General features: G+C 41.7%; 3 protein-coding genes across 7 annotated transcripts in view; 1 reads left to right on the top strand and 2 right to left on the bottom strand.

The window, feature by feature from the left end:
* Positions 1–2,971: 2,971 nt before the first annotated feature.
* CHST2 (carbohydrate sulfotransferase 2) lies at positions 2,972–4,889 on the bottom strand. The gene has a single exon (XM_084267280.1). It carries the CDS (start codon positions 4,764–4,766, stop codon positions 3,471–3,473), a length of 1,296 nt encoding a protein of 431 aa, XP_084123406.1. The 5' UTR covers positions 4,767–4,889; the 3' UTR covers positions 2,972–3,470.
* Positions 4,890–17,843: 12,954 nt separating this feature from the next.
* U2SURP (U2 snRNP associated SURP domain containing) lies at positions 17,844–61,551 on the bottom strand. Of its 5 annotated transcripts, XM_084267084.1 has the most exons (28): positions 61,457–61,551; positions 55,562–55,606; positions 52,155–52,253; positions 50,958–51,072; positions 50,431–50,564; positions 49,303–49,344; positions 48,446–48,513; positions 46,490–46,584; positions 46,372–46,407; positions 46,187–46,269; positions 45,542–45,707; positions 44,240–44,451; positions 43,259–43,302; positions 39,969–40,073; positions 38,888–38,958; positions 38,641–38,800; positions 37,515–37,677; positions 36,940–37,019; positions 35,812–35,899; positions 34,435–34,557; positions 32,953–33,109; positions 32,500–32,595; positions 31,808–31,874; positions 30,683–30,845; positions 23,337–23,447; positions 20,851–20,969; positions 19,894–20,070; positions 17,844–18,580 (listed from the first exon to the last, which is right to left on the bottom strand). In XM_084267084.1, the coding sequence occupies exons 1-28, from the start codon at positions 61,499–61,501 to the stop codon at positions 18,442–18,444; spliced, it is 3,003 nt and encodes a 1,000-aa protein (XP_084123210.1). In that variant the 5' UTR covers positions 61,502–61,551; the 3' UTR covers positions 17,844–18,441. The 5 variants fall into 5 exon arrangements, with proteins under 5 accessions (XP_084123210.1, XP_084123213.1, XP_084123211.1 ...); XM_084267087.1 differs by lacking the exon at positions 23,337–23,447; XM_084267085.1 differs by lacking the exon at positions 49,303–49,344.
* A 9,447-nt stretch (positions 61,552–70,998) lies between these two features.
* Positions 70,999–72,089, top strand: part of PAQR9 (progestin and adipoQ receptor family member 9) — a gene marked incomplete at its 5' end in the record, with an annotated part of 2,003 nt that continues 912 nt past the window's right edge. Inside the window, one exon of the mRNA XM_084267118.1 lies at positions 70,999–72,089. This exon is cut by the window's right edge and continues 912 nt beyond it. Coding sequence (XP_084123244.1) covers positions 70,999–72,089 — 1,091 coding nt within the window.

The following is a 72,089-nucleotide window of genomic DNA, read 5'->3' as shown; positions in this document are numbered from 1 at the left end:
ACATAGCTGAGCACTGGCCTTTCGTTCCATCAAAACAGAGTGCCACGTCTTCGAAACAGACTCCCTCCCAGTTTGGTGCAACTTAGTGCACCCTGTACCTTCTGTACGCTATTGATTCTTCACTAAAACAAGCATTAGCTTCAGTTGAAGAAGCACACTGTAATTATCAAATCAGACAGAAAGCAAACCCTGGCACTATTTTTAAGTATTATTTAAGTATTTTGACCTCAGCTCGATGTCCCTCCTCACAACAGGCAGAGGTCTTTCATAACCACGTTCATAACCTTTCTGATACTCTTTTTTTTTCTAATTTTCGACATCTAAAACTTTTTTTTCCAACTATGTTTGGCTTTTTTTAATTCCACTAATCCTCTTTTCTGAATATAAAAAAGGACTAAAAATAGCCTCTCAACTGCCAGTTGTTCACGTACTTATTTTTCTAATGGAGTAGCATTAAACATAGGGCTTAGCCCACCAGCATCTTACACAAGCAGAGTCCCATTCACTTTTCCTGAAGCTTTATCTGAACAAAATTGCAGTCCTTTATTTTCACAAAATGAACTTTGCATTACTTCTGCTTGCCCAAACAATCCTAGGTACAATTGTACAGTACGTTGGGTAATTCCTTGCTGCAATGTAGTAGGTGGAGCTCAAATGATGGACCAGATTCAGATGCTGTAACTCTACCAGCACACCATTCGTATCAGGAAAGTGAAGCAGATGCTTGCAATGCACCATTATCAGAAGAACAGTGAGTGCTGTCTCAGGATGAAAGGGTGAGCTTTTTAATATAATTAGAATCTAAAGGAGATTTTTGGAAGCTACATCAGTTGGGCTCATCTATTTCACATGCCCAGAGACAAATAATTCCTGTTCACTTTACCCAGAAAACTTTCCCAGAAGAGACCAAGGAATTATGCACACATAACTGACCTTGCTTCAGCCTCCCCCCCCCCAAATCAAAAGAGCTTCTCTGTGACACGCCGTCATGAGAAAGCCGCGTTTAGAAACAGCGGCAAAGTTTCGTAAGACAGCGGGGAGCCGCCATGGCAGCGCAGGGTGCGGGCGCGGAGGGGAAGCTGCGCTCGCTTCCCCACGGGCAGCACCGCGCTCCACAGCTCCCCGGGCACCGCGCAGCCCGCCCGGCACAGCAGCGCCGCAAACAGCGCACGGCTCGTAGGAGGCAGCCGGACAGGACCGCGGTGGGAGGCAGCGGGTGGTTAAAAAGAGCAGGCGACATGCTCTGTGCACAGATCAGATTTTCAAGCACTGCCCCAGGACACACTGACTGAATAAAACCCCCTCGAACCACCCCTCCAGCTCACACACACACACCCCCCCCACCAGGGTACAGCCCAAACCCGGGCGTCCGCAGTCCACGCAGCACCGCATCAGAGTATGTACAGTAACAACATCCAATGCTTCACTCCACAAGTACCTTAATCTGCATTTCACATTTTTAGCACTGCTATCTGGAATTTGGGAATACGTCCTAAGAGGCCAATTGTAAAATCTCCTATTAATAGATCTTTACGTGTCTTGTACCGATGGCAAAGATGCACTGAGGGAGTGGGCACGTGTAATGCAGTTATTCAGCAAGTCTATAGGCAAACTTATGCAATAATCTTTCAACTAGTTTATTAAACGTGTTTCCTCTTCAGAGTACGTTCAACATCTAATGCCAAAATTTCATCAAGAACTCAGAAGTTTAGTAGCCAGTTATCACCTGTTTAACTTAAAGTACTGATACACGAAACAGACATATTACACATCACTGAAATTTTCACACATACACACACACACTTATCGGCATCCTGTTTATATCAATTTATTTTCACAAATCAGTTTCCTTTTTCCTACTCATACTCTTCACATTTGCTGAAGGCACAACACCCAGATAGGCAATGTAAAACGTACTTCCTTAGAAAAGTAGATAATCTCCTAAGAGAACAGTTTGGCAAAATCACTTTTGTTTAAAAACTCGAGTTCCAAAACGAGCCTTTAGAGAGTATCAGAGAACACAGCCAAGATTAAAAACTACCTGAGGTGTCAGCATTTCTCGTATGCAACACACCACTTAACCTTTAATAAACCAGGGTTTTCCCAGGAAATTATAAAAGTAGTGGTAGTAAAGTAATTTAGCTTTTTTTTTTAAAAAAAATCAAGTTTTAATGATGGGACAGAGTCTCTAGGTAAAGCTCCCAGAAAGAGCCAGACCACCATCTGGCTCCATCACAGAGCAATGACACTTCACAACAAACGCCTATCTAACCAGCGCTCTGAAATCAAACGCTGGGTTGACTCTGTAAAAGCTCCATTACAGCTATGAACACACAGCTGTACGTTTCCTCCCTCCTCGTACATAAATACACCCTCAGACACTTCAATAATGGGGAAAAATAAATTGTTTTATGCATTTTTCTATGCTTCCCTGTTAAGCCTGTTACCAATCAATGTCAAGAAATATCTTAAACATCTTATATGCGTTGTTAGCACTATAGAATATATAGAATATATAGAATATATATAATTTTATTTTTGTTTTCACACATGCTAATGTTTCCAGTATGGTCAATGTCTTTTTAAATCCTGCACTTCTTGTCACCCTGTAGATCCACTTCTATTTGACAGTGACTCCTGGACATATATGTCAAGACAAAAATAAATACTGCTGTGATGGCAAACGTTTTAAAACTCTCAGGACACTAATACAGCGGCACTTGAAAGACTTCTTAAATACAACAAAAAAGACAATAGTTAAATAGAAACCTGCTTTGACAAAGCTGTAAAACCTGCACTACATTTTTGAGATCTGTACTTGCTTCTGCAGGAGCAGCTCCTAATCTTTGAACATGTCAAATGTTGTGCTCCAGCCCTCCACCCATACCTTTAAAAAAGTCCACGTTGTTATTTTCAACAAGCATCCCCTCCAGCTGTACATAAGCAACACTGTAATTCCCAAACAATTGAGGTAATTATAAAAATGAATATCATTTATTGTGGTTTGTTTTTTTTCTTTTATTACTGTCATGTCTGAACATTTGCTTTCATACAAAAGTCTGATTTTCAGCATTATGCTTTCCAAGGGCATCCCCTCCGCACCACAGGAGATAAAGATGTGTTAGGAATTGTGCAAGAGTTTTTCTTACCATCTTCAAACGCACAAGCACTCCATGAACAAGATTTTGGTACAGAATCACTGCCTGGCATTTTAGAGAAAGGGGAAGGGGCTTTACACATATTTCCAGTTCCTTTTTAAATCGCATCTAACCCAATGCGGGGAGGGGGCAATAAAAATAAGAAAGAAATCATCACATTACTGTATGTTACCCTTCAGCAGTCTTTGGAGGAAATCGGAAACCAGGCTGCTTTTCCCAGCTCCCTCCCTCAGTCAAGCCAACCGGAGCAGCTCCTCTCCCCAGCGGGGCTCTGCCACCCCCGAGGATGGTTGGTGGGCGCCTGCTGCCCCGTCACAGCCGCGGCTTCCTGAGCAACGTTCTGCTGAGGTCCTTCACGTCTTCGGGGCTGCCGACCCTCTCGTAGCCCAGCAGGGCCATGGGCTGGTGGCAATACTCCTCGACCTGCTTGATCTGCTGGTAGCTGAGCGCAGTCCTCCAGGCACTCAGTGCCTGAGTGGCGTTCCTGGCCGACACCACGAAGGGCTTGGAGGAGTAGCCGGGGCCACTGGTCATGTTGAGGGCGAACTTCTCCATCTCCGGGCTGACAGCCAGGTTGACAAAACCGTACACCTGCCGCAGGGTCTTGATGGGCTCAACGACCAGGTCCTCATAGCGCACAGCCATGTAGTTGCCCTGCAGCCAGTCAGGGGGGTGCAGGGCGGTCTGCAGGGTCTTAGCCATGCTGCTGCAGATGACCTCCATGGCACCCAGGGCATGGTAGTCTGAGCCACCCCCCCCCTCCTTCTTTCCACCCAGCTTGTGGCCAGCATCAAGGAAGGGCATGCGATGGATGCGGGGGTCCCTGCTCCTCACCACCTGCAGGCTCTCCCGGATGAGGCCGTGCCGGGACTTGATGCGGGAGCTGGCGACGGCCCGGGGGTCCCGCACCAGGTGGATGACTTTGAGGTCCAAGGTCGGGTCCCGCATGAGCGGGGCAAGGACGGCCAGGTCAAAGACACGGACGCCCTTGATGACCAACGTGCGATACTTGTGGCACTCCTCCTGAAAGCGGCTGAGGCGCTGCGGGGGGCACTTCTTGCACACCCGGTCGTCCACCATGCCCACCACCTCCTTGCGGTAGGCCGGGCAGAGGGGCGATGAGCAGATGACCTTGTTGGTGGACGCCCCGAAGATGCCCAGCGTGGTGAGGTTCTTGCCGGCGCCGGCGGTGCTGTAGAGCTGGAAGACGGAGAGGTCGCAGCGGTACAGGGAGCTCAGCATGTCGCGGGCCGCCCCTTGCAGCGAGACGGCATCCCCGGGGTACAGCTTCTGCCAGACGTGCCACACTGGCTCGTAGAGGAAGAAGACCTCGGGGTTCTGGTTGAAGAGCTCCCCGAAGAAGGACGAACCCGAGCGCCAGGTGGTGAAGACATAGACCAGCTGCCGCCGGGCGCCCGCCGGACCGCGGCTCCCGGCCGGCGGCGGTGGCGGCGGTGGCGGGAGACGGTGGTGGGGGGCGGCCAGGGGCTCCCCGCAGCGCCGCGGCTCCCGCCGCCACTTGTACTCCAGCAGGTTGAGGGCGGCGAGGAGCAGCAGGAGCGCGTAGCCCAGGCACAGCGCCAGCGCCTTCCGCCGGCACGCTTTCATGCTGGGCGGCGGCGGGGCCAACTGTTGCTCAGCGCCCCGGCGCCCCGGGGCCCGCGGCGGGCAGCTGGGCGCGCCGCCCCCGGCGCCGTCTCCCGGCCGGCCCCCCGCTCCCGGCCCGCATGGCGCAGCCGCCGCAACGGCCCCGCCGCCGCCGCCCCCGCCCCGCCGCTGCCCTACTTAGCAGCCGCGCGGCCACCCGCGCTTCTTCCGCGCCGCCATCGCCGAGCGGCCGCGGGCGCCGCCGCAGCCCAGCTCACGGCGGCCGCCGAGGCGAGGCGGCACCGCGCTCCGCCCCGCAGCTCAGCTGCGGGGGCGGGAGCGAGGGGCGGTGCGGAGGGGGCGGGCGGGCCCCTGCGCGGCGCAGCGCCGCTAGCGCGCATGGCGCCCCCGCCCCGCGCCGCAGCGGGGAGAGTCCCGGCGGCCGCGCAGGGACCGCCGCGGAGGGGCGGCCCGAAATGGCGGCGCCCCGCCCCGCGCTCCCCACTCGCCGCTGCTGGCCCGCTGCTGTCGCAGCGCCCCGCGGCGGCGGATGGGGGGACGGGAACGAGCCGCTGCCCCGACCCAGCTGCAGCCCCGCCGCCGGCATCGGTCTGCGGCGCCCCGTCCTCTCCCTCCTCTCGGGAGAGCCCGGCCCGCGAGCTGCGGCTGAAGCGCCGGTGCGCGACGCGCGCTGTGAAAAGCGGGGGTCCCGCCCGCCCCGCCCGCGAGCTGCGGCTCGGAGCTGCTGACCGGGGACAGCAGCGGGACAAGGCAGCGGGGTTCCCCTGCGGCCCGACACGGGCCTGAGCCCAGCCCCGTCCCCGCACTTGGTACGGCAGAGAGCCGGCTTTTTCCAAAGGGTCTCTCCCGACTCCCCTGAGACCGGCAACAAGCCCGGGAGCGGAGGCTGCTGGTACAGCGCGGAGAGAAACGTTCTCTGCCTCTGGGTCTTAAACACACCGCTGAGCCTACAGCTGTGAGGCTGTGAAGTAACCGGGCGCGGTGCAAGGCTCGCTGCCCGCTACTGCGCTGGCGCTGGTAGCGCCGGGTTGAAGCAGCGGCTTGCGGAGGGCCCCGCGTCGCTGTCCGGGCATGGAGCACCAGGGCCAGAGGTGGCTGCTTGGGACAAACACGGAGAGGCCATGGCTCATGCTGCCAGCCACAGCTTTGCTGGATGAGATGCAATGAGCAAGCGCTGACACGGTTCAGCCACCTTCCCCTGCCTGACACCAGGCTGTTGCCCACCCAGCGTGGTTATCACATCCTAGGAAGTCATTGCCGTAGCTTCTGCTCTATAGCCACAGTCTGTATGAAGCGTAATGTAAGCAGTGGGGCAGCACCAGGCAGCATGGCTGCTTTAAAGCCAAGACAAGGCCCCAGAACGCACCAGGGAAGGGCACAAAGTGAGTTGACTTCCCCAAACCGTGGGGCTTTGGGCAACGCACAGTAACTCTGCCCTGGCAGGGCATTTTCTGAGAGGTTCCACCTTCCCCAAGGGACATCAGGCTGAGGGGCTGTGGGCAGCCATGAGGCACAGTGAAGATGTGGTTCTTTCCCTTGCTTTCTTTACCCAGCAACTCTCACCTCCTTCTACCTTTTCCATCATCCACAGGATAAACACAGCTCACCGCTGCTGGGCAGGCACAAGGTTTGGGCTGCTGGAAGGCTGCACCTGCCACAGACAGAGACCAATCCCTCCGCGATGGATGATGCTCAGATGTTCCAGCCAAACCGTTGGTGCTTCCTGCAAGTTGTGGATCCAACACTGCAGCACACACTTGTGCACACAGAGGGGATGGAACACAAATTCAGCCACTGTGGGTCATGCCTGATAGCATTTCATTTAAAAAGGGTAACAAAATCCTACAAGAGAGTGAAAGATCTAAATGTGTATGCAATCTGTATGTCCCTTATCAGAAGGATTTCTGTACTCCTCCCGGATTTTCTGCAGGGCTATGAACAGCCAAGCTGCCTCTACAGAAAAGCTTCTAAGCTCCTTCCAGCCCCAAAGTGCAGGGTAGCAACCATGGCAGGAGGGCTCCACTCTTCCCCGCTCGCTCCCCCAAGCCACATGGCTTGGCAGGGCTGGGTGGCAGGGCGAGAGGAGCGAAGGAACGCTGGTCCCAGGCACCGCTGCCACCCACACCCCGCTGCCCTGGGGTGACCGAGCTGCGTGGGACAGGGCAGGGGAACCGTTTCACACGCTGCCGGGGGCTCCGGTAGCACCGTTAAAATGTTACTGAGACTTTTCCTATTGAAGTAACTCGTTAAGAGCAGAATTAAACCACCACTAAATATTTGAGAAAAGCCAGTATTTTACCAAACAGTAGGGGAAAAGGGGAAGCGATTTTTTAAGTAGAAGGCTCTAGAGGAAGCATTTAAAGCCGCATTCTGCAGAAATAATTTCTATCGGCTGCCAGAATAAACACAAATTTAAACCTAATGAGCTTAAAACAACCAACTTGTTACTGTTGAAGCATAGTATGTAATGAAAAGGATATGCCTCTGAGGCACCTTGAAGTCATTTTATGCTTTAGTCTTAATCCTTGAGTTCTTCATATCCAAAAGAACTTCTGTTTATATCCTGTTTATAAAGGTGCAGATCAAATATTTGACTTTCCACACTCACTAAAGATGCAGAGACCTTTATCCAGCTAAAGCAGACATGTTTAATTTCAGAATGATCTGTAGCAGTAGCAATTGGGCTGTATTAAATTATGAACAGCAGTACAGAGGCACCATAGGTCATAAAACAGTATCCCCCCAACACTGTACTGCAGCACTAATGCAATAAAGAACAGAGACCGTAGAAGAAAAACCAGTTCATAGCAGTGAAAAAAAAAACAAACCCAACATTAAAATACCATGAAGTTCAAATGAATCCCTCCTTCCCGTTTCATTTGAAAACACATATGAAATTCTGTAAACCCTATAAAGCCACCTCCAGTTCTCACATAACGTAAAATTTAGCAAGTAACAAATAAAGGAAATCAAACATGAAGTGCAAGTATAATGTGTGAAATGGCCAATCTAATCAGTAAACTGAACATTAAAAGCCACGATTGGAACCTGCACCTTCCCTGCTGTTACACAGCAGCCACGTACGTCTCCCTGAGTCAGGGAGCATGTGAGTGCTGGCAGTAATGCTGCCTTCCTTACACTGCTCCACCTCTACCTTGGTCCCAGCAGCTCTTTAATTCCACCTACATGTTGCAGAAGGGAACTTTATTTTTCAAATAAGTTATATATTGAGTTATATATGTATCTGTTCTGTGCAGGTGGACTCACACACCCATGCAAAACCCAACTGAAATCAATCAGGTTCAGTGCAGCTGCAATATTCGACCCTCCCAGTACAAGTTTCAGACCCAGTAGTCAAGCTGTCACTTCAAACAACTCAGTATCCATCCACATTTAATGAGTTCATAAGGAAAAGATTTATACAGCCAACTTCCAACTCACACCAAAGTTTGTTTAGATTGTACAGACACCTGATGCAAAGTATTGGACACACAGACAGCACAAACCAGATCCCTCACTCCGCAGATCCATTGAGGAAGCTGAGCACACTGTTTCGAGCCCACCGCCGTCATATACAAAGAAATCTCCTTTAAAGGGATTCTGTTTTTTGCTTTTCCCTTCTGCAGTCTGGGGTTTAAGGCATTTGCTTCTCTCAGAGAGTGAGGGTTGCAGGCAGGCACGGGGGCAGAAGTTTTCAAGAGCCATGAGCTCCTGGCTGGGCTGTCGGTTACTCAGTACAGCACGGCCGCAAGCGCACCCAGAGCCATGGGCTGCACCAGAAATGGGAGTCCCATCAGCAGCTGAACCATTTGCACACACACAAGGTTAGCAAACAGGTTCCTAGGAGTGCACAGAGATTGTGCCAGTGAAGCAGTCACCTATTTCAGTGCTAACAAAACAACCCGAACGAAAACATCATCAGCAGGTCACTGGCACTGAAGAACTTTGCTTAGTTAAAAGAATAGAAAAGAAAGTGCTGAGGCAGAGTTCTGTAACAACGAGCCCAGGGACAAGATCCTCACCAAAGAGGACCCTGATAACTTGTCCCAGTTGCAGAGGTACCTACTTGAATTTTACAGCTGCCCCGAGACTTCAGTATTTGCTTCATTTTAATCACGGGCTTACAGTAGTCAATTAAAAACTGAATTAAAATAAGTATCATTGTGAAAGAGTTATTTTATGCCTTCTCAAATCATTTCTGAGGTAAAGTATTGGTCTTAGCTAAGTTTAGTATCTTGAACCCTGTTCAGAGAGTGGGCAGAGGGTATGTCAGCAGATGGTTCGGGCTCTGCCTTGTCTCGCCTTTGTGCAAAACCAGCAGAATAAAAGCTTAAGCAGTAAGACCACTTCATATGAGCTGTGCGAAAGAGGAACATCCTGCAGTTGAACAGACATAACCCTTCACAAATTTGTTCAGATACTTCAGCGTACATTTTTCCACCCTCTATGTTATTTAATGCCAGCCTAAATTAGGCTTATTAGTTTCAGTATTCAAGATCACTCAGGTCAAACAATAAAACTTACTTTCTTTTCCTCAGTAAGAAAAAGTCACCATTAAGGAAATAAAATTTTAAACCTCTGAAAACTAAAATTTAAAGAGCCCAGCACTGATTTCTAGGGTAGCTTCACTTTTTAAACATTACATCTTGTTTGCTTTCAGGGAGCAGAAAAAAATGCATCTTTTCCTGTGCTGGTAGTTCCACACCACAGCCCAGTATAAATAAGGTGGCTGTATTTTTCTCTGCTGTGAGCAATGTATGAAGTAAGACATATTTAACTACGATCAAAAATTCTCAGTTTAGGAAAAAAAACTCCACCTCATTTTTTGCAGGTAATGCTTATGTTAAGTTTAATATTTTATATTTAGCAAATAATTTTATTATTTTTACATGTAATATTTAGATGACCCATATGCCGAGTGCCTAGTGGTACCACTCCAGCCAGAATTCTCTGAGATTCCCCCACTGACATCCCTGCATTTAAGTAACGGGGCTGAGAAAAGTCTGATCCCTTACTGGAATGCTCCCTGACTTCCTGATTTTAAAACTTGCCTTTTCTCATGTTCACAAGGATGGAGTAGGCACAAGGAGGAGCTTTTCCTCAAGCTCCAGCAAGACTATCTTTTAAACAAGTGGGGTTTTGGATGAAAGATGAGGTGTATGCTGCTATAACACATCGTGTGCGATGAGTCTGGGTGTTGATTAACAACTCCTGTGTCTGGCCTAATCTATTCAGGATAAATATAGATGCCAAGTTCCTCAAACACTACTCAAAAGTGAGATTCTCAAAACTGAAGTGCAAGTTAGTGATCACAGAATGTGAACAAAATTTATACACAGTTGAGTAGCTGCCCAAACTTGGGGATCTATGAATTTATTTAAGCCAGTATTTTGGCATCAGCGCTAGAAACAGGTGAGAAAAAGCTGAACAGAAAGCTTTAGAGAAGTTTGTAATTTGCACCCTTCCTTCTAATACTGTACATAGCTTCTAACACCTTCTTCAAAGTCTCATGCAGTAGTAGCAGCTGATTTTCCTCGAAAAACACTTATTTGCAGTAATGCTAAAATCTTCAGCAGACATTCTGTTAGGGGATGGGTGCAGCAATTTGCCTTCTAAAATACTCATTTTCCCTTGGATGCTCCTTCTGAACGGTGTGTGCAGAAGCTGTGCTGCAGCAGCAACCAGCACAGACCAAAATTAAACCATCCAGTCCTAGAAATACGTAGCAAAACGGACAGCTTTCTGTGGCAAGCTGCTCCTCTCCCCTCCCACCACTGCTCCTTTAGATTCACCTCCGGTTGCACAGGTGACATTTTCAATACAGTTAATTTCAATAAATATTTATAAATTCCTGTTTGTTCAGCTGAAGAATTCCAGAACTTTATGAATGTCCTGAGGACACCGCAGTGTACTTAAGTCTCTATTTGACTTTTATTAAAATTAGAAATCTTCTCAGCTGTTGTGTAACTGGTTTATGGTCCAAAGGAAATTAAGATATTCTACTTGTATAACTGTGTACCTTAAAGCAATGGGCAATGTACTTTTTCACATCAACAACCTCTACATCTTTGGCAGGTCTCACATAATAGCTCTCTCAGCCACTCACAAGGATATCTGTAAGCTCCCTACAACTAAAACCACAAAACTGGGTTAATTAGTGTCTTAAATTCTCCACTCCCACAGCTTGCAGTGCCCAGGACCCCCTAAGTCTCCTGACCTGGCCAGTGCTCCTCTTGCCCTCATTAGCATCCCAGTAACAGGGGTCTCTGCCTAGGCACCGGTGCCACTCAGGCCATCGCCCTACTCCTCCTGCTGCGCTGCAGGGTGCAAGGAGCCTGCCTTGCCTCTTATGTCTCCAAGGACAGTGGGCAGCTCAAGTCCCACAACAATGTTCCCCTGGGTCTAAGCATTCCAAAGTGTCTGGTCCTGACTCGACTACAGATCCGACAGATTTAAATCCCAGGGAAGAGAGTTCTCAGCTCTTGTCTTAAAATTCAAATACAGAGCTTAGGACAAAAAGGAGAGCGAGAATTCAGTATTTCTCACAACTAACAGGCAATGTGCTATAAATGGCCATCTAGGAAAGATCTTTAATCCATTGCATCTTTTGAAACCTGAGTAACATAAATCATTCACTAATAACTCTTGCTTACGTTCAGGACTTGAGAAAAAGGGACTCTTGATCTGTAACGTTATCAAATTTCTACTCCATATAGCAGTGAAGAATTCTGCAGGCTGGCCTGAAAGATGAGCACCCCAGTCAAACTTAACCACCCAGAAGTCAGACTTGATTGTAAACTCCCCTTTAAATCTCCACTGCAGTTTACCCTCTAAAAACAGAGAAGGAGAATCCACAGCCTCCTTCTTCACGCAATGGTCAGAATTCAATCCCAGTCTCATGCCTTACATTTTATAAACAATTCTTTTCCAGTCAGCCCAAGGCAACATTCTCCCTCCAGCTGATCAGCAGGCAGCCAACTTTCCCTGTAGAGCAGGGGAGATAAGCTAACCTACCAGGAAACAAACAAGCCCTTGGCAACCCAAGAGATATGGGTGGGAAGAGATATTGTGAGAATGACCAGTATAGACTGTAATAAGTTCAGAAGGTTCATCTCCAGTCTCTGAGCTTCTCTGCTGGCAGCAGTGCAGGAGCATTACATCTAGCAGGTGCAAACATCTGGCTAAATCAGTCCTGAAACAGCACCCTTTAAGCGTGGCTAAAAAGATGAAAACCGCTTTCCACCTCCAATGACGGCTTTGGTGATGATCTTGGAAGTTGAATCCTGAGCACAGGCTAACTCCCTGACCCATCTACTGCCTATCTAAACTGCATGTATGAATCCCACCCTCCTCCTCCCACAGCAGCTAAGTTCTATACCCGGAACAGTCTGTCACACAGAATTAACCACTTTGGCTAGGTTCAATCTCTTCATGAAAGGCTTCTGACACCTACCATAGACCTTATGCTGGCCCTTCCTGCCTTAACCAGGTCTTGAGGACTAAAACTACGGTTTATATTTAAGGCAAGTAGCTACAGGAAGATTTCCAGTCCACACAAGAGTAAAAACAAAACCAGAGTAAGCTGGTCAGGAGATGCCACAACATTCTGTAATTCTTGACTGTGAGCTCTAAGGGAAGATGGTTTGTAACTGGGACTTGTAATCTCTCCCAGATGAACACTCTGGGCTCTGAACATCCAGAGTTCATGTCAGGCTTTCCCTTCTTGTTGGGGGACCTGAGGTCTCTCTCCTCTTTTCAGTCTCTCAGAGATCTTACAGACACAAAATTATCTCAGAGGCATTTGCTTTGCTGAGATTTCACTGATGGGTAACAGCATCACTGGAGAAAAAGGGAGAGGGAAAGAGGCACAGCAAGGGTAGCAGCTGACTGCTGCTAAGAGAGGTGGCCCCAGTTCTGCACTCCCTTCCTCCACGTACCTCATCATAAACCCGTCTACCCTGTGGTCACCCCACCATTCCACAAGGGAAGTGGTGAGACACATGCTAGAGCTGGTGGTGAGAAAGTGACAGGAGAACATGACCAGAGCAGAAGTAAGTGGGGTAGAGTGCAGCATCGAGTCAGCCCATCTCACCAAAACACGCGCTCCAAATTAAATCGCTGTGGAGGAATTGCTGTTAAGCAGAAGCCAGGACCATCCTGCTCAGGGCCTCTCCTGCTCCCTGCACTGAGCCAGTTCAGCTCACCGAGCCAGCAGGAAGTTAAACAAGTGAAAACAACCACACTCACAGTGTTTTCCTTTAACATTAGAGTTGAGCTGGCTCCTCACAAAAGGCAGCAGAGAGGACAGAAAGGAGAATGGGAGGCACAGGGAAGGCAGGAATGGGACCTGCACTCCACAGCAGCAACAAGTTGCAACACTGCAGTAACACAGAACCTCACGCTGTGGCCTGACATGGGCTCTGTCTCCTTTGCCTGATGCTCTCACAAACTGCCCCAGCTATTGAGAAGCTGCTCATCATCTCAATATCCAAGCAGCAATTCCAAGCGGGAGATTTTCTTCGTTCGAGAGAGGATTATACAAGCAACTCCAAAGTGAGCAGCCCATGCCTCATTAATGAATTTCAGAAGCAGAGAGGTCACTGTTGACAGCAGAACAGCAGCAGCAATTACAGTTCAACACAAGCAGAATCAGCATCCCCAGCAGAAGAGCTGGCGAGGCCAGGAAGCTGCCCTCAGCAGAACACCAGTGTCGCTCTTTTCCAGGTTGAAAAATCAAACCATTGCTGGGTATCAGCAAACAGACAATTTTATTGTCACCATGTCACTTGGAAAATTTTCTGCGTAAAATACAAAACTAAAAGCAAGTAAGACAAAAGAGCTCACGTGGAACTACCATTTCCTCTTCAAATAACCACAAACAGAAAACTTTCCAGCTTCTGACAGTAAAACATCCCTGCAAAAGGTTAGACATCAGGTCTGAGAAATGGAACGGGCTTACCCATCAAAACTGATTGCTGACAGAATCAGGTGGAGGAAAAAATAGTATGTGATTGTTTTAAACTTCTAAATCCTGCATGGGGAAAATACACGTGGAGAAAAATAAATTAGCCTTTTAGTTATGACTCTTAGAAGAGCAGCTTGCTTACTGAGGAGCAGCAGTTAGAGCAGCGACATGAACACCTGAAAGTCTTGCAATAGCTCACTCTTGCAGTCTTCAGATGTAGATAATTCACCATTTCTTGTTGGACCTTCACAATTGCCCCAAAATCTAGATCTCTCCAGAAAGAAAATGCATAGGTAGTAGGCCAATCTTTACTAAAAAGAAACTGCAACTGCAAAACTTTACTAAAAAGAAAAGCAACTCCAATATCCTTCAAAACTACCTTTACCTTCATGCAGCCAAATGCACGTGCCCTTATCTAAGTACTCAGCGTGGACCCCAACAGTTGAGAAGCCTCTCCCCAGACTCCTCAAGCGGCTATATGAAAGTACAGTAAGCCACCAATCTAAAACTAAAAGCTCAGACCTTAATCCATCTGCAAAAATACAACAAGGCTTCTAATCTTTAGTTATTAAGTGTTAACTCTACCAACAGACTCTAAATGTACGTGGAAGAAAAATCCCCAAGCTGCCTACAGTCAACGATGCTCAGAGCAGACATGTCCTTTTTGGCTGACCTTGCTTTTTTCATCACAAGATGCTGGTTTTTAACTCACCTGACATGAGCTCACTACACAGGCACAGTTCAGACACAGCACAGATTTTCTTCTCAACCTGCCAAAACCATGCCTCAAACACCAGTTGATCCCCAAGAACCCCCTAAGTACAAAAGTGGAATTCTCATTTAGTAACCAAGACTTCTTGGGCAGTACTCATGCCAGGTTGGAAGTCTGACACAATGTTTACAGTTTCAGCTATAAAATCTGCCGCCAATTTATTACTAAAACCAGTACAAGTCCGAAAGCTATCGCACTGGTGGGCATAATTCTAAGTTTGTAAATGAAAATGGCAGTTTTAGGTGCAGAAAAACCAATGAATGCAGTAATCCAACAACTTTGAAGCATTCACATGGGCTTAAGCAGAAAGCGGGAGTACACGCGGTGCCGTTGGGACAGACCAACTCATGTGGTAGTTGCGATTCTAAATATATGCTTTGGAAAACATAATTTGTTACCCTTGTTCCTAACAGGTTTATTCTTACACTTCAAAACCTTCAAGAGGGAAGCGGGGGGGGAAGAGAACACATGCACAGTGCCTTGTGCCAAGTAATACCCTGATACCAGAAACCAACTCTTCCTCAAATAGTATAACAAAGGTACACGCAGCTGGTGTGCAGAGAAGTCAAAGGAAGTCAGAGTTTAAAAAAAATCAGTTCAAATATAAACGCTGCTGTCACATTGGTAAGGAAAGATTTCATCATTGGAAGGATACTGTGCAACCAAGTAGCTTCTCCACTGTGACAGGACCCACATGCCAAGCTGGAGTCCAAGTCTGACAGAAAACTCGCAGGGGTCAGGGCTGGTTCAGAAGAGCCGGAGAACTTGCAGCTCCGTACCTGGAAGGCCTTTGCCTAAGTGTCTGAGCATCCTAGAGAGAGCTGGGTAGGCTCACCAAAACATGCCAGCATGGCTGTCTCCAGTACCTACCTGAGCATATACCGCTCTCAGCCATGCTAGAGCTTGGCAGTAGCCAGCCATGCTGCTTCCCTGCTTTGGGAAAATCTGAATGCTACAGCAGAGTATCTCCCTCCGATATCATCTCTACGGCAAGGCGGGAGAGGACAGGGACGCCCCTTACCCACTCATGCCTCCTTCCCCTCCCGAAGTCAGCTCTCACTGGCTGGGGGTATCTGTGAATATCATGGGCTCTCCTCCTCCTCCTACACAACCATGAAAACCACTTGGAAACACTGCACCACCCCTGCTCATGCCGTAGCTTTTTTCCACAAGGATTCATCTCAATGCTACTTCCTGAATCCCAGGATCAATATTTAAGTTACCCCATTCTACATCAGCTAGGTGATTTTTCACCATTTAACCCTGCAAAGCAGAAGAAACAAGTCACACAGTAATGGCATACTGTGATGACACCTTGGTCACTGCAACATCACCCAAAGAAAAAATAAATTTCACAGGCAGCTTCACTTTCAGTCTTTGGAATTAATTTACATCTTTTACAAAAGGTATGTTAACAGACACTGTCTCCTCCACCCCTTTCTTTGCAGAAAAATCAAGGTATAAACAAAGTTATTCCTAATACAAAGGAAGAAAATGAAAAAAGTATAATCAAAATATGCTCTTTTCAACAGGAAAAATAAAAAACCAAGCACCTAGTTAAGTATACAGACTATTAATTGCTCTTAAAAGACTATCAGGTTCCAAACAGCTTTTCTAAACCCCAGGATATGAAGCAAAGAACAAGAGGAATGAGAACAGTATTTAGACAATAAAGGTACTGAAAAAAGGTATTGCATAATAAAGCCATTACAAAATAAATCTAATGCTCATGCTCCTTTAGCTCTCTACCTACTTGGCTTCAGCCTGTTATAATCACTGATGAGAGTTCTATAAAAGCTGAAATCAAAATTAATTATTGAAAAGTACAGCTAACCCATAATGCCAAGTGATTTTCTACCCTGAAGATTTTTAGGTCTTAAGTCAAATACACAATTGATTCTGCAGAGAGTGTTCCTGTGGCAAACTATATTTAGTCTCACTTCACCTAGAACATTGCCAGTTATCACTCCCATTTATAAACAACCACAACATAAAAGTCATAGTTTTCAAGAAGTTAACTGGATCTAAAGCAATCATTCCTATTCTAAAGTTAGGTTTCCTCCTGTCCCTAACTGATTTTAGTACCTACTTTTTGATCTAGAAAACCTCATCTAGCCTGTGCCAGGTGTGAATGCACTGCATTTAAGAAAAAAATCACTTAGTTTCACACAGTTCAGCTATCAAAACCTGTACATCTGAAGCACCTTATGTTGCAGGGAGAAAGAAAATGATCTAAAAATCAACTCTGCATACTTCTAAAACAAATTCTTTATAATAAAATATGAACAAGTAAGCTGTATTCATTTCTCATCATCAATGCATCTAATCAATACTAAGAAAGTCTTTTCAGTGCACATGCAATCTCTGTATTTCCCATATTGCAGATCATCTCGCCCTTCCCATTAGCAAAGAGAACTCACCCCGTCTCACTTGTGCAACAATTTATACAATCTTACAACAAAGTCTCCTTATCAAGAAAAAAAAAAAGGAGAAAAAGTTACATGTATCACTTCAAAAATTAAATACCCACGTTTTTGCAAAGTCTTTTTAGATCCTGCTTCTGCAAGTGTTGACTCTTAAGCTATATACACATTTACAAAACTCTTAACAGTGTAAAACCTGTAGATACACAAGTGCATTAGCAAGCCATCATCCAGCACCCTGTGCCTGTACCAAGTACAGCTTTTGCTTTTAGAAACAGCTCACAGGAGGCCAGATCCCTTTTAATTTTATATTTTTATTACAAACTGCCCACACCTCCAAGTATAAACATTGAACCCTCCCCATTTCTCAACCCACATCCCACCCCCGCCCCGAAAGGTTGCATGATAAGAGACCAAGGTGAAGCTATTCAAAGCCACATCAATGCCTAACACAGAGCACATCTGGAGAAGGGAAAGCCTGACATTTAAAGAAAAGTTAATAAATAAAATACGTAATAAAAATTTAATTTTTTTTTCATTTTGAATAATTTCCACAACAGAGGAATAAATTCAATAAAATAACGTAAAAGCTGTCCTTTTGGAGTAAAAATCAGTTTTAGAAGAGAATATCATATGGTAGCTTGCAATTATTGTGCCTGTGCTTAAGGAAGAAGTCACAAAGCCTCAGGCTCACTATCCTTTTATCGTTCCCCTTGCATGGCTTGTTACTGATGCATCACATATATATGATGTACATACACATATACATGATGCATCTCTGCAGAGGGAGGCCCTGTCTAAAAAACAAAAGCAAGCATGACTGTGGCATTACCAATATTGCCTACAATTCAGAAATGGGGAAATCCAAAGCAAAAATTTTCTTGTAAAGCTTGTCCTGGTAGGTACCAGGCTGCTCAGCTGCTCTTACAATGAAGTATCATGACAGGAAAGAAAACCCATCCACTGGATTCAGAAGGTGCTTTTATCTGGATAGTGAACTACTGAACACAGGAACAAAGCTACCACTTTACTGAAAGGTCTAAGCACCATAGTGTGTCCGAAATACACAGTACCTCCAAACAGACTATGAATTCCTTTAGAGATCTCTATCACCAGTGGGGCAAGAAAACAACATCTTAATTTTCTGTTCAGATTTTATTTGAAATCTAATTCAAATTGTCAAAGCTACAAAAAGGGGGAACATTGGAGTTATTTCTGCTATGTCACAACATTCTAAAACAAAATATCACTACTGCCAGCAGATCAGTTACACACATTTCTGATGAAACTTCTAAACACAAAAATGTTTCTTTTGGGAAATAGTCACAATGAAGATATTTTGTACAATATAAAACAATGACAGGTCTACAGATGCCGATACTCATGAGTATACACGTGCATTCACAAAAAAAAAAATAATCAGGAATGCTTTTTTGTTTTTTAACAGACTGTTCAGGCACAAAAACAAAACCGCATTTCCAGTAAGTGACAGCATCATAAAAAATATTAACATTGTCAGTGTTTGCTTTTCTTTGACTTCTTGTGAGATCTGTGAGGAGAACGGGACTGAGACCTGGATTTTTTCCCTGACTTTTTAGGGGATCTGGATCGTGATCTTCTTGATCTTTTGGGTGTCCTGGAGCCAGATGGCGACCTGCAAAACAAGTAAGGTTGGGTTTACGTCAAATACTAATTGATTATACCAACTTTTTCTGCAGTTACTTGACATTCACTTATTGAGCTCAACAAGGTAGCAAGTATTTTCCTCTAGTAAAGGGAAGTAACAAAATGACAACTTCCTCTTCAGAAGGCAGCAGTTTTTGCATTCCTAGGTTTTTAATAAATTTTGGGCTTAATGTCAGTGCTTCAAAAAAAGAAAACCACCACCAACTCATGTCCTCCTTAAACATAAGGAATTCACAACCTTCCACAGCTGCCTCAACCACCTCAGGTCTTGTATTACTAGTGGCCTATACCCATATAGAAAAGAACAGAAATTAGAAGTTAAGTTAAATTATGTTATGCTGAAATACTGTTGTTTCTCAAGTATGCTCAGCTTGTGATGTAATCCTACAGAGGACACTGAAGATACTTCCTGTCATCTAACCCACACCTAATCTGATACAATCTAAATCAAATGACCATATTAACTCTAAAAAAACCAAACAAACCACAAACCCAAAACCCATCCAAATACTTTTCTGATTCTATCTGAATTCCTGTATTCCTTACAGCACAAAAACCTGATTACTGCAAATAAGTACTAGGATTTTCTTGACAGCTAGGAATTTCCCTCAGCGTATCTGAGGAATTTTGTATCAGTATGATATTCCACACCTCTTAAGGAAGTGGAAGCTGAACTTTCAAGTTCTGAGCTACAGAAGGATTAATACAGTAATAAAATCTCAGCCCAAATTTAACATTAACTACAGACAAATATTATTGTCAGTCTGGAGATTAGAAAATACCTACTTTGGAAACAAAAATATGTAATCGGTATCTAATAATATTTTAAAAAAAATTAAAATAAATTTAAAAAAAAACCTAAACAACCACAAAGAACCCACCACACCAAAAAAAACAAACCGTGGGAGAGGAGCTTCATGTAAGCAAATCACCAGTGAAAGACTGCATGCTCACTATATTTCTACAAGTTCTATGGGTTACAGATTTGTCCCTTGAAAAGAGACAGCTAATAAAGCAGCAAGGTGCTTTGGTTTAAAGCAGTATTTCTCACGTAAATGAGAACACAGAACCAGCAAAGGGTCCTGTGCTATCAAGACCAAAGTCTGCATACATTTCAGACACCAAGGTCCAAACATATTAACCAGGAATATTACTAAAGAAAATATTCAATCAAACGTGCTCTGCTAAACTCAAAAAGCAAAACACACAAACAAAAACCCCAACCAAAACACGCCTGTGCGCGTAACTCTCTACAACAAAACAGAGAAGATACCAGCTTACCGTTTGCCTTTTTTACTGACATCCCTGGGGGAGTCTTTGTGTGATGACCGAGAACGTGAGCTCTCTTTGTGGGACCGTTCCGAGCGCTCCGAGCGTTCCGATTTCGGTGACGGAGACTTTGCTCGCCTGCTGCCGCTGCTGCGCGACGGGCTCGGGGAAGCGCTGTGCCGCCTCTTCCTTCGTGAGCAAATAAATCCAGTTAAGTACATGCACAATCAGAGAAGGGATACTGTGTGCTCAGAAAACACATTCCTTTCTGTACATATTTCCTTTTGCCAGTGTAAGATCAGATCACTTTAAGGATCTCAATAGCAGTAGGCTTTATATTACTTGGTTTTTATTTTTTAAGTTCAACATGTGCACCAGATTTTCTCTGGTTAGAAGACAGAAAAATAAATTAAGGCCTGTGACTCATCTTCGTTTACTGCAGTATAAAAACATTCTGTCACAGTTTCCTGAGCAGCAAGGAATTTTACCGTATCTACACTTAATACCACAGCAGAGTTTGGTTTTACAACTGTTAGAAGATCAGAGCGTACAATCAGCTACCCTAGAACTAGCTTGTTTTGATGAACTTTCACTATGAGATTAAAAATATTTCAACCTCCACAAATATTTTGTGACATGGCTAAGGTACAGGTTTCTGTAAATATACTCTTCAACTTGTTATTATTTTAACATGTTTCCTCAGGGCCCACATTAGCCAAAAGGGGATTCTGTTAAAAGGGTATGTCACTTGGGGCAGGATGAAAATGACAGTTCCTTTAAGTTTTTGAAGCATGTTCTAATATCCAAAACACCATTTTTGGAGGGTTTTTTTTGGTTGAATGGTTTTATGGTTTTCTTTTAAAGTAAGATGTGCGATCCAACATAGTTTCAAAGTTGCCATTGTATACAAAGATAGTAACTGTGAGGGGTTTTTTCCTTCTATCCACTTTACTCCAAGGAAAGCCATACCTCTCTTTTCTTGTGGGTGTACATTCCTCCTTTTCCTTCTTATCTTTAGACCTGGAATCAGATTTTTCCTTGTCCTTTTTGTCTCTGTCCCGCTCTCTTTCCAACTCTTTTTCTTTTTCCTAAATTATTAGAAGCATTCATGATTTCAGATGAGGTGTGACTCATTATTAAAGACAATCAAGCTAAATCACGAACAGCATAAAAGCACTGGAGGAACACAGCCCATAATCTGGGAAGGAACTGAAAGTCACTCCATACGTGCTCCTCCAAATCCTTGCTACTGCTTTGTGCACAGCAGAAATACTTTAACACAAACACTGACATGAAATATGTCACCCTAGGTGAGAGAGCCTGTGTATCTCATCAGAAATGAGCAGTCATCAATTTTACAGATTTAAGGGAAACTTCACAGCTGCAATAGATTTTCTAAACTAAATTAAACATGAAACACCAGGAACCACTTTCTACTTAAAACATATGCATTCACCTTCATTAATCCAAACTGAAAAGTGAGATAATCTCATAACTACAAGACATTTGAAGACTAAACAAAAATGCATTAGTATCTACTCTGTAAAAACAAACAAACAACAGAACAACCAATTTCTATATAACAACAGGACCAATTTGAAAGAATTTATATACCCTGAGCACATTTCATTTGTCTGTCAAGTAGTTAGAAAACTAATTATAAAAAACCAAACCTGAACTATCAGCAAATATGAACACAGAGATGAAAACATGTGCTTCTTTCAGTACTGGCATTAAAAAAATTCCTTCCATGACAAAACACCCCAGATATGCCCTGCACACCCCATAAGACAACAGAGAAGGGGTGAGTTATTTAGCTAAGGGGGAAGGAGGGAGGAAAGGTAATAACACAAGTGTAGGAAATACCAAAACAAGTATACTCATCTGGTCTCACATCCTCTTTACATGGAAGACTTAGCAGTCCAATTTTCAAGTGGCCCTGACCCTCGTATCTACTATTGCAAGCTACTGTTAATTCCACTGAAATCAGTGAGTTTTTAAGATGTACCTAGCTTATTTGATAGCATAACTCATTATTTCCGTTTGATAAATATAAATAAACAGTATTTTAAATAGCTATGTTCCAATTCTCTTAATCACATATAATAACACTAGGATGTTCACTCTTGGAAAGGTTATTCTAGAAACAGATATAAACTATGTTCAATGACCAAGTTCGGGGGAAATTCAATTAGAACCAGAACTACGTTATTATTACATAACCTAACTTTATTAGCAATATACAGTTGTTTCCTGAAATATGGGGTTGTTATTTTTAAATGTACACTTAATATCAACTCAATAAACCTTCCTTAAACGGAAATAAGTGGGGTAATTAAAAATGTAACATATTGCAAGCTAGGTGAACTAATTCAATGCAATGCATCTAAGAAAGTTAACAGGATTATGATTTTTATGCTACTGTCTCTCTAAACATTCCATGCTTACTGTACTTGCACTTTTCACTTCTTTCCTCAATTACAGAAAACACTGAAGAAGTGGGAAGTTTTCAGATACAGCTATTTTTAAGAGGAAAGTTACTAATAAAATATAAAAGACTTAACTGTTAACATCTACCTTCAACTGTTTAAATCTCCTTCAGAGATCAGCTTTTTAAATTTCTTACAAGACTGTTTACTGTACTGTGTGAAATGACTTTAGCAAATTGGTCCAATATTGAGCACTAAATAATGCAAACAAGTGACAGACAACACCTGGTGCAAACTGCCTGTTTGTAGTTAGCTTCCCAGAAACTGCATGGGTACCCCATTTCATCATTGATCTGTCAGGCTGACAAACCATGTTAGAGAAGCCAACTGTCACTTAGCATCTCTCTCTAACTGCATTGTCCAAATGGTTACATGTTCTTTTTTTGTGTTTCAAAGATAGAAGATCACATGACATCACATATATGATGCTAATTTTTAAAGCCACTCTGACTTCATAGTCCAGAGAGGACTACTAAAAGCAGTAATGACACAGAATTAATCAACTTTTGTGTGACAGTATGAACTTGAATTATCCAGGAAATCTTAAGACACTGGAGAATCAGAAGCACATATGCTGCTTGATACCATTCTTTCTCTTCCTTTAGCACAACTCATCAGTTACTAAATGCAAAATGGAAAGTCTGACAATCATCTTGAATTGACAGCTCTCCCTTTCCCACACCTATCAGTTTGCTTTATGTAGGACATCCAGAAGTGACCTCTTTAAGGTTTCAAAACATTCTAACAATACCCATCTGTACAGTGTGAAATACTACATGATTTTGATTAAAAAGAGAGATTATTATCTACTCTGCAGAAAGCACTTGGACTTAGACATGCAGTTCGACATTAGAGTAGAATTTTGATCAGAACCACGTGCTGTTATACTTAATGCCACCTTACATTTGATAAACTCAATAAAAGCCTATCACAGAATCAGAGCCAAACATAAAGAACATTTCTTACCCTCTGGAGCAGCTTGTCTCTATAGTGTTCAACCTGTTCCTGAAAACTCTGGCCTGGTTTCTTGGGTCTTTTCCCAGATTCTAACTCATCCTGAAACTTCATCACCTTAAGCTGTGAAAATAATACTGACCATTAGGTTATTGGGCTTATTATTATCCAGTTAGGCAGGTGGCTGAAAATGAAATTTCCACGATTTATTATCTGTGTTTTTCATTCTTTCTATACAACTCTGTGCACAAAAAGATACTAACTGTATTTGAACTGGACCAAAGCAACAAAACCGCATCTGCAGGCACCTGCAGTTGTTTACAGACACATTAAGAACTAAAAATAAAGGGATTTTTTCTGTTATTCTATTCCATTATTCTGTTCCCATCATTAGAACACTGCAGCCTTATACTTCTTATATCGTTATCTGTTTTTTAGCTTTCAAAATGAGATCATTTACTGTCCAGTGTATGCGCCTCAATATATTCAATTTCTTTTGCTTACTCCAAGTTTTCCTCCAGAAACTGATTCTTTTCCATTTAATCCTAAATATTAAGATGAAACAACTGATACAATTAGAATGTAACACCAATGCATCTTCTCTTCAGGGCTGTTGGCAGACAGTGTTTTGAAGGAAGTGATTTTTACTAACATAATACTCTTTCATGTCCTATCAAGCTTAGCAACCAAATTCAGTTTCACTAGTGCTGCTAAATGTAACACTAAATTAACTGCAATACTATCCCAAACTGAGTCACAAAGTTAAGCAAATGTCAAGATTTTTCCATTTGGATTATTTTTTGGGCAGGTCCAGATACACTACAACCTTTTTTCCAAGTTGATTCACACCATAAAAACTTCACTGCCGTTTCTTATCATCTATTAAATTCTTTTATTATTTTGGGTCAATTCTTTGTTCTTACTGACCTGGTCTTTCTAAAAACAATCCTTGCATTTTTTTGGATGTGGTGGTGTCTTTTTGGGGGGAGGGTGCTGAGAAGCTTGGTAGTAAGTCATGTTGTATTTGTCAGCCCTCTCCCAAATGTTTATGCTCTAACCCTCCCATATTTCCTGTTTCAGTACCGACTAGCAGAGTCATATATACATGAGATTTTTCCAGTGCTTGAGGTTTCATTTTCAGTAAACGTACAAAGTATTTTTTCCTTTAGAAATACTTAACTCTTCCATGCTGAAAACACACACAGACTTTACAACTCTCTCCATTTTCATTATCTGAAAGTATTCTTATTCTCCAGGTCCTCAATTCCCTAATATAAACTAGGCACAAAATTCAACCCTAAAGGTTCTTTCTTCCCTCTCAAAAGCAGCAGGCCAGCTGGGTATGAAGATACCAGATATTCTAAATCAGCCTGTCCAATTCCTGACTGCACAGAGAACAGAAAGGTATCACAAAACCAAAGTAATCATCTTAAGAAACAAAGCTCAGGGAAGGATAGCACTACTGTGGAACAGGATCCCCTCTGGTTACAAGGCAACACCACATTCTTCCTTTCAGTCTCAAACACAATGGAGCAACTCACATGGCACTGCTATAATGCACCACAGTAAATTTCTGACAAACATCCTGCTTACCTCCTTCTTATACAGAGCATACTCTACTTAGGGTCAAGTATTTCTCATCTTTGTTTACAATTTGGCCAATTACACAGTCAGTAGGAATGGAAAACTGACATTGCCATTTGTCACATACCACTCTATCTTTCATAAATGCATTTTTTCTTCTCCCTCCCACCCCATCCTTTAAAATGCAGAAGTTGCAGAAGCAGGAATATCTCCTGGAACTATATATTCAGTGTCATCCTGTACTACATGATCTGATAAGAAGCCAAGATTGCATTCTCTACCTTCACATAAACTCCAAAGCCACTAGTTGCTCAGCACAGTCAGTACTGAAGGAATACAGGGAGACCTAGCTGATACAGAAGGCCTCTTGTGCTGTCATGGTATGACTGTTCCCCTAAGACTTCTATTTTGTTTTCCCAACTAATTTATAGAATGGTTTGGGTTGGAAGGGACCTTACAGATCATATAGTTCCAAATCCCCACCCATGGGGGGGAACACCCTCTGCTAGACCAAGATTCCACTCATCCCTGGTATGCTCTTGGACAACTCTGAGCATGCAGCCATCCAGTCTTGCCCACTGAGCAGTCCACCCACCAAATCCATCTCTCTCCACTTCAGAGACAGTGTTATCAGGACAAAAAAAGAGCCATTAGTAGCTGCCTAGAGACAGAGCAAAAACACAAAAAGCCTGTACAGTAACTACTGACTCAACACGTTCCCAAACTCCACCTATTTAAAGATCTCTCTTACACAATCTTGCTGTATGTCCCTTTGAGCCCATGTAAACTGGTCCCTTTTTACAAAGATGCTGTGGGTAGAGGCAATGAGCTCTAGTATATCTCCTGGAGAAGGAGACTGTTACAAAGAGTTAGTATCAACAGCTCACTACAGAAAGATTCTTCCCTTCAGCTTCCTCTCCCTTCCTGCACTCCAAGCAAAGGGTTTCTCCTCCACCCTGCCCTTTCATTATCTGCAGTGCTTGACTGAGCCTCCTGTAAGTCAGATCAATTCACTAACCCAGCAGAATCCCCACCCCCCATCTTCAAGCTTTTTCCCCTGTATTAGCAGTATGTACTGGCTTAGTGGAAGAATGAGCAAGTACCAGAGCTCACAGGTAGGATCAGGATATTCCCTTTCAGCAGAGATGAACCATTAGAACAGCTCAGCTCATCTTACACCTTCATATAGAGCAGCTTTTGCTACTTGGTCTAAAACATCACCCCCATAACTATGTTTTTAAAATAAATAAATAAAAAATTACTTAGGTCCTAAAGTCCAGAAAATAATTCTTTAAAGAATTTCACTGCTCAAATCTGTTATATGAACTTGTGTGTTTGGTTATCTGCCCTCACTTATTTCACTGTTCAAAGCATATCAGCCATAGTGAATGAGCTTATTTTTTTCATATAAATAATATGGCACTTGTATTCCTATCATACAGATAGCCCCCAGGAGAGAGAGTTCCTTAAAGCTTAGGCTTAAATCTGCTTAAGCATATAGTGAGTATACCACTCATATAAGTGAGTATACCACTTCATAAACCTGCATTCAGAAATAACCAATACATTCTCATCAAGCTGGTCGCTCTTTAAATATTCTCGTCCAACAGACAAAAATTATGAAGCCTGCTTATCCTTAGGAGTTGATACACCTGAGTTGATCTAGACTTCATCTAGACTCCCTGGAATCAGCAATACAGTGGGAGAAAATATTTCCAAACCCCATGCCAAAGCTTTCTAATACTCATTTCTTAGACACAGCAGTCTCCCACAGCAGAGACTTCACAGCTTTTCATTTCCAGCAGTGCAGGAATGCCAGTTAACATTGCAGTTCACGTTGGCAACCTCTACTAAAAGCTCCTATGCAGGGACTGCATTTCTCACTAACTGTGATGAAGTATCTCCCAAGTTCAAGATCAACAGCTCCAAAACATGCCTCCTGTCTAATGGTTCTCATGGAAATTCTCCCCCTCTCTCCTCAAACTCATTTGAGGAGTTTAAAAGATTCCGCCTTTTCTAGAAACTGAGACCTTGGCTGCAGACTAACTAGTAATTTAGCAAGTTACAGAAGAGGGTAACATCTTGCTACTATGATTCAGGGAAACCCCAGACTGACAAAAATTCAAGCCCTGCCAGTAGCTTTTTGCACTTTGGCACAAACAGGTGTGCTGGGGGTAGCCTCCCTTGCTTAAAATGAATCTATTTGCAGAAACTATTCTTGGTTTTCTAATCTTCTGCTAATACTGTCCGAATCCATGCACAGTGGATTTGTCACAAGAGGTTATTCCACAGTTACACAGCCTCAGAAATCAGGTGGCCAGGATCAAACAAAATTTATTTGAGGTCAATTAGCTGCATACTACACACCAAGACAAATTAGGCAGTTAATCACCAGATGCTTGATGAAAGTTAGGAATTTCTGCTTCATGTGTAACTGCACTCAAGTCTAGACTGAGTACTGACAGAACAGACTTCCAAGGAGACCAAAGTGTTTTGTTTTTTCTTAAAACAGGCTCACCCCAATCATGTCTGCAACAAGTTCTAGACTTTGCCAGAAGCAGAGCAGAATATTTCTTTGAAAGCTCAGTTTTCCAGTGAGTCTATGAGCAATGGAATTTCTGCAGCAGCGATACTATCAGCTGACAGCAATACTGATATACATACAAGAAGCACCTCTTCAGCTGTAACAAACCTCTGGCATACTCAATCACACTTCGAAGATGCTACTTGTCTGGAAGCTAACTTTTGTCTTCGTGTAAAACAGAACTCGATTCAAAGACTTAAAATAGACCAGAATCTGCTGAATTAAAGATAGCTATTATCTTCTAAGAAACAACTGCTGTAAATGGCAAAACTATTGGTCAAGTGAGAGCCCATGTCTGTTATGTGTTATTATTAGATCAGTTAGCAAGATATCTAATTGGATTTCTGCTATTTTGCAGAGGCATCAAAGCAGCTAGGTAGAAAAACCTCCACATGCTATACAGACTAAAGAGTTCTATCATTCTAGTGATGACTACAGCCTCAAACAGGTCCTATGACTTGAACAAATGCACAACATGAGTATTCTGCATACTGAGGACTATAATCGAGAGGAAAAAACAAGGGAAAGTGTATGGAACTTCAGTCTCTTGACAAAGGTACACAGAGCCCTGAAATCCAGAACAGTCCTCATACAATCTACTCCTGCATACTATGTTTAATCTGTTCTTATCTTGTGCTCATCATTCTCTGTTGGAAACTGAATGCTACACTAAAGGAACTTGAACCTTGTCTGGTACAGCACTGCCTATAAAGAAAGCAAGGAAAACTACTTAAGAGGACAAATCTCCTGAGTGACACTTTTGGAAGTATTGATACACCTGCATTCGTGAAGAGCCTGCCTCCTGCAGCAGATGAAGCCTGAGCTGTGCTTTCTAAGGGGTAGAATTATAAAATCCAGTGAAGCAAGTTGGACACTGAGGCAAAGTACCTTAGAGAAAGGTCCAATGAGGACAATGCTGCTTCATTTTGTCTATCAGTTTTTGTATGCTCTGAGGAAATAAGCTTAATGAACAATCTGAGCAATGTCAAAGTGCCATTTTTCTAACACTTCAAAGTACTAAGGTGTCTCTACAAACAGGGATATGCCTTTCTTTTGTAGGTTCCTGTGGCAGGGAAAGAGATACACACATGCACTGCACCATGAAGACCACTCTGAAATTTGAGTCCATGTAAAGCAAAGTACCAATCTTTCTACACTTAAAAAATCAGGCACAAAATCCTCTGCTCTTCTGAAGTCCAGCTAAGAATTCAGACTTCAGCAAGGTAATGTGTTCTCCCCTTCCAACTGACCAACTTAATTTAGTAACTGTGCAAAGAAAGAACCTCTTTCTACCACAGATTTTTTAAAAAATTCATGAAAAAATACCTGTGTTGCAGCTTCCTTGGCAGTCACTGTGTAAACTGCTAGAGAACCAGACTTTGACATCTTTTTGTCAAAGACTTTACACAGTTATTTTTTAACAGTGTATATTAGATAGCATAATTGTTAAGGCTGGTAATTCTTGGTTGGTTGGGTTTTTCTTTTCCCTTTCAGTTCCTCCCCTCAAATTTAATACTGGATGTTTTCTTGGGTAGAAGCTGGATACATACTAAGAAGCAGCTTTGACAATGGATGCTCCAAAGTAATATAGGGAGTAGATTCCCATCAATGACAAACTTGAGGAGAAATTTTAAAGTTTAAGTACTTCTCCATAGTGCCTGAAGCTTTCAGAAAATGAAAAAAATGACAATCCTTTTCTAGTGACTCCAGTAGTCTGAAACTGAGATGGTAATGGACTTACTACAAAGAATAGAGATGGCATTGAAAACCTCAAATATTTACTAACTAAAACTGTGACAGGACACATAGATTAAAGAACTTGTAACATTTGTGCAGTGTAAACTCCACAATGGTTACAGTAAATCCCTTCCCCCAACTGCCGGGATAGATACTCAATCTGAAAGAAGCCCTTTCCATAAGCTCTGCAATCATTATTACAGCAAAATGAAAAATAGTTTCACTTGTACTTTCATCGGCCAGTACCACATATCTTCTACAGAACTACTGCCACCATGAGTTAAGTCAGATAAAAATCCCATTTAGTATTTCTCAAATCCAGAATTCAGTCAAATGGCTATGCATCATGAATTTTAACACTGCTATGCAATGCAAGATGCTTCTAACTGCTTACAGTTCATTAATTTTAATAATCTAAATTATTAAACAGAAGATACTTGGGAGAAACAACAGTTTTGATATTTTAAAATATTACTGCTTGCATATCTTAGAAGAATATTATGGGGTTTTGCTAATGTCTGATTTCAGCTAACTAGTACTTTATAGCATAAATAAGTAGGCAGCTACAATTCCACTTTCAAAATATTAACCAAATAATCTGTCACTTGGAGTTGCTACAACTGTGACAAGTAATTTAGCAGCTTCTGAACATAATTTTAAAGCACTGAATAGAAAGTACAAGTATTTCAGTATTCTATGTATTTTAATATTGAATACAAGCTGGAAAGACACATGCCTGTTTTCGAATGGCAATGTAGGAGAGAAAACCTTCACTGCTAGATAAAGCTCATGCTAAATTTGAGTTCTAGTTACTTCTCAGCCAACCATCAACTCAGAAGCCAGCATCAAGATGTATGAATCTGTGCTTATCAGCCATTACCAGCTATACTTTCACCTATGCTTAAAACAAGGATAAAAGATCAAGTAAGCCCTAATAAACTGTAGGTTTATTTGAAGGTCTTTAATTAAAATGCCCCATCTCCAGGACCATATGACTTAGTTGCATCTACTTCTTTCTTTGATGACTGACACAGTAAAAAGCACTAAACACAATCATATACAGACACTTCAAGGCAAGAGACAGAAAGAACAAGAAAGGCATAGGACTAAGGCCACATCCAAAAGTCACTGCTGCTTGCCAAGAGGAGGAAAGTGTAGAGGAACCCAAGCAACCAAAGGCCACTAGTGGTACTGAAAAAAGAGACTGAAATAGAAGAGTAATTCTCAACATGCAATACCCTGACTCAATTTCTCCTGCATTATTTTGAAAGTCGAAATAGGGCAAGGCAGTAAACAACCATACCTTTATAAAAATACACTGGACAAAAAACATTATATAGGAGGACTATAATTACTTCATTACAAGTAATTCCCTATTACATGTAGAGAACTCAGGGAGGTGGGGGAAGGATTGGAAAGGTACCAGAGGGCAACACAAAAAACACAGGCTGACCTCTATCTCTCGGAGTTTGGCACGCTTTTCTTCACTCATTTCTGAGTATTTGACTGATGACTTGGATTCGGGCATTTCTTCTTTAATAGGATTGGAATACATGTGTTGCTCTTCTGACTTAGAACTCTGAGTGTCTTCCTCATCCTCACTTTCTTCTTCTTGACTTTACAAAAAACATACAGAATTAACTGATATATATAGATATATAAAAAGACACTTATCTGCCACAAATTTACCATCTCTTCTACCTATGATTAATTCTATGATTTATTACTAGTTTTGAAATCTGTTAATTAAGATTCTTACATAACAGCTTGCAGCTACAATACACTCAAGCTGTGAGATAGGGATCTTAATATTTAATACTAGGTTTTATTACTCAGATATTTTACATAGAAAAAGAGTACAGAAGTGTTCTTTAAATTTATAATCACCAAATCTGTATGTAGCTCAGCTAAAAAACTCCACCACCTCCAAAAAGAAAACTCCACCTAAAGTGCTGTAATCACCCTTTATCAAAGAACGAAAGTTACTACACTTGCTTTTTGGAGGCAAACCTGACACATGCAGATATTCAAAACTATATTCCTAGACTGGCCACTAGAGTGCTGCAGGACTACACATAACACAACACACTAAGACGCTTAAAGCATTACTAATAGATGCTCTCAATTGTCTAAAGAACAAAGACTGCTGAAAAACAACAGATGGCATGGGGTCTATTAGCATCCAAAAAGCCTATGCATCAGAGTATTATTCAATTGTGTTCGTCTCAAGAGCAAGAGGCAAAGGTTTAGATACATTCATACATACCTGGAATCAAGATTTGCTAACTGAAAACACTACTACTTTAATTCTTACAATTTGACATTAAGTTATGAAATCAGCATAAATTTTAACATTATGGCTAACTACCAAAAAGTGCAATTTACTGTGTCAGAAAACCACAACAGGGACTGAAAGCATGCTTCACTAAAATCCTGATTTTTCCGCATTTTCTTACTTTCAAAATTTCATTTCTGTTCTGCTGTTACAATACACATCTATCTTATAGGGAGTTCTAAAGACACTCCATGTTAGAGGCAGAAAATGAATGCAATTTCATCAGAATTATAAAGTATTTACTTTTGAATTTCTTCCTCCTCAGATTCTTCATGTTGGTCAAAAAGCTCCCACTTTGAAGTAGTAACAGCTAAAAGAGAGAGTAACAAAAAGCCATCACAGTCTGTAAATTAGTATTAGCAGACAGAAGTTATAATGTAATACTTACCAGCATCTACCACTTCATACAGTTTCACATAAATACTGACATGTGCATGTTATCAGAACCATTACTATTTACAGAGCTATTCACTTACACAGTATCTCATGCTTCACTAAGTCCTTCATAAGTAGCCAAGTATTTATCAGCTTGTGAAAAATATTTGTTCATATTGAACTAGAAAATATTTCTCACAGAATCACAGACTGGCTTGGGTTGGAAGGGACCTCAAAGACCATCTAGTTCTCCCTCCTGCCATGGGCAGGGACACTCTCCACTAGCCCAGGCTGCCCAACCTGGCCTTGAACACTGCCAGGGAGGGGGCAGCCACAGCTTCTCCAAGCACCCTGTGTCAAGGCCTCACCACCCTCACAGAGAGGAATTTCTTTTTTAGATCTATCTACTCTAAACCTCCCCTCCTTCAGTTTAAAGCCATCACGCCTTGTCCTACATGCCCTTGCACGCAGTCCCTCTCCAGCTTTCACGAAATACCTAAATGACACGAAGCATTCTGTTTACTTAAGGAACTGTTTTAGTTTATACTTAGAAAACTAACCTTGAGCTTCCAGTTCTGATTCATCCACTGCTTCCCACTTTGAAGGGGCAACTTTAAATATAGGTTCATTCTTTTTTGAGTCTTCAGCTGCATCCACTGTTGGGAGAAACAAACACAGAAAAAATGTTTCCAAAGCTTTGCAAAAATTTCACAGAAAGATAACCTAATGATCAGATTTAAACACTGAAGCATATTATACCTTTTAATTATTTGCCAAGAAAAGAAATTAGGATTTAGAAGTTAACGTCCATAATAGCAGAAGACACCTGCTGTGTCTCTGAGGCAATTATAATTCTAAAGCAGCTTTTGAAGTAATTCTTCCTAGTACAAACTGAAATTAATCAAATCAACATTTTACAAAGATACACTTCGCTCTACTTGTAAACATTATTGGGGGGGGGATCATAAAAAATTGAATATTCAAATTGAAAGTAAAGTTCAAACATTTCATACAAGGAACTCCATCAAGATCATCATCTAGCGATTTAATTGGGACTCCATCCAGATCATCAATAGGAGCAGCATCTATAGGAATTCCATCTACATCTTCTAGTGGAGCACCATCAAGCTCTTCCTCAATGGGAGCACCATCAAGATCATCTGGTACTTCCTGAAAATAAAGAATAAATAGTAATTTCAAGGGCGGAGGGGGTGTGGGGGGGAACCAAACCATAACCGACCTACATTGCTTATCTTCACTTCTCCAATTATCAATTCATATCAATCAATTTCTTTAAAAAGAAGTAGCTTTAAAAATAACAAAGTACAAAACAAAACCCCTCAACTTGAACAACTTTTGCTACCAAGCACAGTTGCTTATTGCAGAGGAAATCCATAACATTATCATCCTATAAAAACATTGGAAGTAAGAGCTTGGAATTTTTCCACTGTGTAGTAGAAACTTCATAATGTCTATATTCAAAAGGAAAAGATATTAAGCTGAGGTTTAGCTCTAAATGAGCCAATTAGTCAGATAAATTATAGCATATAAAAGATGCCCTGAAAACCAGCGATCTGAACTGCTGACAGAAATCAACTATTTGGCAGAATACACATTTAAGGAACACAAACGATAAATACACCTATAACTTGATCAGTACAGACACTGTCCTTCTGACATGCATGTTCACCCTGCTCTGCTGCTAAGGTCTCCCACACACTGTTCTGAAAGGCATGTTTCCACAGTTACAAAATGAATTTATACTAAACAGATAGTTTATTAGTGTCCACTGTCTTGACTGTTAGATAATATTTACACATAACTGAACAGATTAACACACATTTAACATTCAAAATCCCATATAAGAATTTATATGTCACCATGCAGTAACTAAAATTTGCTACAACATCCTGCCTAAAATAACCTCTACAACAACAGCAACTTGCTGTAGCGTAACTAGCAAGTTAGCAACCTACTGCTCTAATACAACACAGCAAACAAAGTAGTGTATTACCCGTGTAAATGACCTATCACAACTTTCCCCATACTGAGAAAGCCCAGGTAGCTTTGTTACATTCATGCCTGACACTCACACAAAAATAAAGCAGATGATTCAGGCAGCCAGATTCCTAGCTATTTTAAACGCTTAGAAATTAAACTCATGCCTGTAATTATAACTCAAAACTCACAGATAAATAACTACTGAGTATTTCCTATACAATGGAAATACCCATCATTTTGTCTTCGCTCTGAAATGGTTTCACAATGTAATGCCACTACAGCACCTAAATCAACAAGCAACAAATGCATGAACAGATAAAACAGTTTTTACATCTGAAAATAGCTGTAACATCTGTATTTAAGAGCAAGAATTCAGAGGGAGGAAAATAAAAGGCTTACTCTCCCTAAAGAGATATCAAAATATTCCTTGCCAGGCTGATTTTATATTTACACATTTCTCCTCACCATCTGCTGGCATCGCCAAAGTCACTTACCTCTGTCTCTTTATCTTCCATGATATTTACAAGCCCCAAGAAAATATTCTGTAACTTGATCAGAAATGGCTCTGGATAGATGGCCCAGTCTTCCCATGCTCGGAAGCATGTCATTACCCGTTGCTAGAAGCAATAGGAAAAAAATTAGCTGATAAATTTGCACTAAGAACTTTTCAGTGATGGGAAAGACACCACTAAGAACTACTATGGTAGACAGCTACTCCTAAGTAATTCCATACTGGAGTGTATTACAATGACACCATTCTGAGCAAGACTAGCCATTTTACAAAAATATGTATATAGGAACTACGCTCTTAAAGTTCTCATTTGGATTTCATTTACCCTGTAAACGCCTGTTATATTATCAACTGTCACTGTTCAGAGTTCCTATCCTAATAGTTGGTTTCCTTCTGCCCAGAAGTGCTAAGCAGGTGCCTTTACTAAATGTAACAGTAACTTCCCCTCTGTAAAATAAAATAGCTAAAATTAACACTGGCTTGTTCATATTATTCAAATGAAATAATGTTTCCACTTTGCTTCTTTTGTAGAAGTGAAATATACTTTAAATGATGGGCTTCAGCTCAACCTTAACACATTGCAAGTATCTGAAGATACAGATATTTAAAAAAAACCCCACTAGCTGTGTTTACCACGTAATTTAATAAACAGTTTTAAAACAGCAGATCACTATGACCCATTCTCAGTCGAGAGCAACTGGGAGCAGAGCAAGTAGGAAAACCAGGATGAAGACCTTAATACAAAAACCCTAACTAAACTGTAAGCTTTGTATTTAAAGCTTCTGATTTAAAAAAAGCAACCAACCAAAACCAAACCAACCACACCAAACTAGAGGCATCTTTAAAACAGAAGAAAAAAGGAAAAGCTAGGCTGGGCATGAGAATGGCAGGAAGCAAAGCCCTTTGTCTTAAAAATAAACTCTCAACTACCCGTGGTCAGACTGCTTATCAGACCTCGAGAAACAAGGCCTAAATATCACAAAAGTGTGATCCACTACACTGTTATGTCCAGCAGTTTCTTACCTCACTGAGCAGCCCAAATTTATTTTTGAAACTGAAATATAGGTAGTCCAAAAATAATCAGAAAGCTAGAAGGCCTTGTGTGCAATTCAAGTACTAGACAGATATCCTCTCAACTCCACAACTATCTATCTACTAGTGCTTTTTAGCTGTAAGATGCTAATTTTCTTCCTTAATGTAAAGGCTATCTTTGCAAGAGAAAATTTCTTATTAAAGGAAAAAAAAAAGCTTAATTAGGAAGCTTGAGGTCTAAAGCTACCTATTATAGTATGCAATCTCTTGTGCAGGAACATCTATTTATTGGACTGCTATGTCACATAAATAACAGTGGAATACATACCTTGAAATTTTCAGACTGTAAATGGCCTTGTATTGTACGGTAAGTAGCATTGAGATCAGAGAATATCTGACATAATTTTGTTTCAAAACTAGAATTAAACATATACATTTCTTTAGTTAAACTTCGTAATATCTGTTTTCTGGACATACATATTTAAAGAAAATACCTGGGACACAGGACTCAAAAGCACAAGGTTCTGATCCCTATAAGTAGCCATGAACTGAACTATAAAGCAAATATGATTACTATATATTAAATCACCTTGGACAACAACAGAACTGTGAAGGGAGATCTTCACATCTGCTGCAGTCTCTTTACACAGCCTGGAAAGATTGGAGGAGGATAAAAGGAGTTTTATAACCTTACATGACAGAATTGTCTCAAAAAATCAATTTGAATTTTTAAAGGTTCTTGGTTGTTTTTTATTCTAATTTACTTGATGCCTTCAAGCACAGTAACAGCTGTCTAGCTTCCTTTGAGCTTCTCTCAATGTGCAAAAAATAAACTGCCACACCACAGAAACAGTGCAACAAGAACCATCATCTGGAATTGCTACAGCTTTGTAACATGCTAAATATTCATAATGCTACTATAACACTAAAGAAATTCCAGGTAGTAAACACAATTAAATATGTAAGTAAGACAAAGGTACTCTCCTCCCCTGGACATTTTTCTTAAATTCTGCTCAGCACCATAGGAACAAAGTCCATAAACCCCTTGTAAATTCTACAACCTTTATGAAAAGGTGTTCTTAATTGTTCATGAAAAAAAAAAGAATACATTTCAAAAATGGACTTATTTGCATGGATTACTCAGTGTACCTTATCTTTAATATTTTCTACAGGCTCTCTTTCTATAAAGAAAAGGCACAAATTTTTCTCACCTCTGAGGCCCACACAAGCGGTTCCTTGCACAGGGTATATACACACCTTCTTGCATTATAAAGCAATCCTATGCCCTAACACACTACCTCCTATACATTTTCACATAAAGAGATATCAATATCAGTGTTGTAACAGTAGTCTCATAGAAAAGTTTTAATTTCTCTAAAACCACATTTATCCAGAGCTATACAATACTGAACATGAGGATGTTCGTTAAAATAATTACCTAAAATATTATACTTACAATTTTCTATAGTAGGAAGCATTGGCAACTTTAGCTGAAGAGTTGTATAACACATCCGACACTAGATATAATCTTGCAATCTAGAATAAAGAGCATTCAAATTAAGCTAATTCTAGCATTTAAGCTATCCTGAAAATACATGTATTTTTCCAGAAAGAATACAGGATAGTTCTAATTTGATGCTGATAGATACACTATGTGTAAGACAGCCACATTGTTAATAAATGTGTTAAGAGGTAATTACCCCCATTAAGCTACAGAGTACTAGCCACTGTAACATGGTACTATTCAGTATTATAAAGGACAGATCATGGAATTCCAATTTTATTTCCTTGTTTGAATAGACTATTCCGTTGTTTTCAACTTCACAGCAAGACAGAACATGTTTTACTAACAGGTTCAGAAGGAATAAAGTATGTAACAAAATTCCAACAAGGAAAAAAGCTTATTTAAATTCTAGTCCACGTTTTAATACAAAACCTCAATGTTATTTGAAACACTCCTCCTAAATTATATGCACATACTGTTAAGTGAGCTCTTCCTGCAAAATACAAGACTAAACAAAATCTCCACACCTTCTTGGGAAGAGGAGTCTTCAGAATAGACAATGACTCTGTAATGCAGTCTACAATTTCTTCAGCAGCTTCCGCATTATTGAGGCAGAAAACCATCGCATCACCAATGTCATTCTTCCGAGGTGTTAATCCACGCAGAATTTCCTCTAACTTGTCCCTCTGCCTGAAATCAAAGGAATTTTAATACTTTCAATAGAAAGTTAGCAGCACTTGGGAGAATTTCCACCTAATCACATTTTTGAATTTTCCATCTTTAGGACAAAAGTGATTTTAAGTATTTTTATATTCTGTTGCCTGAGTTTCTTCAGTGACTCATGAACATATGCATCTGCATTACATAAACACAGTGCAAAAAATTTCCACTCAAGTCTTGACTACATACAGAAATCCTAATGCAGCAGATCAGTATCTCTAATAAAGTAATTAGCTTTTTGGATTTAGTTTAAGCTTAAATAAAAATAGATAAATCGAAACCATGCAAGTAATTAGTGCTGCAAAACACGCAGCATTATATTCAGAAAGCTAGTAAGAAGCAATTATTTCAGATTTTCCATGACCTCCATATACAGAGAACCCTCTCAAAAGAATATATTTCTGAGCCTCTCAAAAAAGAAGATATAAGAAACAAATCATGTACTAAATACTCCAGAACCACTACCGGTATCATAACTATGAAAAAAATTCTTCATGCTAAGAACAGAGCTGGAACAGTAACAGCAAAATTAAAGTCACACATATATTTCAACTACTGTAGCTACCCCCACCACATTTAGAATTCACACCAAAGAACTCTGATGATCTGTCTCTTCCTTCTTAAGTTTATAACAACTGTTTAGTTCATGAGTTTATAACATCATGAGATCATAACAATGTTGAGAAAGGTCTGAAGCCAACAGATGTCTTTCCAATCCCCTTCAAATAAAGGGTTAATAATTAATAACAACTCACTGTTCAATGATGAAAAACCCAACCAAATACAGAATATTTTTAGCAACAAGCATAATCCAAGAAAGACTAACTGAACAGCTCTGAGGTTAGGGATGACATGTAATTACAAAAACGCAAGAGAAAAAACCCAAGCAGCTTAGTAGTTAAAACAGCACTATAAACTGATAAAAGTTCATACTCTTCCTTAAGTGCACCCTTCTTGTTCGGTTCCTCCACGAATGCTTCCGTTTCCTGCTCTTCTGACATCCCATGCAAGTATGGATTCAATGGTGGTGGCCTCCAGAAGGATCCATTTTTGAACATACGGAAATCTTCTGTCCTCCACTTGGTTGGAGCATCTCCCTAAAAAAAAGAATAGAACTATTTTTATTTCCATGTTATTTTATCATTTTTGTAGTTGTTATGAATTGCAAATAAAATTTTACTTGCCTGAAGAATTGAATAAAGCTTCCATCTATAATATACATGGGCTGGAGTCTGGTTTTCAAATAAAAACCTAAACCAAAGAGCAAAGACATAAAATGTGTTACTAATTGTTTTGTAATATGCCAGAAATTCCAAGGAAGCAATAAAAAAATCCCCCACAATCAAACCCTGTTCTGAATCCTACCTCAGCTACCAAGTGAACTCAAGATAGCTAAAATCATGTACACCTACAGCAGGGCTGCGCAGAACAAACACAACTCCACACATATACACATGCAAACTCCAAAGCAGACATCAGAATCCGACAAATGCATAGCATCTCATAAGTCAGAGGAACAAACAGGATCAGAAAGAAAAACTGTGCAGCTCCACAGGAAAGCAGGAGATTCATCAGTGCAAAGAGTCAATACAGGAGCAACTGCAACCTTAGCACAAGCGATGCAGAATCTTATCAAGTTAGGGTGCTGAGATTGAATACTAAATCAAGACTTCCACCTGTAAATTATCCATCTGAACATCCTGATAACATTGGGGGGAAGGAGTAGGGGTGGGCATCTGACCTTTAATGGCCAGGGTCTTTTGACACTCATATTTTCTCGTTTTGTATATACAAATAAAAATAAGCAATTCAACCTTATTATGAAAGTAAGGTATTTTTAAAATGTCATCAATTATTTCCTTGGAAATGCTTTTTAGAGACTCAATTTCACATGGAATTTGGAAACGGATACATTTCTATTCCATTAACAACGAGAGCTGAAAATTCTGAAAACTCTATGTCAGCTAAAGTTCAATCATTTTTGCCTTGACAGCAAAGAAAAATGACTCCCAGCTCTTCCTAAAGGTTCGAATTTTACATGGTGTTTGTTGGGGGGAAGGACTTTTTTTTCCTTTTCTTATTTTAAAATAATGACAACCGCAATGAAGAGTGCAGGCTTCTTCATGAAAAGGTAGCATCAGCATTTGTACAATTTATAAAATTTAAATCCGCACAGAGTCAGGTACAATAAAAGCAACTGCTAGTACTACAGAAGTAAAAAATATTAGCAACAGTGAAAATTGAAGCAAAGTAATGAGCACCTGAACATTGGGTTGTTGATTTCTCTGTTCATGATCATGGCTTCAAACATCGGCCCTTCCCGTACCACAAACTCTATCATGCGATGTATCAAAGCGAGCAAATTCCTACAACAACAACACAGTTAAAGAAAAATTGATTCAGACCTAACACTATATAAAACTACACTCCACCTAAGATACTACAGGAGATTATTTTGCCGTATTGTTAAGAGAACGGTATAAGAGATAAGGTAACATAGAACATATCATAGCCTTGCATCATAGACATGGGCATTCTAAAATAAAACATGCCTAAGAGTGGTGGAGTAAGAATTTAAGAGAAGAACTCATTCCTGAATTTCCACGGCTTAGCCTACAACCATCACTTGCTTAGTAAAAGCTTAATAGTCTTTGCACATAGAAATGGGCAGCTGAACACCAAAGTACAATTAACTATCAAAAACTAAGCCCTCATCTAAATTGCCCAGAACTAAGACCAAAGAGCTAAGTTCTACAGAGGAGCAACTGGCTGAGTAATATGCTCAAAATTGAACACACACACACACACACGCTTTTCAATATTCCATAGAAACTGCATTCAGCTTTCACACTATTCATGTGTGAAAGCAAAAAGCCTTCTTGATGCCAAACCAGGCAATGGTTTCATTAATCAATCTGGTTTTGGTCAAGACTCAACTATTGACATAGAACAAAACTCATTTTGTGTCATACCACCCAAGTTTCCTCCCTCACACACTCAAGTGAACCAAATGACAGTTAAAAAATAGTAAAAATCTGTATTTGTTCCATTCAGCATGACATCCTGAGACAGGCAAGAAGCAGATGCTCAGTGCGCATTTTTCAAGCCACATCTGAAAATGCAAAGCCACTTATAAGCATGTTTACAGGAGACGGTCATATGAGCTTTGTAATGAAGAGTGAGCTCCAGTTTCCAACCTTTTGGACTCTTATAGAAACAGGATCCTGAATTTTCAAATATAGATAACCTATATACCTCAAAAGCTTCACAGCACATGTCCTTTGAATGTGATGCAAACAAGAAATACAGATTTTTATATTTTTTATTTTCTTAGGTGTAACAAATGGATGTTGTTCCTTCACATGTATCTCAGTAGATTTCCTTTCACCAGTTTTTTAATAACTGAAATTCAAAAAAATTTTACATGGAAAAGCTGCACAATTTTCTATTATTTAAGTAATGATTTATTTTCTGCCATGAATAACCAAGATCTGCCAGATATAGTGCACTAGATAAAAAAATTTCAACCTAAAAATACAGTAGTAAAGCCCACCATCTGCAAACTTAGCAAATTATGTTTTATACCAGCTTCTATTAGACCTACATTTGCTTCAAATATTACACAAAATCCCCCAGACAGCTATCTACAGCTCACACTTCCTGTCTGCTTTTTATATCCCAGAAACATTGTGAAGAGAACATAGTCTCAATAATTCTGTAGCCATTTTATTTAGAGCAGTGTTCTGAAAGTCTAAATAGCAAGATTATTCTTGTTATATGAACTGTATTTGAAAACATCAGTAAAAATAAATAATTTACAAACAGCTTTCAAGCCTCTGAGCTATTCCACCAATTCTTTACCTTAAGGCAAATTCAACATTCTGAAGGAAGCCAAAACTGATAACCACACCATCAGTTGTCACCTGATTTTTCTCTCACTGGTACAATAAAGTAGCGTAAGAACAGTTTATGCCCGAAGAATATCTGCTTTGAAGAGACCTCAATGTATAAAAACAGATCCAGTACATCCCGTATTTGAAAGAGGACGTGACAAGCATTTTGGGATATGACTACTTGAAAGTGAATTTCTCAGAAAAAAACTGATTGTATATACTCAAGGTTTTCTGCTTAGCAGAAATGTTAAAAAATGATACTGAACATTTTCAAACAAAGGAGAATAATTAAATGCAATATCCCTCTGAAGGCAGTCTAATTTTTTTAAGACACGATGCACTGTGTAATAGTCTTATTAGCTGTCATAGCATCTTTGAAAGTAATCAGGAAAAAAATTCTGTATTTTCCAATACAGTTCAATTAACACAAGCTCTTCTTATCATACAAGCTTTCAAAATGCTACCATAAATAAAATGGAAACATTTTTCTCTGAAAGCTGAGTAGTCTGTAAGCACTGTAGTTTTATAAGTGCTTGTTCTACTACTCAGTGTTTCTCAAATCAAGACTCACCCTAATTATTCATGTCTTTACTCAACACAAGTTGCACTGTCCTAAAATCTCAAAAATACTAGTGCATTTGAGCATCTATTGACAAGTACACTGGCACACTACCACAGCTAGCTTCACCAATCTCTCTCTTCCCCACACACACACACGCAAAAAAAACAAAAAAAAAAAAAGAAAAAAGGGACTTTGTGACAATTAAAACAGTGTAGTAAAAAAAGATGATAGTTTTAAGTGCATTATTTAAAATGTCATTTAGCTTAAGTTGGCCAACAAAAAAAAATTTTTTTCAGTTATAATAAAACCACATTTATTGGAGCCGATCGTACCAATGTCTGGTCAAAAACTGTATACTTTCCCAATCCATCCCATGATGTTTTCCTGGTCCCCCGCTGCCGCAGACAGTTCAGCTGGTGTTGCTCACCAAAGCCAATGTCAAAGAGAATTTGGTAATCTTTTGTGCTTATTTACTTTTAAAACAGTGTTGTGTTCCTATGTTTGGGAAAAGGTTTTAGCTTAACTGAGCAAGAGTATACCTAGACTAGTGTGAAAGTAGTAGGACTGATCAGGAACAAAATGTAAAAATACCCTTGCACTACATAACTACCTTTTTCAGCCACCAAAATTAATAGCTGTTTCATATTTAAAAAAAAAACACAACTAAAAACCCAAACCAAAACCCAAATTTAACTGAACTGGTCACAAACTGTCTAAGTTCAAAAAAAAAAAAAACCACCCAACAGCAGCACACTGGAGCCAGCTGCCTCCTACCTATTAAGTACTCTGAGGTTTACATCAGGACTTACAGACTGTCTCCAAGATAAGCTATTTCACCATAGTCTTCCCTAGGTAACTGCATTAACTTGCAACTATTTCTAGTGCTCAAACTCAGTGCAAAAGGCAGTTAGTTAAATCTATCCTCGCTTAAAAAAAATAGATTAAGGATAACGAGACTGTAAGATGCACGCATTTTTCTTAAGAACCATTGCTCAGTCAAGCCATTACCTTTTCCTCAACATCACCATTTTTCTTTAAAATTCCGAAGGGGAAATTTTCTATATTTAGATCAGTAATAATAAAGAAAAACATGTACCTTTCTGTTGGGATAACCACTTTGACTATGGCTTGCGACAGAGTCTGTATATGAAGTCACATCAGATAATAAACATAGAATATGTGAGTATTGTTAACAAGTAACAAGCAAAAATATACATATGCAATGAAAATACTACACATCTATCACAAGTTTTGCAGGCAATCACTGCTGTGAAGTTATAACTAAGCAATTACACAAAAAGCAAATGGTTGTGTCAGTGAACCATAAAGGTTCACCAATTTCAAAGTATCAGAACATTCCTGTCAGAATGTACATTGATGCACTGAATAGGTACTACACTGAATATAATTAAGAAAGGAGTTCTTAGATTTATGAAAAGATTCTAAACTATTTGACTTGGATGTTGTTGGTATTACTTTATTCCCAAGTCTTAGAAAAAAATGGCCCTAATATTTAAGGGTCATTCAAAGAATCAACAAATTCTTACAAACGTAAATCAAGTTGGTTTGTGACTACAAGATACTTACCCTTTTATCAGCTAATATTCCAGAAAAAAAGATTGATAACTGACTCCATAAGTAGCATAAAATACTTACTCAATGTCCAGATTAATTACCTTCTACACAAAATACATCAACTCCTCTAGTGTAAAAATAACGCTACCCAAATTAAACCACAGTATTTTCTCTAAAGAAAACAATTTAGATACTGCAATTTGGCAGCCAACAAAAGGGGGGGACGTAGGAGAAAAAAATCCAGGGAGCCTGGAGGGGGAAAATGATAGCCAGATTTAAAGCACTAAAATAAATCAAGACCCGATATGCTGTGCCCTAACACAGACATGAAACAGAGCTTCAGGACTTAACTATGTTCCCTTGGGCTACAGCAGGGAACCAGAGGGTGCATACTAAGGGCCGCCAAAGTCAGCCTGAACAATGCAAATCTACGAAGCCATTGAAATACTGTCACAGACGTAGTATTTAACAATGAGATATGGCCCAGGGTACTGTAAGTTACCTTCTCAAAATCTTCCTTGTTTTTTGGTGGTGGTAACATTGGAGCATTAGGATTCTTCAATCTCTCCCTAGGCTGGGCATTAAAAGGCAGTCCTGACGGAGGAGGCGGGAGGGTATGCTCCATCATAGAAGGCGGAATGTATATTGGATGTGGTGGTATGGGTACAGCTTTGCCCCAACCCAGCTTCATTTCAAACGACATTATCATCTTGCCTGAAGAAATTGAAATAAAAAACCAAAAACAAAAACACAAAGCCACCATTCTGTTAGTGTCACTTGAGATTTCTCCATGGGAGTGTAGCATTTAGTTCTACCTGCCATGGCTTACTTTCTGCTTACATTGTTGCTTCCTGCGTCATATCTAAGCAACTACACCACGTGCAAATGAAAGCCTATTACATGACACATCTTACTAATCTGCCCCCAACAATGTACATTTTCAGGACACTACAGTACACAATTCCTTGAATTGCTGGGGAAAAAAATTAAAGCTTCTGACATTCAGCACATCAGAATGAAATCTTAAAATTATATTATTTGTATTATATTTGTATTACTTGTACTATAAGTGTTTTCTTCATAATAACAAATACAAGTTATGTTACTAAAAAAACAAATATAATTTAGACCTCCTACATACTGTAAGCCTACTTACTAACTATCCTAGCAAAGGCCCATTTTGAGTTACCATTGCAAGGGCAACCTTTTATTTTCTATTCTTTTTGTCAAGGATGCCCATTTTTTATTTTTAGGGTCTTCCTGAACTGTATGGACAGATTTCTTCATCTAAGATATTTGATTTCATCCTTTTTTCCCCCCTCCAAATACAAGATAGGCAAGATAGTCCACGTGCAAAATCAGATGCATGGTGTAGTAAAAGTTACCTCTTCAGTATTACAAATCAAGCCATTATTCAAAAGAACCTATTTATAACCAATTACTAATTATATCATGTACACTAGTTAAATTTATCCACAAAAAAACCCCAGTTGGTAGACAACTACAAGCAATACATTTCTTCTTAAAATAGTCTGCTTACAGAGGAGAGATTATCAAACATTATCTCCAGCTCACATCTTCAAATCAGTCAGAAATTTCACATCTTTATCCGCTGCAAAAGCCGCCACTTTTCCCAACCCTTATGTATGCTATAGTGTGATGACATCAGGCCGCCAGTGAAAGTCAGTGTAAACTAAAAACACTGCCAGTGCTGTATTGGTCCAATAATTTACCAAAAACATATGCTTACAATTACTTCTCCATATTCCTTCAAAAATAATTACCAACTGAGAAATCTGTTTACCATTTAAATTCTTTAATGCTCTTTCAGCATCTCTCCTGTTCATAAAGGCAACAAAGCCACAATTTCTTTCTCTTGCTCTTTCTTCATCAGTTCTTGGCCACATAATTTTAACACTTGCTAATGGTCCAAAGCGTCCAAATTCTTGACATAGCATCTCTTCATTCATCTACATAACAAAGGTAGAAATTAGCATCTTGCTACAGCATTTTTAAGATGCTCAGTGATTTTCTTGTCCAAATGTCTATATTTTAATTTTTTATTTCTTGAAACAAAACAATCCATCAATACTTCCCAGTGCAATCTAATGCAGAATAACAGTTAGAAAAATCGCATTTTAAACTGAACACACTGACATTTTTGAGACATGATCCACCTTTCATGGAGATATCCATAGAAAAAGTTTTAACTGAGCATTCACATCTAATAAGTGATAGCCTAAACCTTAAGTTGTGCAGCATCATGTACAGAGTTTTTATTCAAATTAATACTATCTCTACAGCCACCAACTGTACCTAAGATGTGGCTTTAAACATGTGTATGGTTTAAAATAGAAAGGGGAGGAAATCCCACTGAAAAAAAAAAAATGAAATCCAGCTAGACCCACACACGCCAACGCTGCACTTCACTCCTCGGCTCCAAACTTACCTGAGGATTAATGTTTCCAAGATACAAATTTGTTGTGCTTGGATCTCCAACATCGTGTGACCCTGGTGCATAATCATCCAGTACTACAATGATGGAGGAAAAAACAGGGGAAAAAAGAAGTCATAATTCTTGCTATGCATTTAAGTGACAAAATTATATTGAATTGAGAAAAGAATCTATATTACCACCAGACGATCTGTTTCTTCTTGAAGGAGCATCCACTAAATAAACAGAAGAAAAAGATATATAATTTAGTCTACAAATATTGTGCCCAAGGAAACATGAAAACTAGCATCTACTTACTTGAACGACGCTGGCCATCTGAATCGGACTGGGGTGGTTCAAAACGACTCAATCTACCTTTTGTTTTATGTCTTTCATCACGCTCCTCTTGTATTCTATAAAAGAAGTTTAACAAAAGTAATACCATCATGAGTTTATGATTCTAAAATTTTCAATTAACTTTAGAAACAGAAGAATTTTTAATGTTAAACTTGTTCAAAAAATAAATAAATCGCTTGTTAAAAAATCCAAATTGCCAGTATGTTTTAGTTTCTTTCCCCTCCTACCTCTTGTAGGATTTAATGGTGTGGGCTGCCACCACGTAGGCTGACAGACACCCCAATATGACCATTTCCAGAACATGCAGGACCTCATCTTGATTTATACCTCTGAAGATAGTATCATACAAGTAAGTATTTGGTTCTTTGTAGTTTGACTTCAAATTCTGGTACAAGAAACTGTACCAGGAACGCAAAGTTGTCAATTCAATCCACTTAGAAGAACTAACAAACAGACAGCAGTGAAGTTCTGATAGTACTCACAAGACATATTTATGGATTTATAAAGCAGTACCTATTTTTTAATTAATGCATACAGATTATTTTATTTTCCATCTCTAACATCAGGGCACATATATCGCACTCTGTTACATTCCATACATGTGCTGCTCTTTCTGTTGTATTACACATTCATAAGTGAAAGAATCTGCTTTTTGAAGCATTATTCAGGGTTTTTTTTCATTATGCAAGCCAAAACACACCTCTCCAATTACAAGTCTTATTTCTGCATTAATAGAAAAGCTGAACCTCACACTACAATCCCTCCAGACAAGAGTTTTAGGGACACTGACAAAACTTCTTCCTTTGGCGTCTGATACACATGTCTGTTTGCTAACAATGCCTCTGATACATCCCCATAAAGAGGAAAGTCAACACCAAAAACCTTAATAACTTCATCAGTTACACTACCTACTTGTCTTGTTGCATGTCACTAACAATGCATGAGACCACGTTAACAAGCATTCTCCTTTACAGGCTCACACTTACTAATCTAAAAATGAATTGCATCCCAAGTTCCACGTTTAAGTAACATACTGACAGCTGACGTCAAAGGAAAAAACCTAGGTTTCCATTTTTTATCCTGGTAGATGGCTGGTGCATTCAATCATCAAAGTTTCTATTCACACATAACTGATCAAAAAAGTCATCTTGAGTAGCTTTGGAAACATATCCAGTCATTCACTTACTGGAATCTCTGAAATACTTTAAGCATTTACATGTACTTTTTTGGGTTAATTGCTCTGGATATTCTTTTGCTTATAAAGGCAGTATATCAAACTCTTTCAAAAGTCACAATCAAGCATTTCTGACATGCAAAGAAATCCATTCACTTCAACAAACAGAGACTGAAGCCAGTGTACTTGGCTTTTTTGCTTTCTTTTTGATTATTTTATAGTCTCTGATTGATGATAGATTTCAAAACAGAAGTCTTGTCTGGCAACAGCAGTAAACACTTCCTACCACCAACCAGTGTAAAAAAAGGGAGAAATATGAAGAAACACCAGATAACTAATTAGATGGCAACTGGCTGCCCAGAGAAGTTGTGGAGTTTCCGTCTCTGGAGACACTCAAAACCTGCCTGGATGCTGTCCTGCGCAGCCTGCTCTAGGTGATCCTGCCCCGGTGGGGGTTGGACTAGATAATCTCCAGAGGCCACTTTCCCACCCCTAACATTCTGTGATTATCCAGTCAAATCACAGATACCTGTAAGGAGCATCCAACTGCATGGGTTCATACTGCATTTTATTATTGTTGCCATTTTTAATTAAGTCACACCATCTTACAAGTATTTGAGGAAAAAAGAAACAAAACAAAAATCCTACTTGGGGAAAGCAAGCATGATCCTAAATATTGTCAGTTGGTACAAGGTTAAGGTCTTGCATCTTTTTTATTTACAGTAAAAATTAGTCAAACTTACTGTTTTAGTTCTTCTTTAAAAAGTTCCAAATTACTCTTTTTCTTTTCCTTCTCTCCTTTCTTCAAAGGCTAAAAATAAAGATATATCAGCCAACATTTCATCAGATAAAATGAAACAAAAAAAGTACATATATAACAGAATTTAAAAAAATTTCCATGCATAGTTTACCTACAACTCTCAAATCAAGTAAACTACAGGAGAAAAAAACCACACCACTAAAAACACCAACACACACACAAAAAAAAAAGACAGACTTGAAAATATTAAGACTAAGCACTATCAAACACAAAGCTAGAAAAATACACAATTAAGGATAGCTTAAACTAAACTTTGTTAATTCTCATTACTGCAATGCAGCATGTGTGATGATAGATTTCGAAACAGAAGTCTTTTCTGGCAGAACTCTCTAAAGCATACAAATTTAAATATCTGTGATGCATTTTGTCACTTTGTTCTGGTTAGAAATTTAGAAGCTGACTACACCCCTAGCAAATTGTCATGCACTAAATAGAGTATACATCTAAGTTACTTTACATACATATTTAGTTACTTTATCCACATTCTATGTGAAAAGAATTTCTTTTTCTTGCTTCCTTTCAGATATAAATACATCTGAAGAAAGTTACTCTAAATAGTTCAAGATCCTCAAAAAAAAACACTCTTGAATGACAAAGAATATGGATATCAGATTCTTTTTTTACTGTAGTATCTGTACCTTAACTAACTCATGTGAACTCTATCTTCAACAACAATGCTTTCATAAAACCAAATTTAAATGAAAACGTTTCCAGTAGGCAGACATACAAAGTATTTGTGTTACACACTACAGCTTTGGAAAAACTGGACTTCCTACTCACCCCAGGCAAAGTTGTTTGTTTGTTTTTGTTTTTAGGGAGGGTCTGCCAAATAAATAAAATCATTTTTACCTCATTATCTTCAATTACCATGGGACAGGGCAAGTGAGTAAACTGATTGCATTATTTGGTAAGTATTTATGACAAATTTGAAAAGCAGTAACATTCTTACAGTGCAAATACTTGTATATGACAGAACAAAGCTTGGCATAATAAAAAAAAAGCTACCATTCATTTATGTAATTGTAGAGTTTTACATACAACGAAATTCAAAACTCCCATCCAGTATTACCCTGCTAGCCTAAACTTGAGTTTCGTTTAAAACTGGAGGGAAGTTCGGATGGGATTATCCATTATCACATTACATTTGCCACCCTAACAAGCAGTATCACATATGATTTACTTGAAGCTTAAAGAATTGTAGCAAGCTCTATTAAAAGACTTTTTAAAGACATTCAAGACAATAATTACACATTACATATATACAGCAGTAACAGTAATCATATGTAACTATCACTTCACTTGCAAATTGTTTCTTCATATTTCCATTACTTTTTAAGATAAAAATCTCAGTTTAGGGGGGAAAAAATAACACACCATGCAGAAGTCAAAATAAATTGAATAATAACAAGGTGTTCAGCTTCAGAAAAAGGGTCAAAATTGGTACAACTCAGAGCTAAAAGGGCTTCTTAAACATCACCACAAATAAAACCCCCAAAATAAGAAAACTTCACCCAGAAAACTTTGGATCAATGCAAAGGTCAGGGGGTTTTGGGGTTTTTTTCAGTTATAAAAACCTAGAAACATATGGCAGTAACAATTGTTTCTAAAACTTCACAAATTCTCAGGATTGGAGAAACTGTCACGTCGCCACAGTGACTAAACCTGCACTCATGAGCAGTCTGTCTCAACTAGCAGGAACTCTGTAAAAACATACAGCAGCCAAATCCAAGTGCAGTACTACATATATCAAATGCTGGATACAGGCCTACTGGACCTCTGTATTTCATGATCTTATCTACTATGGGATTAAGCAAATCAAAATTGCCATCTTCTTTTAATATGTGATAAACTACCTCGGAAGACCACACAGACCCTAAGTATGGGTTAATAATCAAATATGAAACTTACAGGCTTTTTGGTTTCTATCATTAAGAGGGATGGAGGCTTCTCATTAGATGGTTGGCTTGGCTGATTTTTTTGATCTGAAAATCGTGATGAAGGCTTATAGATTTTACCCCGCTTTTCATCTGTTTCATGCTCCTCTGAAATTAAAGGCAAATAATTAAAATCAAATTCCATTAACTAATACTGCATAATACTGCTCATTAGAAAGAATGCTTTTTTAATTTTTATTCAGTTCAATATATTAGTTCATAAAAAAAAGTGGCAATACAACCTTTTGTAATTTAACATCTTTTAATGTGAAGAACAAAGAATGGGTATTTTAAAATAAAGCATTTTTCCATCTGAGGTTTAAAAGACAAATCACACTACTATCTACCCAGTGAGTCAAAGCATATAGATTTTGGCATTGAGTTTCCTTTGCTGCTTCTAATCTAACATATTAATATTAAAATACAATTCAAAGTCAACCTTCATCTGCAGTCAAAGCCAAACAATCCACCACCACTACTCCCAAAAAAGATTAGTTATACCTTTAGATGCATTAACGATTCCTCCTCTTACAAATGTTTTCACTTTATTCCCATCACTTCCTTCAAAAGCAGCAAGGAATTCTTCATAAATTTCTGCAGCAGCCTTCTCATCCTCCTACATAGCAAATGTTAATCAATTTACTATCACCACAGAACAACCTTCACTAGACAGCTATTCTTAAATTAGCTATGTGACACTCTTTATTTTCTAGAATTCATGCTACAAACTGCACCAAGTGAGTTTCAATTTTAGACTGAATTCAAATTTCTGAGATATGTGGGAAGACCACAGCCCATAATACATAAAGCAAACAAGGCCAGTATGCTCAAATATGACTGTTCAATTACAAAGGTTTACATGGCAATTCAATATTCACAAGATCCCAAACAAAAGATCTGACGAAAGCCCAGCATTTGTTGACCTAAGCATCAGAGAACAATATGCATTCCATCTTTCTCATCATGGCCAACCCATGTGACTGAAGGGGATTAACAACAGGATCAACTTTATGCTCTTCCTACAGAAGTTACTGAAATAACTTCCAAGTTGAGTGATGCACTAAATGCAGCGTTACTGTGTATCTTGAGGCTAGAATTAGGCTAGGCTGTTACCCAGCAGGAGGTAGTCCACTGAAAGATATTAAGTGTGGTGTGTGTAAAATTCAAAGCCCAGAATTTCCAAAACTTCCAGCTGGCAACTAAAAGCTACATTATTTCCTAAAATTTGAGGATGTCAATAAAAAAGTTAAAATTTGATAAGGAATTTTAATTCCAGAAGAAGTAATTAGACAAAGATATGTGTTACAGAATAATAAGGATGTGCATTGAAATAATTTCAGAGGACTGGTACTCTTTAATTACTGAAATCCAGTGATAGAGAGCAAAGAAAGCAGAGGAAAATAAACAAAGGTCATAGCTGTCTTCATTTTGAGCAACCGACAATCCTTTGAGTTTAATTCAGAATTTCATGAAAGAACTTGACATCCCATTTAAAAAAAAAAAAAAAAAGAGAGAGAAGCAAGCCCCTCTCTCTAAATGCCATGGACACCAAGAATAAATTATATGTGTAAAACACAATCCACTTTCCTTCTTAGAAAGCTACTATCACCAAAAGTAAATTTGGTGACAAAGCTGGTTGTAAAAGCAAACTTCTTTTAGCTCTGTATACAAAATAAATTTTTCATCTTCTACCATTACCTTCTTTTTTAACTCTTCTTGTTCCTTCTTGCTTAGAGTCCGTTTGGCAGCACTCATTTTGCCAATACTGAATGCTTTAAGTTTGCTTTCCATTAGAGGCTGCAAAAGGGATTAAAAAACCAAACATCAAACTCTTTATACAACCAAATAAAATAATGTTTTTACCTTGATATAGACCAGAACTTGCTACCTGAAGTGACTTAACCAAAACAAAACAAAGGCTTCCTGTACTTATCTTTGAATTTGCCCTTATCTAACACAACAAAAAAAATTCAGATTTTTTTTTAAGCACAAATCATCCTTGATTTAATGAGAAAGCTTTTAATACACCATTCAAGCACAGCTGCAATCTGAAGGGTACTTGTTTTAAGAGCTTGGAGATCTTATTACTACGCAACACAGTTTCTAAGCTTTTGGAAATACATGGTTTGTACTAGTTCCTGTTTGATCTTTGGAACACCCAGAATTAATAAAACACCAAAAACCATCCCACCACCAAAAAACCCCAAATCATCAAAAGTACCAAACCCCCACAGAAAGAAAAATTCTAAAAGCTTTTCTGGCTATTTTGGCCACAAGAATATTTGTACAAGGTCAAACAGATGTAACTGAAGGGCAAAACAGATGCTAAATTTCAGTTGTACTTCAAGGTTAAATATAATCTTTTTGTTTGAAAAACAGAATTTATTCTAGAGTTTTTCAGCTGAATAAAATGGTTACAATCTAGGAGCTCAATGTGAGGGATGGTTATTATTTCAGCTAATTCAGCCTCCATTCCTCCTTTCTTGAAATGCCAATAAAGGAAAAACTCAACGAAACAGTCATTTCTGGAGAGTACTGGACTAGAACTCTGAGATTCTATTTAGGTAGTTAACAGACGGTGAAGTGTTGAGAGAGGAAAGACAGCAGGATGAAGACCATGTTCACAAGACTCAGGCAATGGGAAGGAGAAAAAAAAAAATATATGAAACCTCTCTGGAAACTCCTAGCTTAATGCAGTAATTCATGAAGAATCAGGTCAAGAACAAGGAAGAAAGCCACAGAAGGCAAAATACACGCTATTACACTCAATCTTCAAAATATTTTGATGCATTAACACAATAACAGTGATGCTTTAAACTACCATTTTTGCAATGACAGTTCTTCAAAAAACAAGGAAAAAAATTCAGCTCAATTTCATAGAATATCAAGACAAGTACAGTGAACAACTTAACTGTACTATTATTTTAAAAAATTCTGATGCCAGATCACATTTTCCCAGAGACACAGAATCACAGAAGAGCAGGTTGGAAGTAATCTCAAAGATTATCTGGTCCAACCTTGCTTGGCAAAAGCACCATCCAGACAAGATGGCCCATTCCCCTGTCCAGCTCTATCTTCAGTGTCTAATGTTGGGGAATCCACCACCTTGCTGGGGAGGTTACTGCAATGGCTGATTGTTCTACCATGAAAAATTTTCCTCTTGTGTTTAACTGGAACGTCCTCATATTCCCACTATACCTCGTCTTTTCCATGTGACTCCTTCTAAAAAGGGAGCCTCCATCTTCTTTGTAGCAATCCCTTAAATACTGGGAGATGGTGACAAGGTCTCCCCTAAGGCTTCTTTTCTCAAGGCTGAACAGACCCAGGTCTGTCAGCCTTTCCTCATATGGCTGGCTTCCCAATCCTATCATCATCATTTCCTCTAGCACTAATTTTATTTGTAAAGGGTTTTATTTCTAGCATCAGCTTCCCTTTCAGATTTTTCTACATAAGAAAAAGCACCGTGTTATACAACTGTCTGAGATACCTTCAGTTGATAGTTCTTGTTTAGTATCACAAATCCCTCTTAGATCTGTGGCATGTGTACAATGAAAACAAGTCACATTTTTTGAAAAGCATTCCCTATTTCATCATTAAAAGGAAAATTATCAGTTACAAGTTAATGCAGCATTGTCCATGATTTTATGACACTGTCAAGATAAGCTACTGCGACAGGTTTATCAGAAGCTTTTCATACATCTGTGTGGCTTTGAAGTTATTAACATCCAGTTTTCCTGTAGTTTGAAAGACAACTTGTATTTCAGTATGACAAACAACATAAAACCTCAGCAAAAGGTGGACATACCGTTACGGCACAGCAATGCAAGCAAAACAAATACAACACCGCTACCTAAGATTTATCCTGTCATCATGAAATAATTTCTCACAGTAACATGACAGGATACCTGACATCAGCCATATGAATATATGCTTTAGTGACATAAGGGAAGCTGCCATAAGATAACTGGCTCCAACATCTCCTCAGTTTAGAAAGGGTCTCAGAAAAAAACCCAACAAAACCAACAACAAAACAAAACACATTCCAACTGGCTGGAGCAATATAAAGTTAATAGGACTCAACTAATCTATGCCTAGTAGTTACATTTCAGTAGGCAATTATAACATTATTATTAGCCATATGTAGCTTTATAGAATTCCTAACAGACCTCTAAAAACCTGAAGGCTTTCCTCCTTCAAAACACTGAATACGGTGAAAAGGGTAAAGCAAATGATGGAAACAAAAACTTGCTAGCTGAGTAATCAAACTACTGTATGAAAGCAAACTCCCACTAAAAAAAACATTTTTTCCTTGACTATAAGGCATCAGAGTTCCATGGACAATTGTAGCAAGTAATGCAAGTCAATAAAAGGATCTACTTCTTTATGAAAGGTTTTTGCCGCTACAACTTCAATAATGTTACCTTACAAGCCCTTTAACAGCTGGTAATTGACTTTTTCATATAGAAATATATTGACATCAAATAGAAATCTTGAAATCCAAACCAGAGCGAATCATCTAGTATTAACCCTCTGTGTGGCTCTTGCTGCCTGTTTTCATTTTAACTCAAAAATAGGTAGACCTTCAAGAAACATACGAGCCAAATGATCAAATGAAGGTGTCTTCAAACACAGATGAGGGAGACTAAGTAATCATTTTTCTGTCTAATAGAATATACTGAAGCAAAAGGTAACAATAAAGGATGGAATAAGCGTCACACTATCTCATTTTCAATATGCCAACTGTATACAGAAGAGCACTTTAATCAAGTGATTCTTACAGTTAATCACCGTGTATTTTGAACTATTCCTTCGTATAAAAGACAAACATGTAAGAGTCCTTACAGCTTCTTCCTGTTCAGGTATCTATCATGCATTGGAGCTTCCTATACTCATGACTGTTTGAAAGTTCCAAGGAGTATTTTTAAACATGAAAAAAATCAATGGTTCCTTTACAAAACACCTACAGATAGCTACACAATGCACCAGTCTGCCTGCAGCAAGGCAGTTTCTTTAGAAAATAGGTTTATTTTAAGCTTGTGGTTTTGGTTGGATTTTTTTTATGGGTTTTTGGTTTTGGGGAATTCTTTAATGTATTTTGGACTTACATGTGTATCCCCAGATCCAGTGGTGTGTGCATCTGGCACTCTGACCTGAGGAGAGAATAAAGAGGTGGTGAGGCACAGAAAAAGAAAGAAACCATCTGTTGTTCTGGGGGTTTTTTTCTACTTAGTTCCTTGAATGTCAACATTTCAACTTGAACATCTAAATGTGCAAGAACAAAGATACATGTAATGCATTTTAACGATGTATCTGAACAGGATCACAACAATGTAAAGCAAAAAAGAAATTAAAAGCAGACTGTTCTTGTTACCATTAAAATAATCTACATCTTCACAGCTGGATTTTATAAACATGCCACTACCACCACTGCATGGGAAAAAACCCACCACCACACCACCAACAAAAAAAGCCCCAAAACCTGCTACATTGAACCTGCAATAGTTGTCATTAAGAGCAGTTAAAGATTACATTGAGTACTTGATTATGTTTGCCTTACTATAAAATCATTTCCAAAACTGCTCTTAATATACTGTGCATAGATGGAAGCTGGCCAGCTCAAGAACACTAAGTTCAATTTGTGTTGAGTAACTAAACTTCAACACACAAACCAGCATATATACAACATTTGCATAGGCATTTCTTAAAACCAGGTTTTCAAATGAGTGTAAGTGATGGAGAACACTCCAACAAGCAGGGCTGGACACTTTTTTTTTTTTTTTTTTTTTTGTTATGTGATGCCCAAAATCCAGAAAACCTCATTGACACAACATCTACTATTAAGACATAACTGCCTGGTATACAATTTATATCTACATGGAAATTCAAGTCAAAATAAAACATTTCTATTAGGTGAAATCTGTTCATTAGTTCCAGAACATCAGCACTTCTCCGTATTCCTAGGAATTTATAGTTTCTTCCTTAAATAGTATGGTGCTTATCTCCAGTCTTCAAAAATGAACAAGAACCAAATGCTACTCTAAAAGATAATTTACTAGACATCATGATTTTTCATCAACAGTCTTACACTTCACCGTTAAATCAATCGAGAAAAAATGATAGACAGCAATTTAGGAACCAGAACTAAGTCCACAAAGATAGAGACACAAAGTTATAACCCTTTAAAAGAAGCAAAAGGCTCCTAGGAATAGATGTTGGGTATTTTTTTAAGGGGGGGGGAGGAAGACACAAAACCCACTAATGATGTCTTAAGTCTCAGAGACATTCCAACTCCACTTACCTGCAACACTATACATGACTCACAGAGCATACCTTTACACAGAAATTAATAAAAAGTTTAGTTCCCATGTACCAGTAGCAGTTTATTAAACCATATGTGGAAGCAAACAGCACAAGCATCTTCCACCAATATTGATAGCTTCCTGCAAACTTTTCCTCTGTATTTGGTGCTGCAAAAATGTAGCTTAATGAACCCTATCCTCCTCCTGAGAGTTTATCAATGTGTAGCACAACATCACAGAGCTAAAAGAAAGACACTGCACAGAAGAATTCCAGAGCCTGAAAACAGCATTTCTCCTCTTGCCAGCTGCCACCCTGCGGCAACCAACACATCAGTTAAAATTCCACCCTCAAAAAAAAAAAACCCAAATTCAGTCCTGCAGTTAAAAAGATAAACTTCAAAGGTGGGCTGATGCTGCCCCAGTGCACTGACAGAGTCAAGACCTAGCACTGCTTGGGGTGCAGAAGCTTTTTGGCAACAGCAGAATGAAAGAACCATTTCTCAATTCTCCACACCTGTTTAACGTAAATTTTGGAAAGCAACACCTTCCAACAAGGATGGGTGCTAAAGCTGCTTACAGGGAGGACAACAAACACGCTGATGCTCGGTACAGTGACACTTAAGGCACAATATCCTGAGAATATCATAAAAAAAGGAAAGGAGGACCAACAGGCACTAAACTTCTTGCTCCAGGCAACAGAGCAGATGATAATGCTCAGAAAGCCTTTCAACTGTAGCAGCACGTGGAGATTCTGTGGACTAACAGCAGGAAAGCAAGCCAGTGATCACACAAGTCTGGAAGTCACTGAGCTACAAGTACAGCAGCACTCCCCAAACTACCAACAAGGACCACAGACAGCACTGTGGAGCAAGCCACTCCAAACATTAGCCAAGCAACAGAGTTTCTACTCAGGTGTTCTCTGAAAACTTCCAAAATCAGTTTCAGCTTTTAGACAAACTTTATCCCACAGCATTTAGCAGCTTTGCAGAGCCATATTTTCCTCCTCCTTAAGCAGTTATTATTTTTAAGGTCTTCTCTTTCCATCTATAAATTTAGCTCATACCTTGGTACTCTGACCATCCAAGCAACTGAACTCACAGAGCACAAGATTAAATGATTCTCAAAATTACACATTGCTAAACCTCGCACTTTGCATCCCTCTGCACAACCTTCACAAAAGGGGATATTTTGCTTCCTTAAGAGTTACACCAGCTGAGTAAAATCAGCAGAATCACCAAGTCTTTCTAGCCTTCATAGATGAGGCATTTCAGAATTTGTTGCCCACCTGTGTTAAAACCTAGAGCAAAATTACTTTCTCTTCTCACCGTGTTAAGTAGCTCAGCTGAACTAACTGTTGAAAACAAATACACCCAGCACTCTGTCCTCCACCTGAAGATGTCTAAGATATGAAGATAGCTCCCTCATGTTCAAAACACACACCAACAAGTGTCTTCTTAATCCCTTTCTCCATCTCTTTCACTGCACAGGTCCCTCAAAGAATTGTGCTAGCATAACAGTAGCAGTGATGTAGGCCACTGAAATGGTATTCCAGTAAAATACAGCCCTGTCAAACCACAGTCTTGGAGGTCAGGTCACTCAAAGCTCCAGTACTGAGTCTAGCAAAGTTTACTCAACCTTAAAAAAAAAAAAAAAACACCAAAAAACTCTTCTAAGGATCATACAAGTGAAACTTATGACAAAATTGTATCAGAAAGCCAAAGCAGAGAGCCCTCTTGCAGATGTTGATGTTTAATTTTTCTTCCAGCTCCATGGTAGCTTCCAAAGAAATGCTTGCAAACACTGCCAACCTTTGGTAGCTTCCAAAGAAAACAGAAAAGAAACAACTGCTCTCCCAAGTCTTCTTTGCTGTCAGCAGTGTAAGCGCCCACAAATCCAGCTCTCCATAGTTTCCCCAAGTTTAATGATCTCTGGGTAAAACTGGCATGATGATGTCATTTCTCAAATATTTAAAACATACTGTATAACATAAGCAAATATATTTTTTCTTTCATTATTACTGGTGCCATTTAGTAAAACAACAAAGAGCAACAAAAGCTGCCAATAAAAGCAAGAAGACAATCCCATGGTCTTGCAGATTTTCAACTTGATTTTTTTTTTTTTACAACTGTAATGGTTAAAACTTATACACAAATAAAAGCCCTACCCTTGCCAAAATTCATAGCTTCAGGGTGAAGTGTTTATGAGAAACTCTGCTGTAAGACTCTCTCACCCTGTTTCAACACCTTCCACTGATTCTGGCCCATTCTGGGCAGCTACTTGCACTCAGGCAGATTATTTCTCCCCAATCTGATGGGCTAGGAAAATTAAATTAAATTTTTCAAATCCAGCATAAGCAGGGAGGTTTGAAGCCCAAACTGTCTTTTTTGTTCTTCCTTCCTCTACGAAATTGTCTAGAAAAAAAATGCTTGTAAACACTGACAATTATTTTATAGCTCATCTATTTGCTTTTTACATTTACTAGAACAGCACATACTAATTCACTATTTAAACAGACATCACTTGCAAACACGAAAGTAAATAGAAAATGGCTTTCTCCAATGTACTTGGAAAGAATACTATTCCATTGCAACCTTAAACTCAGATGAACAGAAGCTGCCAGCATTTAACTGTCTGCTTCTATATTTCCACCAGTGGAGGAACACCTGCAACTCCTAGTCACCAACTGAACAATGACACAGAGAAAGTTAAAGATCAGGAGTTCCACCATCCTGCAGAATGCTACCTCGAACTAGAATTCGCCATCCTAGCCAAGTCATCACTGTTCTTCAACACTGAATTAATACATAGCTTACTCAAAAGCCGGAGAAATCCATTTAAGATTAGGGAACATTGTTAAAGCATCTTTTAGAATAAAAAATGGGAAACCTACAGCTTTCTTGAGTGGTTAATGTCTTCTGCCACATGGTACCAAATTCATACAGTATGATATGTAAGAGCAATGGTCATACAATATAGTTACTATTATCAGAAGATCAAAAAAAAAGGCAGAATCATTAAGCAGCTAGTATTTTGGTACATTCAGATACTAATTGAACTTCATCAGTATCTACCATCTTAGAATCACATCCCATATTGATTGCCTCTGCAGTCCTGGCTAATATCTCTTTTGTCTTAATTTTGTCCCTCTTTCCTATTTAAATCTCTAGAACTAAGATCTAGGACAAAAAAAATATTCTTATAAATTAATTATTATTATATATTAAAGAAAGAATTTCATCAGTACAGAAATAGTAAATGATCAAAAAAAAGTCTATGATGTAACTGTGAAAAGAAAAGGATCCATCTGGGTTGGTTTTGTGTACAATGTTATCAGTTGCAGTAATCAATGATTAAGTTACTATTCTATGTCTAAGTATACTCGAAATCCAAAAATGTCTTATACCCTGCACGCCACTTTCAATAAATTAAGACTTTTACTACTGAAGTTTGCTGTCCAGCTCTCAATTGCCATTCCAGGCCAAAGGCAAGATCCGGGAAAAAAAGTTTCCTGGCAATACTTGGACTAGATCATAAAAGGGAAACAAAATAAAAATCTCTTACTCTAATAACGCAGGCTGGGTAAACACGCAAAGGCTCTCAGTAACTACATTTCAACTAGTTTCCTAGCAGCAAAGAAAAAAAAAACCCCTCAATAAACCCAACATATTTTATTTTCAATCCTGGTTTAGTGGAATACAAGACCAGATTAAAATCTATATAGCACTGGAAATTCCTGAGCCAAAGATGTGGCTTCTTCCTGGACTAGTTTACTCGCACAAAAATCCTGTAAGATTCATATACCTCTGGTCTAAAACGTGCAGCAATGCTGAGTGAAAGGAAGAGTCACTAACTGCCAATCCAGCTGCCAGGGTATCCCCCAAACACACCCTTACCCTCTGAAGGGGATACCTAGAGAGCAGGCAGCTCCATGCTGCTGTTACTCGCAGCCAGGCACCGGTTCAGCGCACAGCTCTGGACAAGTCTGCCACAACCCCTGCACTACCCCGACTTCTGGCCTGCAGACCCAACAAAAAACAGTTATAGGAAGTACAGTGAGTACAGTGAAAAGAGCGGGGAACGCCATGGTCACTTTGTGAAAGCTGTAATTTCACTGCAATCAAAAGAAGAGACCGATCCCAAATTATCACTTTCCCTCACACTCTCAAGCTGGAAACTAACCCACGCGGGCTTCAGCCCACGGGGGATCCAGACTCCGGCGGCAGCGACGTTAGACACGGGAACAGACCCGACCGAGGTATAACTAACCGTGCCCAGACGGACGCGGAGATGTGCCGGTTAGAACAGGCCGGCCCGCGGCAGCAGTTACCGGAGCTCCACCGGGACCCCGCTCCCCTCCCCGCCCGCGCATCCCTCCGCCAGGGGCACGGGGACGCGAGGAGGCCGCTGCCGGCGGCCCGGGATAGAAACGTGCTCAGGCCGGTCCCGGGAAGCTGGGATGCCCCGCAAGAGGCCCGGGGCCCCCGGTCCGGCCGCACCGCCCCCTTCACGCCTCCCCACCCCCCGCCCGGGGCCTGCAGTCACCCTGGGCAGAGAGCAGGGACGGAGCAGGCCGCGCCGCCGGCGCCTCACCGTCCCGCCGCTCCCGGGCCCCGCCGTCGCGCCGGTCGGCGGCGGCCATACCCCCCCGCAGGCGGCGGAACGGGACGGTGAGCTGTAAACGGCCCCGCGGAACGGCCTCACCTTCCCACTGGCTTTCTGCGAGCCGCTGGGCGCCTTGTCCGCCATCTTGCCTCTCCCCTCGCTTAGCCTTAACAGCGAGGAAACGAACACCGATCGCACCGAACCCGCGAGCGGAGGACAGGCAGTCGATGGTCGAGCCACCGATGGAGGGCTCTCCGCCCCGGGTGGGGCGGAGCTTGTCCCCGCGTCTCCTCCTCAGCCGAGAGGCGGCAGCGCGACCCGCGGCCGTGGGTGGCCGGTGACCCGCCAGGCCTCTTGCTCTCACATTACCGGGAGACAATCCGACCGAAGTCGCTAAGCAACCCAAATCCGCCTAACAGCCAGCTGCGGTAAAGCAGGCAGCAGCCGGCGGCGGCAAGGTGCTCAGCGTGGGCACGGGTCGCGCTGCCGGGCGCCGCGCCCTGAAGCGGCACCGGCGCACCCACTCGTGCGAAGGACGCACGGTCCCGCGGAAGAGACCCTGACGCGAGGGGCCGGCTTGCAGGCAGGAGCCCTGAGCCCCCCGGGGGGTGCGGGGACCGCGCAGATCGCGCGGAGCCTGCCTCGCTGCCCCGGCGTTTTCCCGCCAGGCGTTAGCAGGTGGCAGCGGGCAACAGCTCGGGCGGGACGCGCAGTGCAGGAGCGCGGTGGCCGCGGGAGGTGGCGTGCGCGTCCTGCCGGCACACGCCATGTAACGCCCCGTACACCGCGGGCCCTCGGTGTCTTTCAAGTGGGAGGGCCTCGCCCGGGGCCAGGCTGGGCAGGACGGACGGCGTGTCGTGCAGCTGCGGCGTCCTGCGCCTCGGCCGGCATGACCTGCTCTCCTTGTGCGCAGGGCCGCGCCCGCAGGGACCGAGCGGTGCATGGTCGTGCAGCCTGGAGGCGCGGCTTACCCCGAAACATCTAGCATAGGGAGCCAGAATACTGTTCCAAGCACGCTTAAAATGCTCAAGCAAATTCAGAGAAGCCCAAAAATAAAAGCTGAGAAGGACAGCAGAGGAAATCCTCCGATGCAGGGTTTGATACCACAGGACACAGCGTTTGCTGAACACCATGAGCAGAGGTCATGTTGTATTTGTCCTCTGTCTTGCGTTCCCGTGCTTTCATGGATTTTCAGCATAACACGTAAGATGCTGGAGTTGAGATGACACATAAGAAAACGACAGTAGGTGCACAGAAGTGACTGAAAGCCTTAAATCCACCAACACCCGCAGCCCAGTGAGCAACAGGAGGGAACAGGGCCTACGCTAACGGCCACGCTTGTCAGCAGAGTGAGGTGGGAGTTTCCAGAAGAGGCAAAAGGAGAAGGCAAGGAGGGCAGGGGTAGCCGCCCACGACTGGAAGCTTAGAGAGGAGGGCAGACCTCTGAGGAAACCTCACCTGCTGCAGGTGCACACCCAGCTGTGCAGGGAGATGGCTGACAAGAGCGTGTTGCCCTGCCAGTAGCTGTCTTTAAAGTGAGGGTTTAGCCGCCAGTCCTTTCACGGCTACAGCTCCTGATGCGGCTGTCACACAGATTGTAACAGGACTGGGTAGGCTGGTGAGTGGAAGTAACATTAAAGCGCTGCGAGAACAAACCCTCTTCTGCGAGCTGAGGAGAAGGGGAAAAGCCTCCCTCACAGCCGGGAAACGCGGATCCATACGCCGGATCAGCAATGCAGACAGAAAGAAACGCCAGGACCGTATCTTGTTCCTCCCGTGACGAGCAACGTCGCAGGGACTGCGGGCAGCTGGGGAAGGGCCGCCCTCCGCGGCCGTGTGCGCGCTCCGGCAGAGGGCAGGGCCGGGCCGGCCCGCACTGGCACCGGTACCGGGCACCGGCACCGCCGCTGTCCCCCTCGGCACGCCGGAGGTGATGAACTTCATTGCGCCGGTATGACTTCAGCTTCCTAAGTGACACAGAAGATCATGAATGACAACAGTCGTTGTTCCGTAGGTGCAGGCCGCTTTCCGCTGCGGCCAGGTGAGCGGCTGTGCAGGCAGCGCTGCGGCAAAGGGCGAGGTACACACAGGAGGCTCGTGTGGCAGAACTACCCGTTTCTCCCGCCGTTGCAATCTCCTTCCACCTTTTGCCACAGAACCATGCAAGTATTTTCTGATAATTGGTTGGCAGCTAAAGATTGAGAGAGATGTTATGTTTATTGAGCTCCCTTCTACAACAAGCAGTTACAGCAATAACTCACACCCACAGCTGACACGGCACCCTGCCATCTAGGATCTCACCTTCCCCTCTGGGGGACAGCTCTCCGTTTTGGCCACCACCTGCACAGCTTTCTGCGGGCACCCCAAGGCTTTGCACAGATTTTAAGTGGAATCGCTACTGGCTTTGGTGGGAAGGAAGGAGAAATAACACCCACCCCCTGACAGCAGGATTAGGGAATAATTCAATCAGCCTTTTTTGGATTTGTTCAGCTCCAAACTTACCCATACAGGACTCCTTACACAGGAAGGAATAGCATTCGCCAAGGCACTTTAGAGATGGATTAGGCAGGATCTTACTGCTTCAGAATCCAAGTCAAATCCTTCTCTTCCCCCATCTTTTTCATTGTTTTCTTTAGAACTGCTTCACCAGCTTGCCAGGACACAAGATTAGTGGCGTCCTTGAGCTGCTTTTGGATTTTTTCAACATGGTAGTAGAAACAGGTGTAGCAATAAGTTGCGAGTAAACCAGCTGGGGAACTTGTACTCAATAGAAGGAACACTTAGGGCCACAGGAGGAGACACTAAATGTTGCACAGCTCTCCTGGGACTGCATTAATAAGTATGGTATAAAAAAAAGACAGACGCTTCTGGATAAAAAACAAACATCTAGTTGCAAAGAGGAGTGTGCCCTTGGATGCTAGAGTTTTGGGGGCCCTATTGTTTAGAAAATTTTTGCTCCATTTGGCCTCAATCCCTTTATTTAATCCACCTCATTAATCCTTTTTAATTATCCACCTCATTGTTTAAATCCTCTGCTTACTGCTCAGCCTCTACGCTCTGTTGTAATTAATAAACTGCAGCAAATTAAGAGCATCACAATCCAGAGCATGCTGTGAAAAACAGGAAAGATATAGTTAAGAGTTTCAAAGGTCATTGCTAAAGATATTTTTTCAGAATGAACTGTACTTCTGAAACTCTGCTATTTATAACACACTGCAATAGTACAGTAGCACTCGCATACAGTTAGTGAATGACAGCACATTGGTGTCTTGGGCTTCATGGGAGAGGAAGAGAAGGTAGGACAGAGGAAAGGACAGAAATCTATGGAGAATTAATACTGGAAAGGGTAGGCTAATAATAATGTTAAAAAGGAACTACTAGACATTTTTCATTATAATGCAGTAGGTCTGGTTGCATGCAGACTTGGGAGTTATTAACTGTTGCTACAATGACAGATATCATTAGGCAGTATACTAGGGAAAATCATGAATTATCATAAATAATTAACACTAAGCTACATTAAGTAAACCACATGCTGAGCAGTGCATTACCCTTCTCTTCTGCCTGTTTTCTCCCCTCTTTCAGAAGAGCGCTTCTCCCTCGCTCTCAGCCCAGGCCAGGGCAGAGCTGAACTACTGGAATCCTTTGGTGAAGGTGGGTGTGAAGAAAGTGGAAAGGAAGGATTTAAATTGCTGTGGAAGTTCTTTACCCTGTAGCAAAGGAAGCACATTTGAGGGCATGAGGTGGGCAGACCAGGAGGAGGGCAGAAGTCAAGCTGCTGGGCGCACCGGTTTATAACTATATGAGTCACTTAATGCTCTCAGTGGTGGCTCAGGGATCCCTGAAGTCACAGCCTGTGCGTGCTGTTTCCTCATTGCTTAGGTAGAATTCTTCCGGCTTCTTTTCCCTTATTCCACCCCCATCTCCTCCCACCCCAAGACTGAAAACCGCTAGGCAAGGATTCTTACAGTAAGTGGATGCAAGCTCCCCCGTGTGCTTGCGTGTTGCTAGGAAGCTATGGGTGTGCAGCACACGAGGGGAGCTGGGCAGAGATGAGATGAGAAGGCAGCACGCAGAGCTGGAGCTCGTGTAGCCTAGGCTGAGTAACAAAAAAGAGCCAGAGAGGACATTGGCTCCGAGGTTCCCAGCAGCCTGTATTTGTTGCTTCTGCTCTGTATGCCCTCCGGCCCCCGGCTGGAGCCATCTGTGTTGCTCCATGTCTCAGTGCTGCTGCCCTCCTCTGAGCTGCAAGCCCTGCTCCAGTCCTGCCATTCAGCAGCAGCTTTCCCTTCCAGGGCCCTGCTGCTCTCCTGGGACACGCATCTTATCAGGGAACCAGGGTTCTTTGTGCCCCTGGGACTCAAGCAGTGAGGCCCATTATACAAACCAGTCATAGGGGCAACATCTGACTTGTACTGTCTGGCTGAGAAACGTCGGCGATTTGTGGTGTATTTTCCAGGCATTACTGTGAGTATCAAATGAAGGCCTAATTCCAAAAGTTCTCCTGCAGCTTCTTGTCAGAAAGAATTATCCTACATGGCTGGAATCCAGATGTGCACATTTATTCAGCTATTTAAAAGCATGGAAGTTCAAGATGAGTGAAACACTGATCTTTCCTTTGTCCTACAGAGAGTCCCTCCTTTCAGCTTACCAACAGTGAGTAGCAATTTGTGCTCTGGAAGAGGCTCTCACTCAGCACATAAAAACAAAACAATTTCTTAGCCACGCACTTTGTAGGTGAAGGTTCAGTCCTGCAACACTTGCAAAGGACTTTGCTCTTGCTATGAACCTCTGGTAGGTGTGACAGTGGTGGATTCTGACCATGGAAAACATATTTATACTCAATATATAATTCTTCATCATGGTAAAACTAATTTCACTGCAATACTTATGTTCAGATTTGCTGCTTCCAGAAGAAAAACAAGTTCAACCCCTGATCTTTCAAAACAAGAACCTAAAAAAACAACCACCAAATATTCAGAGAAATTTTCTTAAAATGTGAAGTGTTTTCCCCAGTTTTCTGTGTTTAGAAGGTTTTTTCCCAGATTATTTTGGATTGGCTTTATGGCTGTTTTTTAAAGCATAAAGAGCACAAACCTGAAAATGCTTAGCCTGAAAGTAAAGAGAGCAGAAAATTAGAATCTCCTGGTGAGAGAGGTTAAAAGTAACATTCCTATGCAACCATGATGGTGTCAGCTATTCCCTTTACTATATCTAGCTTTTCTCACCTCTCAGTAGGGCTTTAGAATGCAAGTATTGCTTTCACTTTTGTTTATCTATTAAGGAAATATGTTTGTAAAGTATAATTGTCTCTGATTAGTTTCTCAAGAAGGGGAAAATGATGCAAGGATTCCTGTTCAGCCAGTTTGAAAAAGATAGTGGGAGAGAATTTCTAAAGAAAAATTAATCTCTTCAATATTAAATCAAAGCACCGTGCCCACTCAATTATTACAAAAGCTGCAGTAGAGAGTTGCCTATCAAGGCATTATTTTCACAGAATTGATACACAGTTGAGAAAGGATTAAAAAAAATCATAACAAAAGGACCATGTTTGTGTGTGAATCTTTTAAGATGTTCTCCCAGAGAAACTGCAAGTGTGAGCTACATGAGACAAAGTTAGATGAAGCTAAAGCCTCTCTAACACCTACTCTTTTAAATATGGAGAGTCTACCCTCATGGTTAGTGGGGTTCCATGGAAGATAGCAGAACAGAATCGGATTTACTAAAGGGATTTTAGTGAAGGACAAAAATCCAGAGCAAACAAAGAAGTTAAATATCTTTACTCAGATAAACCCTGTTTTTAAGAAAGAAATCAGTGAACTCTGTTTTGAAGGTGAAAAAAGAGAAAAAGAAATTAGAGAGAGAGTGCTGTATGGCAAAGGATTATGTCAATCAAGAGCTCTTAAGATTGATGTTTGCCAGTGTGAGTGGGTTCAGTTGGGTGAAGCTGAAGGTATGGATTTAAAAGCAACTTAAACCTTCTAAGCACCATCACTGCTTGGTCCCAGGATGACTCTCTGTAGTGGTAGATTTAAGTTACTTTCTCCACTCATGCAGACAGGCAATGGATAATAGGAAGGCTAAGTACAACCTCCTCTAGTGTGCCAAGTATGTCAGAGTGCAAAAGATGAAATTAGCTTTTATTTCCTAACCAAAAGGCATAATTTGATTGGGGTGGGTTGAAGTAATTTAGAGTATCTTTTGATATTTCAGACAAAATGGTAACTTGTGAAAGGACTTCAATGAATAAAATATAATACAGAAACAAACTCACATTTGTTATTTTAGCATGTCTTTGAGTCTTCAGCCAGCACTAATTAACATTATCTTACATTCCGAACCTCATTAGGCAGTGCCTTCATCAGTGTTTTAAGAGTCTCTCAAAGGTTATTTGGAGAGAAAGCCTGCTGAAAATTCTACACATGTGAGAAGAAACCCTGGTATATGCTGACCATGCACTTCTAAATATAAACTCTGGTTAGAGAAATGCAGAGGCCTCTTCATACACTACATTACGTGGACTCATCTCTGTGACCTCCAGATGCCCTGATTTTCCCTGGCCTACCACATAATAGTCATGTAATACTAACCTTGATGGACTACATATGAATAAGAGGCTATTTTGAGGTTGTAAGTGCTTTAAATTGTAAGGTTCCCAGTACTCTACTCCACAGCTGGCTTGGGAACAGAATAATTAACTCCATGTAAGATGTATGCAGTTGTCTTTACGAAAGCCCAGTGTGTCCTCTGAGAACACTCTCCCCTGTGAGGAGGCAGCCTTGGAAAAAAGCAAAAGAACCGGATCGTTAGTAATGAGTTTCATTACTGTGGCTGCTAAAGCCACATTGCTGTCACTCGGCAGTGATGCAAACTATGCTCTTTAGAAGCTCTGAGATCTCCATGGCACTTTGTGGTCAGACAAGGAGACCCAGGTTATGTATGTGCAACATCAGCAGAGCTCTCGGGACAAGCCAAAGCTGGATCCCTGTACAGAGGGAGAGAAAAGAAAATTTACATTCATTTTACACTATTTGTATTTATCTCCAGCACAGCACTTACATGTAAACCCACAAGGGACAAAGCGGACAAAGCTGGATCGTTACTATGGGCCTGTGCTTCCTCCAGAGGAGCCGGTATGCACAAGTCTCTTGAGTGACTCTTGGCTCTGCAAAGCAGAAAGCCCCCCATCCCCATAAATATTATTTTAAAGCATCTTAAAATACTACAGAAGACTCAATAGCAGGGAGAAATTTCCAGACGTTTCTCTGCAGCATTAGTGTTTATCTCCACCACTACCTGGACAGTCCAGTGGCCACTGGGACTAAGCCACAAGCAAACTCCACCAGCAAATCCCAGCCTGGGCTGCCCCCATAAGCACACCAACCCCATGGGTGTTCCCCCAGGAAGCCAGGCGATAAGCTGGTACTCCCTGAGGCGAGAGGGCTGAATGCCTCCCACATCCCCGAAAGTCTGGGGGTTGCAGGAAAGTCAGAACGTGTCAGACGAGCCCTGCTGCCACTGCAAGGCCAGCAGTTCCCAATCAGCGGCGGATGCTGTTGTTCTTTAGACACCATCTGTTGCAACAGCTGCTGGTGGCTTTCCAACAGGCTCTTTAGCGCAGGTCTAAAACCAGATTGCTCCCAGTCAACCACCTCTCCTTATCTAACCTTGATGAGGGAGGCTGAAGATCACGGTCACTTCAGTCCTCTTCCCTAGGGCCTGCAATGGCACTCTCAACTGTAAACGATTGCCAGAGCCCTACTGAGAACACCTGCGTGTGAGCAAGGACGGGTAGGACATTTCTGTGCAGTGCATCTGCAGTGATGTGGCAAACGGTCCAGCATCTGGCATGTTTCTTTCTCAGGGTGGCCTCTCTAGTGCAGAGCAGCCCCATGAGAAGCCTGACCTCTAACAGAGGCTGAGCAGTTTTCATTTAGTCCCAAAGAGCCTTTTCTCTCCTTAAATCACACACAGCAGAGCCCACAGCTGTGCAGGTGGCCTGGGCAGAACCCTTGGTCAGTCGGTCACTCCTTGAGGAGTGTCCATGTCCGGCAGGTATGTCCCTGCACGCTTCTAGGCACCCTCTCTAAAACACACAGACATCAGAGCACATTAGGCCTGTTACCTAAAAAACAAGTCTCTTAGTTTAATATTTCACACCTCCCCTTGACTTTTCTGGACTGTTCAGTTGTGTTTATTTTCCTAGCAGGACTCCCATGTAATTTTTATAAAGATTATAAGCAGAGTCACCGGTCTCCCTGCCCTACTTTTGACAGTGGTGTAAAATCAGTATTTCTACTGCAATGAAAAATGCATTGAAAATGGCTTTTGGCAACACATTTTTACTACATCTTTGTGCCAACTTTTAAAACCATATTTCTGATGATGTCCTTGATCAGGAGGTTTGGCATGTTGTCGTGATTCACTATCGAACAGAAGACTTTTAGAAAAAAAGCTTTGGGCAGAATGTCCTAATTCCACCGGACCTCGTTTTATACCGTATGACCATATATCTGAATGTCATCATGTAATACAAGCATCTGAAACCCCGGCGCTATCAGATGTGTAAGACCATTTGAAACCAAAAGGGAAACAAGTGGAAACAATGGAGAACAAGTCCTTACGCTGGCTCCTACCTGCGCCTGCAACAGTTGCTTACCTCTCCGCACCGCCTTCTGTTTACCTCAGATGTGCCGAGGCAGGGTGACACGCACACGGCTCTTTTCTCTGTATTTTTATATTCTGCTTATGTAACTGTGCTGCTTGCATAACCGCACGGCCGATAAATGTAGGATTTGTCTAAGGATCAACACAGAGCAGCTACTGTCAGCCCGTTAACCACGTCTCCCTCCCAGTCACCCCTCTTGGAGCGCAGATAGAAGGTGGGTGCCGTGTGTGTCAGGGCGACGTGCGCTCTTTCAGCTGCCGAAATCACGTTCGCATTCACTGCACGAGATAATGTCGCCAAAGGAACCAGGGCTCGGGCTGCCTCACAGAAGCGCACACGGCAGAAACCCACCCGGCTGCCAGGTGTCCCCTGTCTGGGGGTATTTCCCAGACCTGTCTGGGACAGGCCCGCTGGGGATCTCCTGACGCCGCGGGGTCACCCTCCCCTTCCTCGGGGTTCTGCCCGCCTTTGGGCACCCGCGCTGGCGCAGCCGCGGCGCAGGGCTGGGAGCAGCCCCGCGGACAGCCCATGCCCATGCCCCTTTGTGCTTTTCCTACCAAAACGCCCCCGTGGGAAGGGCTCCGTACAAAGCGGGCGTGTCTGCTCGGCTGTGCCCGCGCCAGCGGTCCCTACGCGCGGGACTCGGGGGAAGCTGCCGACGGAACGGGGCCCTGAGAGGTCTGCACTGCCGGGCCCAGCCCCGCACCTCGCTGAGACGAGGCTCGGCCGGGGCGGCCGCGGGGCTCTCCCGGGTCCGGCCCCTCCTCCCCGCTGCGGCCGCATCAATCATTAACGGCGGCTCGGGTATCCAGCGCCTCCCTCCCCGGGAAACCCTACCCGGGGTGGTGGGGGCGCCTCTCCCCGCTCCCCAGGAGCGCTGGGCGCGCTGGATGCGCCGCCGGTTTCCAGTTACCGCGATGCCGGGCGGCGGGGCGGGAGGAGCCGCGGCGGTGCTGCCGCTGCCCCTGCTGCAATGAGTGATGCTACCGGGGGCGGCGGCGAAGCGCAGAGCCACCGCGGCTCCTCAGCCGGCGGCTGCGGGAGCAGCGGCTGTACCTCGCCCGGGCGGCGGCGGCGGGGCGCGGCGGCGGGCAGCGGGCCGGGGGCGGCCAGGGGGCCTGGGGCCGGCGGGGACAGCAGCATGCCGGCGGGCGAAGGGGACAAGGAGGAGGCGCCGCCGCCTCCTCGCTCCGCCGCCCTGCTGCGGTGGGACGAGGTGCCCGAGGACTTCGTGGAGTGCTTCATCCTCTCGGGCTACCGGCGGCTGCACTGCTCGGCCCAGGAGTGCCTGGCCTCGGTGCTACAGCCCACCAACGAGACCCTCAACTTCTGGACCCACTTCATTCCGCTGCTGCTCTTCCTCAGCCGCTTCGGGCAGCTGCTGCTGTTGCGGGGTGCTGGGGATGTGCCCTTCCATCATCCGGCCCTACTGCCCCTCTGGTGCTACGCCTCCGGGGTGCTGCTCACCTTCGCCATGAGCTGCACAGCCCACCTCTTCAGCTGCCTCTCCCCGCGCCTCCGCGCCGCCTTCTTCTACCTGGACTATGCTTCCATCAGCTACTACGGCTTTGCCAGCACCGTGGCCTACTCCTACTACCTGCTGCCAGGGCTGAGCCTGCTGGATGCCAGTGCCATGAGCCGCTATGTGCAGCAGCGGCTGGGCTGGCAGCTGGACTGCAGCCTGCCCATCGCGGCCTACCGTGCCCTGGTGCTGCCTGTGGCCCTGGCGCTGGCCGTGGGCTGCACGGCCGCCTGCTGCCGCAGCCGCGCTGCCTGCTGCGCCTACCCCTTTGCCGTGCGCACCTTCGTCTTCGCCATGCCGCTCAGCATGGCCTGCCCCATCATGCTGGAGAGCCTCCTTTTTGACCTCCGCACCCGCAACCCCACACTCTTCGTCTACTTCTACCGGCGTTACTGCTGGCTTCTCGTGGCTGCATTTTTCAATGTCAGCAAAATCCCTGAGCGGATCCAGCCGGGGCTCTTTGACATCGTGGGTCACAGCCACCAGCTTTTCCACATCTTCACCTTCCTCAGCATCTACGACCAGGTGCACTATGTGGAGGA

This window comes from Gallinula chloropus (genome assembly GCF_964237585.1).
Source record: "Gallinula chloropus genome assembly, chromosome: 8".
NCBI lineage: Eukaryota > Metazoa > Chordata > Aves > Gruiformes > Rallidae > Gallinula > Gallinula chloropus.
This window is presented reverse-complemented; position numbering and strand designations above follow the sequence as displayed.

Coding starts and splice junctions, on each gene's coding strand:
- CHST2 (XM_084267280.1), bottom strand. CDS start 4,766: ATGAAAGCGTGCCGGCGGAAGGCGCTGGCGCTGTGCCTGGGCTACGCG.
- U2SURP (XM_084267084.1), bottom strand. CDS start 61,501: ATGGCGGACAAGGCGCCCAGCGGCTCGCAGAAAGCCAGTGGGAAG. Junction 51,073..52,154: donor AAGAAGAGTTAAAAAAGAAG/GTAATGGTAGAA, acceptor TTTGCTATGTAG/GAGGATGAGAAGGCTGCTGC. Junction 18,581..19,893: donor GTCAGTAAAAAAGGCAAACG/GTAAGCTGGTAT, acceptor CTTGTTTTGCAG/GTCGCCATCTGGCTCCAGGA.